Source organism: Dasypus novemcinctus, chromosome 3 (genome assembly GCF_030445035.2).
Source record: "Dasypus novemcinctus isolate mDasNov1 chromosome 3, mDasNov1.1.hap2, whole genome shotgun sequence".
Lineage (NCBI taxonomy): Eukaryota > Metazoa > Chordata > Mammalia > Cingulata > Dasypodidae > Dasypus > Dasypus novemcinctus.
In genome coordinates this window covers 88,985,086-89,057,174 of record NC_080675.1, presented here as the reverse complement: position 1 = coordinate 89,057,174, position 72,089 = coordinate 88,985,086, and positions in this window count along the sequence as shown.

Below are 72,089 nucleotides of genomic sequence, written 5' to 3'. Positions count from 1 at the left end.
ATTAGTCTGTCATAAGAAAAAGCTTGTTGGTAATTCTGATTGTGGTGAAGGGATTCTGCAAAGCTCCATGAAAACCATAGCCCTCCAACCAAGGGAGCAGGATGGAATTATCACGCTGGGAAATGGTTTCTATTAAAATGTTGTTACCAAACTGTGACAAAAAAAATTCAGCATAGTTTTTATTCATGTTACTATTAGAGCAGATTATTCTTTAAGTTTTTTTTATTTAGAGAAGTTGTAGGCTTACAGAAAAATCATTTAGACATACAATATTCTCATTTGTTGCCTCTCATTATTAACACTTTGCATTAGTGTGGTAGCTTTGTTACTGTTGATGAAAGAAATCATAGCTGTATTATTAACTAGAATCCATAGTTTACATTGGGGTGCATTTTTCCCCAAAGACCATTGTATTATTAACACCTTGCATTAGTGTGGCACATTTGTTATAATTTGTGAAATAATGTTTTTATAGTTTTGCTATTAATTATACTCAATCATTTACAATAGGGTTCACTATATTAAATAGTTATGTTTTATCTTTTAATTTTTATTCTAGTAATTTATATATAACCTAAAGTTTCTTCTTTTAACCACACTCACATATATAATTCAGTGCTGTTAAATACACTCACAGTGTTGTGCTACTATCACCACCATCCATTCAAAACTTTACAAACCAAATAGAATTTCTGTACCAATTAAACATTAACTCCCTCTTCCTTACCCTCAACCTAGTCCCTGGTAAACTATAATCTAGTTTTTAACTCTTTGAGTTTGATTATTCTAATTATTTCATATCATAGAGATCATACAATATTTCTCTTCTGTGTTTGGCTTATTTCACGCAACATAATGTCTTCAAGATTCATCCATGTTGTTGCATGAACCAGAACTTCATTCCTTTTTAACGCTGAATACTATTCCATTGTGTGCTTATAACACAATTTGTTTATCCATTCATTGGTTGATGGACATTTGGGTTTTTTCCATCTTTTGGCAATTTTAAAGAATGCCATTATGAACATCAGTGTGCAAACATACGTTCAAGTCCCTGCTTTCAGTTCCTTTGGGTATACACCTGTAGAGGAAGTGTGGAGTCATATGGTTATTCTGTACTTAGCTGTCTGAGGAACTGCCAAACTGTTTTCCACAGTGGCTGCGCCATGCTACATCTTTACCAACATTAAATGTGTGTTCTTATTTCTCTGCATCATCTCCAACACTTGTAATTTTCTGTTTTTTTAAATAATGACTATTCTAGTGTTTGTGAAATGGTATGTTACTGTGGTTTTAATTTGTATCCCTTAATAGCTAATGATATTGAGAATCTTTTAATGTATGTTTTAGTCAATTATATATCCTCTTTGGAGAAATGTCTATTCAAGTCTTTTGTCCATTTTTTAATTGTTTTTTTTTTGTCATTTTATTGTTGAGTTGTAAGATTTTTTTTCTTAATATATCTGGATATTAATCCCTAATCAGATATATAGTTTCCAAATATTTTTTCCCATTCAGTAAGTTGTCTTTTTACTTTTGTGATAAAGTCTGTTGAAGCATAAAGATTTATATTTTAAGGCGATCCCATTCATCTATTTTTTATTTTGTTGCTTGTGCTTTGAGTATAAAGTCTAAGAAACCATTGCCTAACACAAGATCTTGAAGATGTTTCCCTACATTTCCTTTTAGGAATTTTATGGTTCTAGTTTTTATATTTAACTCTTTGACCAATTTTACTTAATTTTTGTACATGGTGTGAGATAAAGGTCCTCCTTCATTTTTTGCTTATGGATATGTCTCAGCACCATTTGTTGAAGAGACTTTACTTCCCCATTTAAATGGACTTTGTAGCCTTGTCAAAACCAATTGGCCATAGATACGAAGGTCTATTTCTGAACTCTCAATTCTATTCCATTGTTTTATATATGTCTTTTTGCCAGTACCATGCTGTTTTCATTTCTTTTTACTTTTTAAAATTAATTTAAAAAATACTTCAAATTACACAAATATTACATAAAAATATAGGGGATTCCCATATACCCCATTTCCTACCCTTCCCACACTTTCCCATATTAACAACATCCTTCTTTAGTGTAGTAAATTTGTTACAGTTGATGTGTATACTGGAACATTTCCACTAAGTGTGGATTATAGTTTACATTATAGTTTACACTCTGTCCCACACAATTTTGTAGGTTATGAGAAAGTATATAGTTCTATACTATTTTGACCATTATTGCTTTAATAAGTTTTAAAGTCAGGAATTATGAATTCTCCAACTCTGTTCTTTTACTTAAAGATGGTTTTGGCTATTTGGAATCACTTACCCTTTCAAATAAATTTGATAATTGACTTTTCCATTTCTGAAAAGTAGGTTATAGGAACATTGGATGGGGTTACATTGAATCTATAAATAACTTTGGGTAGAATTAACATCTTAAAAATACTTAGTCTTCCAATCCTTGAACATGTAATGTCCTTTCATTATTTAAATCTTACTTGATTTATTTTAGCAAAGTTTTTAAGTTTTCCATATATAAGTAATTTATATACTTGCTTATATTTATTTCTTAGATAATTGATTCTTTTAGTTGCTATTGTGAATGGAATATTTTTTCTTGATTTCCTTCTCAGATTGTTCATTATTAGTATATAGAACACTACTGATTTCCTCTCTTTTACCTCACTGCTTTGCCGAATTTGTTTATTAGCTATAGTAGCTTTGTTGTAGATTTTTTGGGGACTTTCTATCTTAAATATATCATATCACTGCTTTCTCATCTCAGAGGTTTCTGATGAGAAAAATTGCACTCTATCTTATTGAGGATCACTCATATGTGATGAATTGATTTTCCCTTGATGTTTTCAGAATTCTTTCATTATCCTTGGCTTTTGACATTCTGATTAATATGTGTCTCAGATTGGTACTATTATGGTTTATTATTTTTGGACTGTGTTGTGCTTCTTGGGCATGTATATTTATGTCTTTCATAAGAGAAAATTTTCACCCATTATTTTCTCAAATATTCTTCCTGTCCCTTTTTCCTTCTATTCTCCTTCTGGGATACATGCTCATACTTTCATTCAAATCCCTGATATACTGCTCAATTCTTTCTCTTTTCTCTATCTGTTCTTCTGACCATATGATTTCTCTTTTGCTGTCTTCTAGATTGCTGATTCTTTCTTCTGCCTGTTCATATCTGCTGTTATTGTAAATCTCCATTGTTGTGCCTTTCATCACTATAATTTCTGTTACTTTTTTTTTTACTTTCAAATTCTTTGTGCTCATATATTGTATTCTTAATATCCTTTATCTCTATTTCCATATTTTTTCTTCATCTCCTTGAATTGATTTAGGACATTTGTTTGAATTTCTTTGATTAGTCATTCCAAATTCTGTGTCTTCTATGAAGTTTTATTTTTTTTTTCCTTAACTGAGCCATATCTTCATGTTTCTTAGTATGGATTGTAATTTTTTCCTGATGTCTGCGTATCTGATTATTTTGATGTGTTAACACTGAATTTCAGTTTCTCCCTCTTATCTAGGGTTTTATTTTTCTTTGTCTTTGTGTTAAGGCTCTTCATTGACACTTGGCCCCCTTATTCTGGATCTTAGAGCAGCCCGTGCTTTACTGTTCAGATTTTCTCAGCTCTTTTTCATCTGATTCTTGCTCTTGATTTGCAATACAATTTTAATATGGTATTCTTTTTTGCAATTGTTTGGCTTCCAGAAGGAAACTTCCCTTCTTCTCTTTCTTCTCCTGCAATCCTGACCTGTCCTATTTGTTTTTGTGCAGAACTGTCTCCCCAATTCCAGCAATTTGTTTACATTTTCTCCCTTTCTGTGTCCCCTTTTCCTTATATTTTTCAGTTCTGAGACTTGTCCTATCTTATTAAAGTTCAGTCCCTCCCTTTTTATTTTGTGATACTTTTCTGTCCCTGATTTCTTTCCCATTAGTGTATCCACCTTGGGGACCCAGACAGGGTTAATCCAGAAAGGTCCACTTTGTGTTTTGGTCGTCCAGCCATCAGAGACTGGATTGAATGTACACACCACTTGCCTACAGTCTGCTGCAGTCCCTTTCCCCCCTCCCCTGGGGCCCTTTTGTATGGCACTCCTCAGCTACTTGTATTTTGCCTTGAGTCTGCAGACTTGGACACTTGTGCCTGGATATGTGTGGGGTTCTAATGTACTGCTGTGAGTGACTCTGTAGTCTGCATCCTTGGTAGGATTTGGTTGCCTCTGCATGACTGCCAAACTGCATCAGACTGAGTAGGGGGGGAGGGGGTGTGGACTAGTAGGTCCGGGATGGAAATCTCCTACCAGACCTACAAGATTCTTTTCCTTTTTCTTTGATTCAGCATTTGTGGACTCTTTCTCTGGTCTTTATTATTGTCCACAGTTCCAAGCAAATGGAACTTGTCAGAATAGTTGTTTTAGTTTGCTAAAGGCTGCCAATGCAAAATTACCAAAAATGGGTTGGTTTTTATAATGATGATTTTTTAGGGTAAAAATTTACAATTCCAAAGCTGTGAAAATGCCCAAATCAAGATATCATCAGAGATATCATTTTGCCAAAGGTTGGCTGCTGGCAGATCCTGGAGTCCTGCCATGTGGTGAGGCATAATGGCTGCTCTCTGTCTGGGCCGCCTCCATCTCCTCCAGTATGGTTTCTCCTAAAACTCAGCTGTGGGCGATCAAGGACATGGCATGGCTTATCTCATCACTTTGAGGTGCTTTGTGGGCCTAGCCCCTCAGAGGCCTCTTTCTGTGCCTCTGTGTTCTGCAGATTCCAGCCTCTGGGCTCTCATTCAGACCCCCAGATTTTCTCTTGGCCTCTCATTCAGCTATAGCTGACTCCAGAGTCAGTTATAAAATGGCAGCTGTCTTTCTCTGTGTGTTTTTTCTTCCAGTTCTCAGTTTATATAAGACCCCAGCAGGAGGACAGAGACCCACATTGAGTGACAGCTCACTGATTTAGTCCAATCAACAGCCCTAAAGTTAGCTAATCGAAAGGTCCCTTAATGCAATCAAAGGGCACCACATCCACAGGAATGAATTAATTTAAGACCATGATCTTTTCTGGAATTCCCCAAAAATCTTCACACTGTCACATAGATCATTCTTTTGGAATCTTCTTTCCTTTTTTTTTTTTTTTGAGTACCATCTGAACTTGTTAGATTTTATGTAGGAGCCATTTTGAATGTAAAAGAGAGGTTTCAACATTGGACTCACATTGAGCAAGCAAGAAGCTCACATTGTGAGAGAATTACTGAGCTAATTCATCCAGGTCTCTATATCACATTGATCTGGAGGAGTTCATTGACTGGAATAGAACATGAATCACCTGCTTAATTTATCATTTATTTCCTTTTCTCTTTGGCCAAGTGTGCATAATTGAAATTTCGGAAAGTCAGTGCTGTATATTACTTTGCTATTATGTTGCAGAAAGATGAGTAAAAATAGAGACTGGTAAAAAGCCATTTTGGTGTCAATAAATAGAGGTATAGCTGATCTCTGAGTGATGTTCATAGACTATATTGAAGAATAGAAGCCACATTTCAGAGATAATTTAGAGGGAGATTCTGTATATATTAGAGAAAGAGGCAATTATTCACAAGGATTGTCAACAGCAAAGATTCTCAAACTTTGATATATGTAAGAAGTATCTGGTAAAAATGAGAGATCACATTTTGAGACACCAGGTTCTCTAGAGCAGGGGTTCTTAACCAAGGGATCATGGACCTCTTGGAGGCCCATGGAAAGATTTCAGGGAGTCTGTGAGCTTGAATTGAAAAATATCAATTTGTTATCTTTATTTTCTCTGACCTCTAACTGAAACCTAGCATTTCCTTCACTTATGAATGTATGGAATAAATAAATTACAGTAATATTCATTTCACCTGACTGGCACAAAAAGGTTAAGAACTCCTATTCTAGAGAGAATGGAGAAAGAAAAAGAACATACTTTGGGTTTAGCTTTGAAAAGGAAAGCAGTGAGTCTTCATTTGGGGAGATAAAACATGAATATCTAGAAAGAGCTAAATTGATGTAGAAAAAAGATAGTAGACTTAATTTGAAGGGTGACATAGGCTGTATGATGATCTTTCAGAAGGCAGAGAAGGGGAGGTGATAGTGGCAAGGGGAGGCTTGAAAAGCATACAAAATGTTTAGAGTAGCTCCTAAGGCTGAGTGATATGGCGAGTCCCTGACTCTGTCTTGATCTTTCTGATTTTATCTGTAAAATGATCAAATTGAGATCATGAGGGGCCTTTTCCAACTATTAAAAATATTTGGGGTCCTTTCCAACTATTAAAAATTCTATGATTCTTTTAGGGAATTAGTCTCAGACTTTTGCCAACATGTCACTCCAAGGAATATGATATACCTCTATCTATAACAGTGATTACAGCATGTATTTTCCCCCAAGGGGCAGGCCCTCCAAAGGCGGTATATTCAAATCTTCAGGAAAGATTACTTTAATTATAATCTTCCTCTCCCTAACCTCCTTTGATAGATTGAATTACTCACCTAAATTTAGGCATGTTCTTAATCTTAGTCTGCATTCCTGTGGGTGTGAACCCAGTATAAATAAGATTTCTTAAAGATGTTATTTTAGTTAAGGTGGTATGATCCGACTCAATGACAATGGGTTATTGGAGTCTTTTTTAAGCACAAGAAATTCAGAGATAGTGAGAGTAAGCCACAGCCAGGAGCCAGAAGCTGGGGGTCAATGGAATGGAAGATAAAGGAGAGGTTATCCCCCTGTGAAGCAGGGCAGAGATGCAAGCCAAGTAACCTCCAATATTACAAGCAAACCAATACCAGAATGTTACAGACATTGGGGAGAAAGCATCGCCTTATTGATACCTTGAATTTGGACTTCTCCTAGCCTCAAAAGTAGGAGTCAATAAATTCCCGTTGTTTAAGCCAACCAGTTGTGTGGTATTTGTCATAGCTCTCAGGCAAACTAAGACCCCAAGTTTCATTTTCATAGTGAATGAGCAATGAATGGACCAAATTGCTAAACAGCAGTGATGAGCAGTTTAAATTTAGGCTGGATAAATTTTTGGCAAACTGGGTTTCCAAGATACTATGACTTTGTCCTATTTCAAAAAGCAAATCACCTGCAAACTGGAGGGCAGTGATTTACCTCTAAACTCTAACTCTTGCGGTCTCCTTACACTGCTGCTTTTTCATTATAGGTGTTTTTTTTTTCTGTTTATTTATCCTTAATCTTGACTTGATTGGTTCTTCTTATTGATGTTACCCATGAATGTCGGGAAACTTGTTTTGAAGTGTACCCCATATTCTTTTTGAAGAGAGATAAGGAGATTCAGACAAGTTTTTGGAGAATAGTTAGGATAAAGAGATTGCAATCCATCTTACCTTTGCCCAAGCACCTCCTCCCAGATATGAAGCCAAAGAGCAGACTGATAGGAACAAATAAAATATTAACACCTATTGGAATTTTTTTTTTGAATCAGGTCACTCTATTATCAAAAGAGAGTACCCAGAAATGTGCCTTTGTGCATAGAAGGCAAGTGATAATTAGTGGTTCATTGCTGGTTCAGTGGCTTTAACCTATTGGGGTCAAGAACCTCTTTAAGATTTTGAAAGCTATAGACTTCTCAGGAAAATATGTATGGATGCATATACATGTAAAATTTTGCATACACATTCATACAAGGAAACCAAGGATTAAAAACCCTTGTTCTGGGTTTAGATGTTAAACTAATTTGTTTCTAAGTAAAATCCAATAACACCTTCTAGGTTGGAAGTCTCACTGAATTTTACTCACGTTGCAAGTGAGAATCAAAGGTCAAAAGTGTAGTGGGAAGACGAGAATATCTTCTGTGCTCTAAAGTTTGTGAAAAGTCTAGGACCAAAAAGTACTCCCATTCATGTGCTTTTTGAAGGGTACTAAAATTGCCTGAGGAGGTTTGCTTGCAAAAAGACAGAAAGTTAATGGACAGAGATAGTTCCCATATGACAATTGAGTTGGCAAAATGACTGTACAAAAAAACATCTGGAAACCCAACTACTGGAGGGAAAATGGGAAATAAGAAGAAGAGAGGGCTCCAGAAGCAATTATTTTTCATCCCTAACCATCAATGGGGGGTTATATAGATTCCTATCAGAATCTTGTATATGTTTGTCTCTCATTATTTTATGGAAAATTCTTCCTTTCCATTTGGTTTCACAGATATTTTAAAGAGAATTTTAGAGTTGATTTTCAAAGTACTACTTTCTCAAGTAATGATATGTGACCCATAGATATGAGGAAAAGAAAATGTTTAGAGATTAGTATAAGGAGAAGTCAGAGGTTCTGCAAAAGTTTAGTGAAAAGATAATCCAAAATAAATTTAGCTATGAGTGAAATAAAGATAACACAAAACATCAAGGAAATTATATGCTGAATTTAAAAGATCAGTGACCATCAGTTAACTTGTATTGCCACGCTAACTCAGGTTCTGCATGTAACAGAAAAATCTTGCTCTGGATATCTTGGCAAATATTTGAAATATTTATCAAATCATTTTAACATAACTTAATACTGCACTGGTACAAAAAGGGTTCAAACCCCTGCATGCCAACAATTGTAAACTGTGAAAGGGAGAATGCTATTACAGAATGTATGTGTGATTTTTGCACTCAATTTACAGTCAGGCAAGGCTCAGGCATATCTACTAAAGCATGATCAAATTATAGTGTCATTTTCAGCTGTGGACTGGCAGGTAATAAGATAGCAAATTCTGCATGTTCCATAGTCTTAAACTAGTTTTGTATTAATACTTTTTTTAAAGTTTTGGATTCTTCTGTGAATGTTAATAATAGTGTTAAGTAAACTTTGCATTTTTGTGTAATGTTTATACTTACAACTGTCATTTTTTCAGATATATTAAAAAATATCCTTAAAACTAAAATTGAATTATTGATAAAGAACTACAAATTTGGGAAGAAGAGCTGATGATGAGATCAATCTGGTTTAAGATGAAATAAAATATTTTATTATATTTTATAAGGTTATTTTATTGATGCCGTCCACATTAACAGAAATAGAAAAATAAAACATTATGCCAGAAATTCTTCTACAAAATCTCTAGAAATTTAAAGACAAGCTATTTTTATTGGGGATCATTTTTATGGCAATAAAAATCATTGAAATCTTCGATGTGTTTTTGCAGTGAAATTTTAAAAGAGTTTTATACTCTCTGCCAAGTTACAATAATTTGAGACAAAACCAAGTGAGCATAAAAATAAGGCTTTCAAATTCTTTCAGAATAAATGAAACAAGTTAATGTTATTGAAAATTTATGCAAAGAATTTGAATCTGATGCTGAAAATGCACTATTAAATGACATTCTATTATAGTACAACAATTATATTAGATGAGCATGCACCTATGAAAATACATTTAGTAGATTGTCTGGAAATGAAGCTAAGAGAAGAATGCAACAATGTGCATACATGTTACTTGACTAGTTAGTTTAGGCTGGCACATGTGGACTCTTTACAATTCAACTGGACAAGAGATCAAATCTTTATGAGTTTCCATCTGCTAGTTTTTGAATATGTTAATATGAGAGTACTTATTGCTTGATAAATCACTTGACATTTAAAAGAAAGCAGAAATTTGCTTTAAAATTTGAGGAAAAATTTAAGAAAGATAAGCATGTTATGTAAATTTGTTTTAAATGGCAAAATTTTATATTATAAAGATTTACATTTATTCGAGAACCCATTTATCCACACTCTTTCAAAAATGAACACAACTCTAAAAATATTTTCTCTACTTTATGCTAATCCATTTGTAAATATCATCTCACTACCTATGAGTTAGGCATGATTATTATTTCTAATTTATATCTCAAGAAAAAATATTTAAAATAGGTCAAGGTCAAATAGAAATTAAATAGGGAAGGCAGAACTCTAGTTTTAGGTCTTTCAGACTCCAAGTCTTATGCTCTTAATCATTCTACTATAACATGTAACAACTCAACTTTGAAATTATAGTTTCTTGGGAATACTTTTTGCTTGTGGATCAGTTAAATTAAAGTTTGTCACAATACTGCACAGTAAGACATTCAAACTATTACATTTAGTAACTTATTTTCTATGTAAATAATAATTTTCTTACAAAGGCAAACCAAAAAAAAAAAAAAAGGAAATTAACTGGATATTGGGTTGAGTCAGCCATGATTTAAAAAATTTTAGTAAAATTATCATTGTATCTTATTTAATTACCTTATATTAAGTAATTTTAAAATTTAAACCTACAAAATATGATTATAATAAAGTATATCTTTTACTTTTAAGATTTGATTTGAAAATCACAGATTTTATTCAAAGCAAACAGTAACAGTTATATCAACTTCTGGATTGTTTCTTTTCATGACAAAAACTAGTACACAAAAACATCTCAATTCTAGGTCTTCAAACTGAATTTTGGATTCTTGTTAATGCATGGTACTGTTTATAGATAATCTCATATCAATACTTTAAAATAGTTAAGTAATCAAAAAATTTTTAAATAGTAAAAGAAGTCAAAATTCAAAAAAGCAGTGTTTTTTCAAGAAAAACTGAACTTCCAGGTCATTAGTAAGAGTATGTGAATTATTCCTTACCGATTTACTGGTTATCAAAATTAAAGGTCATTCATTTTTGGGTTTTTATTTATTTTAACTTCCTACATTTTTTTTTACTAAATCATCTTTTCTTTTTTTTAAAGATATATAGATCACAAAAAAATGTTACATTAAAAAATATAAGAGGTTCCCACATACCCCACACTCCACCCCCCCACTCCTTCCACATCAACAACCTCATTCATCACTGTGGCACATTCATTGCATTTGGTGAATACATTTTGGAGCACTGCTGCATCACATGGATTATAGTTTACATTGTAGTTTACATTATCCCCCAGTATATTCAGTAGGTTATGGCAGGATATATAACTGTTCCTGCAATATCATTTAGGACAACTCCAAGTCCTGAAAATTCCCCCACATCTCATCTCTTCTTCCCTCTCCCTGCCCTTAGCAACTACTGGGGCCACTTTTTCCAGATCAGTGCTACAGTTTCTTCCATTACTAGTCACAATAGTTCTATAGTAGAATACCAGTAAGTACACAGTAATCCATATTTTATTCCTCCATCCTGTAAACCCTGAGTAGGTGATGTCCACTCCACCTCTATATCAAAAGGGGGTTTAGATCCCACATAGTGGCTGATGTGACTCTCCTGCTTGGAATTGTAGGCACTCTCAGTTGCCTGGCATGGTGGCTGACCATCTTCACCTTCCTGTTTGCCGACCCGTGCAAGTCCAACAAACTGGAGAGTAGTTGCAACTCTGCTGAGGTTCAGGGCCCAGCTGGCACAAGGACAGCGCAGAGATTCAAGTCTCCTGAGTATACACTAATCCTAGCACCAACCACAGGTTCAGTTAAAGTGACAGAAGTGCATGTGTAGAAAGTTCACATCTGAGTCCAACTCCATTACACTCAGGAACACAAATTCCTAAGTAGGGCCCACTGAAAAGGGCCTGAACTCCAGAGACAACTGCCATGATCATAGAATCTGTGTGTCTCTGTAGCCCTCAGGAACACCAGTACCTGGGGTTGTATCTATTTTGGCTGTCTCTGGGATCCTGCTGAGGCATGCATAAGTGCAACCCCTCTGATGACCTCCTGACTCTTTTTTGAAAACTCTTAGCCATATAAACTCATTTGTCTTTACCATTTCCCCCTTTTATTCAAGGTCTTTTTCTAGTTGCATCACCAGTTGTGATTGGTAGTAATCCCTCAACAGCAGGGATGTTCATCTCTGGGAGTCATGTCCCATGGTGGGGGGAAGGTAATGTATGTACATGCTGAGTTTGGCTTAAAGAGTGGCCACATTTGAGCAACATGGAATGGAGGCTCTCAGGAGGTAACTCTTAGACACCCTGCAGCTCTAGGACTAGTTAAAATTTCAGGCACACAGGCTCATACACATCATCATGAGTATCAAGGGCTCATCATTGGAGCATCCTTCTTCACTGGTCTTTGCCCTTGCACTTGGGGGATTGTTGCTGTTCTGTTGGGAAATGTGACAGAGCTCTACTGGTTAGGAACTCGGCACTCCCTCAGTTGTGATTTGTAACTATGACTACTATGAAAATACCCAACATATATTTGAAAATTTTTATGTACCCTATATACATGCCCTGGAGAACTCCCTCCCAATCATGTGTCCCCCATCAATAACACCCCACACTGGCGTTCCTCACCTACCATAGTTGAACCCCTCTGTGGTCCAAAACTTATTCTAAAATGAAGCCTAATATATTGCCAAATTCAGTTAATAGGAAAATGAAATAGTAGTGATAGGTTTAAAGATTAGAAATAGAATACATAATAATTTAGACAGACTAAAATAAATAAAGTAAAAATAAATTGGGTATTAAAAAATGAAAAATATTCCATAAAACTTTTTGACATTTTGCCTTTCATCATTGTTATAGGTGTTGCCCTGTATGTACAGTGGGAAGATAATTTCTTTAATTTCTTCCTCATTATTTACATTTTTTAAAAAATTTTTTTCCAATTTTTATTTTTGTTTTCAAGAAAGTTTTAGATCACAGTATAATCACATATACAATATAGGGGACTCACATATATGCAACATCAAACCCTTTTCCCCCTTCCCCAGCAATTGTCTTTTTACATGTTCATGTTGTATTAGCTGCAGCTGATGTACAGATATTGAAACAGTTATCAAACATGGTTCCATTTTGGTTTACATTATGGTTTGTATTTTAGACTTTGTACAATTTTCTAAATTTTTAGTTACCTTATGTTTTACATTATGGTTCACATTTTAGCCTATAGATTTTTATACATTTTTGGTGTAATTTAACATGTCCTATATCCATCATTGCATGATCTTGTGGAACACTTCCATTGCCCCCCAGTTACTCTGCTTCCATCTATTCTATTCCTATCTCACCCTCCCCTCAGGGCCCACAGTGACAATCAATCTTCTCTGCTTGAAGGACCAGATTCACAGATACTTGCAACAATGCTGACAGCTTGACACACTAGACTGTCCTCCCCCATTGGGAGCCACCAATCTCTCGAGAGACACAATTCCCTCTATTTCAGAACATCAGGCCTCCCCAGGATGTGGGTATACCTTCCCACTCATTGTATGGGTCTCCACTCAATGATATAACACATTGTGACAAGATGAGCACTCACACAATCCCTAGAAGCCTGCCCCTGTGCCAAATGACCCCCACCCCCATTAAGCACCTTAAACAGGTAATTGTTCCTTATAATATTTTCTAAAGAGTTTTCCCAACATTGTAGTTTCAAACACATACCCGACCATCTCCTATGTTCAACTGTTTCCCCCAGCCCTCCGCCTAATTCTTTGGGCCATCTGACCCATCCTCCTAACCCTAGCCCCCGTCAAACCTGTGAAGAACCACCCAAAGGTATCCCTATGCCCTTATTTTATCCCTTCCCTGTACAAAATACTTAACTCCACTTTATCATAGATTTCACCCATGTAGGCATCAGCTCACAACTTTCCTCTCCCCGCCCCAATTTCCTGTAAGCCTATCATCCAATCTCTAGCTCTCTGAGACAACTTGGTTTGCTTCTTTCATATCAGCGAGGTCATGTAGTATTTGTCCTTCAATGCCTGGCTTGCTTCACTCAACATAAGGTCCTCAAGTTTCATCCATATTATCCCATGTGTTTGTACTGTATTCCTTCTTATAGCTGAATAGTATTCCATTGTATGTATACACCACATTTTGTTTATCCATTCATCTATTGATGGGCATTTGGGTTGATTGCAACTTTTGGCAATAGTGAATAATGCTGCTATGAACATTGGTTTATGTCCTTGTTTTCATTTCTTCTGGGTATATATACAGCAGCGGGATTGCTGGGTCATATGTCAAATCTATAACTATTTTTGAGAAACTGCGAAACTGTCCTCGAGAATGGCTGGATCCTTCTGTATTCCCACCAGCAGTGGATGAGTGTTCTCATTCCTCCACATCCTTTCCAACACTCGTAGTCTTCTGGTTTTTTTTTGATAGCTGCCAGTCTTAATGGTAGTAAGATGGTATCTCCTTGTAGTTTTGATTTGCTTTTCCCTAATAGCTAGTGATTTGGGGCATTATTTCATGTGCTTTTTAGCTATTTATATTTCTTCTTTGGAGAAGCATCTGTTCAAATCTCTTGTCCATTTTTTTAAAAGGGCTGTTTGTCTTTTTATTTTCAAGATACAGGAGTTCTTTTTATATGTAGGATATTAGTTTCCTATCAGATATGTGATAACCAAATATTTTCTCCCATTGGGATCTGTCTTTTCACTTTCTTGACAAACTCCTTTGAGGTGCAAAAGTATTTAATTTTGATGAGGTCCCATTTATCTATTTTTTCTTTGGCTTCTCGTGCTTTGAGTGTGAAGTTTATGAAGCCATTTTCTATTAGAAGTTCCTGTAGATGCTTCCCTACGTTATTTTCCAAGGTCTTTTTGGTCTTGGCTCTTATATTTAGGTCTTCGATTCATCTTGAGTTGATTTTTGTATAAGGTGTGAGATAGTTATCCTCTTTCATTCTTTTGCATATGGATATCCAGTTCTCCAGGCACCATTTGTTGAAGAGGCCATTCTCTCCCACTTGAGTGGGCTTGGTGGCCATGTCATATATCATATGACTGTATATATGAGGATGTATATCAAAACTCTCAATTTGGGTCCATTGGTCAGTGTGTCTGTCCTTGTGCCATAACCATGTCGTTTTGACTATTATGGCTTTGTAGTATGTTTTGAAGTCAGGTAGTATGATTCCTCCAATTTCATTTTTCTTTTTCAATATGACTTTGGCTATTAGGGGCCTCTTTCCTTTCCAAATAAATTTCATAGATAGTTTTTCTAGTTCATTTGAAAAGGCTGTGTTGATTTTTATTGGGATTACATTGAATCTGTAGATCAGTTTTGGTAGGATAGACATCTTAATGATATTTAGTCACCCTATCCATGCACAGGGGATATTCTTCCATTTATTTAAGTCTTCTTAGATTTCCTTGAACAGGTTGTGTAGTTTTCTGTGTATAAGTCTTTTATCTGTGGTTAAATTGATTCCTAGGTATTTGATTTTTTATTTTTATTTTATTTATTTATTTTTTAAAAAGATTTATTTCTCTCCCCTTACCCCCTGCCCCAGTTGTCTGTTCTCTGTGTCTATTTGCTGCATGTTCTTCTTTGTCCACTTCTGTTGTTGTCAGCGGCACCAGATTCTATGTTTCTTTTTGTTGCATCATCTTGCTGTGTCAGCTCTCTGTGTGTGTGGCACCATTCTTGGGCAGGCTGCACTTTTCTTCACGCTGGGTGGCTCTCCTTATGGGGCAAACCCCTTGAGTGTGGGGCTCCCCTGCACGGGGACACCCCTGTGTGGCACAGCACTCCTTTCGTGCATCAGCACTGAGCATGGGCCCGGGGCTTGAACCACAGACCTCCCATGTGGTAGATGGACGCCCTAACCACTGGGCCAAGTCCACTTACCTGATTTTTAAATTTACTATTGTAAACTGTATTTTTTTTCTTGATTTCCTCCTCAGATTGCTCATTATTGGTGTACAGAAATGCTACTGATTTTTGTGTACAGAAATGGGTACACAGAAATGCTACTGATTTTTGTGTACAGAAATGCTACATCTCTGTTGACATGTTCTGCACATTAATCTTATAAAATGCAACTTTACTGGACTCATTTATAAGTTCTAGAAACTTTGTTGTAGGCTTCTCAGGGCTTTCTATTTGTAGGATCATGTCATCTGCAAATAGTTAAATTTTGACTTCTTCCTTTCCAATTTGGATGCCTTTTATATCTGGCTCTTGCCTCAGTGCTCAAGCAAGTACTTCTAACACAATGTTAAGTAGAAGAGGTGATAGTGGGCATCCTTGTCTTGTTCCTGATCTTAGAGGGAAAGATTTTAGGATTTCACCATTGTAAATGATGTTAGCTGTGGGTTTTTCATATATATCCTTTATCGTGTTCAGAAAGTTTCCTCCTATTCAAGTCTTTTGCAGTGTTTTTATCCAGAAAGGGTGCTATATTTTGTCAAATGCTTTTTGTGCATCTATGGATATGATAATGTGATTTTTTTCCTTCAATTTGTTTATGTGGTGTATTACATTAATTGATTTTCTTATGTTGAACCATCCTTACACCCACTTTGCCATGGTGTATACTTTGTTTAAAGTGTTGTTCAATATGATTAGCAAGTATTTTGTTGAGGATTTTCATATCTAGATTCATTAGAAAGATTGGTCTGTAATTTTCCTTTCTTGTGTTGTCTTTGATTGACTTTGGTATTAGGGTAATTTTGGCATCATAGAATGGGTTAGGCAATGTTCCTTCTATTTTGATTTTTTGGAAGAGTTTAAGCAAGATTGGTGTTAGTTCTTTCTAGAATGTTTGGTAAATCTCACCTGTGAAGCCGTTTGGCCCAGGGCTCTCCTTAGTTGGAAGGTTTTAAGTGATTTTTCTATCTCTTTACTTTTGATTGATTTGTTGAGATCATCAATTTCTACTTTCATCAATGTACGTTGCTTATGTGTTTCTAGGAATTTGTCCACTTCCTCTAAATTGTCCTTCTTGTTGGAATATAGTTTTTAAACATATCATCTTATGATAGTCTTTAATTCTGTGGGGTTAGTGGTGATCTCCCCTTTCTCATTTCTTATTTTGTGTATTTGCATCTTCTTTCTTTTTTTCTTTGTTAGTCTAGCTAAGGGTTTGCCAATTTTATTGCTCTTCTCAAAGAACCAGCTCTTCATTTTATTTTTTCTAGTGCTTTATTATTTTATATTTCATTGAGTTTTGTTTTGATCTTTGTTATTTCTTTCTTTCTTCTCCCTTTAGGATTAGTTTGCTGTTTTTTTACTAATTTCTTCAATTGTGCAGTTAGGTCTTCAATTAGCTCTTTTTCTTTTTTGATGTATGAATATATGGCTATGAATTTTCCTCTCAGTACAATTTTTGTTGCATCCCATAAGTTTTGATATGTTGTTTTATTGTTTTCATTAGTTTCCAGGTATTGATTTCTTTTGAGATTTCCTCCTTGACCTACTGTTTGTCTAAGGGTGTGTTGTTTAACTTTCATATCTTTGTGCCAAATCTGAGTCTCTGGTCCTTGTAGATTTCTAGCTTCATTCCACTGTGGTTAGAGAAATTATTTTGTATGATTTCAATCTTTCTGAATTCATTGAAACTTTCTCTGTGGCCTAGCATATGGTCTATCTTGGAGAATGATCCATGTACTCTTGAGAAGAATGTATATCCTGCTATATTTGGGTGTAATGTTCTGTATATGTCTTTTAGGTCCAGCTCCTCTAATATATTGTTCAAGTGTTTGTTTCTTTATTGATTCTCTGTCAAGATGTTATCTTCAATGGTGATGTGGTACATTAAAGTCCCCCACTATAATTGTAGAAGCATCTATGCCTTCACTTATTTCTTCCAGTGTTTGCCTCATGTATTTGGAGGTGCCCTTGTTAGGGGCATAAATGTTTATGATTGTTCTTTCTTTTTGAAAAATTGTCCCTTTCACTAATATTTAGTGCCCATCTTTGTTTCTCATAATAGTTTTGCATTTAAAGTCTATTGGATCAATGTTAACATAGCTACTCATGCCCCTTTTTGGTTATTGTTTGCCTGTAAGATTGTTTTCCAGCTGTTCACTTTGAACCTCCTTGAATCCCTGGATCTCAGATGTGTTTCTTGTAGACAGCATATAGATGAGTCATATTTCCTTATTCATTCCTTCAATCTATGTCTCTTAACATGTGAGTTTAATCCCTTGACATTTAGTGCTATTACTTTTAAGGAATTGCTTATATTAGTCATATTTTCTTTGGATTTGTGTTTGACATATGTTGGTTTTTTGTTTTTTTTCTGTTTCTCTTTTTCTGTCATTTTAGTTGTTCTTACATTCTCCTCCAGATCTGTCTCTTCTGTTTTCTTTCTTTCCTCCTCCAGAACTTCCTTTTGTATTTCTTGAAGGCCAGGTTTCTTGTTGGCATACTCTCTTAGTTTCTGTTTATCTGTGAATATTTTGAACTCTCCATCATTTTTAAATACTAGCTTTGCTGAATAGAGTATTCTTTGTTGGACATTTTTTTCTTTTAGAACCTTGACTATGTCATACCACTGCCTTCTTGCCTCCATCTTTTCAGATGAGAAATCAGCACTTAATCTTATGGAGCCTCCGTTGTATGTGATGGTTCTCTTTTATCTTGCTGCTTTTAGTATTTCCTATTTGTCTTGTGCGTTGGATAATTTGACAAGTGTATGTCTGGGGTAAGCCAGTTGGGATTTATGCTGTTTGGGGTGCACTGTGCTTCCTGGACATGTACATGCATCTCCCTCAATAGGTTTGGGAAATTTTCAGCCATTATTTCCTCCAACACCCCTTCTGTCCCCTTTCCCTTTTCTTCTCCTTCTAGGATGCCTATAACGCATATGTTTGTGAATTTTGCATTGTAATTCAGGTCCATAAGTTCCCGCCAGATTTTTTCTATCTTTTTATCAATCAATTCTACCACCTGTTTGATTTCAAATGTACTGTCTTCCACATCACTAATTCTTTCCTCTGCCTCTTCAAATCTGCTGTTATTTGCTGACTGTATTTTTGATTTCTTGGATGGCGCTGTTCATCAACTCATATCTGTTATCTTTTTATAAATGTTTACAATTTCTTCTGTATTCTGTCCAAGTGTTTTCTTAATATCCTTAATATCTTCCTTCACTTCATTAAATTGGTCTATGATATATGTTTTGGGAGTTTTGAATAGTTGTTCAATGGTCTGCTCCTCTTCGTGGTTTTTAGTTTGTTCATTGGATTGGGCCATGTTTTCCTGATTATTGGTATGGTTTGTAGTTTTTTGTTGCTGTCTGGTCATCATTTTATCTTAATGGGTTTATTCAGTTGATTAGCTTCTCCATCTAGTCTTGGGGTTTATTTAGGTGTTGTTTTTGTGTGCATGTTAAGTCTTCTCTTTGACACTTTGTTCTTCTTATTCTATTTTTTTGTTGTTGTCTAATGTCCCTTGAAGGAAAATATTAGGGCCAAGGAAAGCAAAAGGGGTAAGAAAAGAAAGTTTAATAGTAGTATTGATAGTAAATGTTAGCAGAAGAACCATGTGAGTTCTTGATGAATGGATATTAAACTCATGTAAGCTGTGTAGAGTTATAACAGTAAAAAAGTGGAGTACCTAGAATGAGATGGTAAACTGATTATGGGGAAGAATATAGTATGAAGTAAAAGGCTAGTGTGATCAGGAGAGAGGGAAAGAGAAAAGAAAGGACAATAACATGAAGAGTGAATAAAAGATAGGAAACAGGATAGAGGTGTCAGAGATAAAAAGTCAGAAAAATTGGGGGCTAAACAAAAAGAGGTGGAATGTAAGAGAAACACTAGATGATGGAGGATAGAAAGATGTAAAGTAAAGGGAATAGCATTGGTAGCCAAAAATCAGTACACACAGAGAAGTGGAAATCGAGGATGAGGAAGCACAGCAAATAAGAAACACTGCCTGCTGCACCTAATAGAATAAGAGAAAAAAGAAGAAAAGAAAAGAAAAAAAAAAAGCAAGCAAACAAAAAAAAAAGGGGGGGGGCCTGGGGGTAGAAAGAGGAAGGAAAAATATGACAACAAACAAAAAACACCAGACAAGGCCTCAAGCAAGGAATCTTCTTTACAATGGAATAAACTGCTTAGAAGTCTTATCTTTCCCCTTTCTCTCTTCCACATTTTCCTCTCTCCCAGCAAGGTTGTGGGAGGGCTCCCCTTGGAGATTCAAATGGGACCCTGGTGAACCAACTCATGACAGAAAATAATGACTCTTAGTTTCTTGAGAGAGAGCACCCACATCTTGCCAGGAACACTATATATGTTATTGGATGCTTACAAGCACGTCCTACTGTCCTTCTCCCTTAGGTGTGCTACGGGGCACTAGTTAATTTTCTGACTACATCTTTTCCTAGACCAAGTTTCCCTTTCCCAGGGCATTTAGGTAAATCGGGCTCTCTCAGCAGATTTGCCTCTCCTCTCTTCCTAACCTCTCCCCAAACCAGCTTTTATGCTCCTCCAAGCTCCAAAAAAGGGGGGTGACCAGAAAATTGAACCTGCACTCCTCGGGCCCCTCTGCACCCCTCACCAGAACCCTTCCACTCCTGGAGTTTGTTCAAGACCAGAGGGCTAAGGGAATGCCAGAGTTCAGGGAGTGCTGGGTTTGGGGAATGCGAGCTTGGGAGAATGCAGGCTCAGGGTATGCGGGTTTGGGGAATGTGGGTTACAGGGAATGTGGCATTTGGGTAGTACGAGGTTCAGGGAACACGAGTTTGGGGATCATGTGATTGGGGAACACGGCACTCCGGAACACTGCAGCTCTCAACCCTAGCGGAAGGGTTTTGCCTTCCCACAGCTTCTAGCTTCAGTGTCAGAAACCTGCAGTTTTACCTTGAGCAAGCATTATCCTTGTCGCAGTCTCTCCAGATTGTAGTCCAGACACCTTCTACTTTGTAGGTTCCCAAAACTGCCCACTTGGGCAGGATTCTGTCCCCACTCAGCTGGTTTTTTGCAGGAGAGATGACGAGGGTGCACTCACTCGGATGCTATCTTGCCCCACCCCCTACCTTACTTTATATGCTACTTTCCAGTTGTGCTGAAATCTATCTATGAATATATATATAGAGAGATTAAACATTTTAAAATTTTGCTTATGACATAGCATATTTTTTATGAAATTATCTTTACCTGTCTGTTAGATATGTGTCATTATTTTACTCTATGTCAAAAAAAGCTTCTTTCAAGAAGCAGATATAGCTCAGTTGTTTGAGTTCCTGCTTCCCATGTATGAGGTCCTGGGTTCAATCCTCAGAAGCTAATAAAAAAAACCAAACACTCTTATTTATGCATCTCTGTCAGAGCTGGAGCAGTTAATGTCTGCTGCTAAGGTTTCCACTGCAGATTCAAGAAAAACAATGTCCTTGTGTTTTCTGTCTGTCTGATTGTGGTAGCCAAGATTGAAAAGCAGAGTATATAAAAAATTCTAAAAACAAGGGGAAAGGGAAATGATTTTTTGCAACTCAGAAATAAACTTGTATACAGAGAATATCCTTTTTACTCCCCCCCAAAAAAGCTTCTTTTATATATTCTTTCATAATAATAGCATCTGAAATTCTATACATTTTCCTACTTTCAAAATAAATTGTCTTCTTGTCTTTCAATCAGAGCATACAATTTTTTATAAACCTTTAAAAACTGCCTTTTAAAAGAATCAGTAGCAGATTATAAAAATAAAACTTCTATGATCAGTAGTATCAAAATCAAACAGCAAAAAAAATACATCCAACAATTTCTTTTATCTTCCTAATACCACATGGGCAATTTCACATTCAACTGTGTCAGAATTAACTGTGACCAAGATATGCAAAGCCTCAATTTGCAATGGATCATAAATATAGGCCTACATGTTGTGGGATTAATATTTTTCATGCACAGCAAATCAGAACAAACACATTTTCTTGAGTCATGTCAGACTCTGACACTGTCATAACCATGTGCCCTTCTCAACCAAGACCAAGACATTCTGTTTATAAAAAGACTGATTTGATAAATGATAGAAACTGAACAGCACCAGCTTTAGATACCATTTTAAAGATCACAAATTTATGATCTATGTGAAAATATGTCTTGAAATATACAAATCAGTGGGTCCACAATTGCATTTTTAAATGATATAATGAGTGAGTTTGTTGCTTTCGAAATGATAAAATGAGTACATTTTCCACTTTACCTACTTTAACAGTTTAAAATTATACAATTGGTAATAATTAATATACTTGAAATATTTAGTAATAAAGAAAAATTTGGTAAAGATATTTGTTTTGAGGAATAATAGAGGGATAGAAAGAGGACACCTTGTAGCTGAATAGATTTACCATTTGGAAAACTTTTGACAAGTTTGTTAAACCTGTGCATCTGTTTTTTCATCTGAAATATGATATGGTGAGCACTAGCTAAGTGAAGCTATTAAGCACTTGAAATGTGGCTAGTCTGAATGGTGATATATTTTAAATATAAAATACACAGTGGATTTTCAAGATATTTTATTATTAAAGAATGTTAAATATGTCATTTAATAATGATTTATAACTTTACATGTCAAAATGATACTAGTTTGGATATATTCAGTTGAACGAAATCTGCTATTAAAATTAATTTCAATTTTAATTTTTTAAAATGTGTTATAGGAAAATTTTAAATTACCTTTGTGGATTGTATTTGTGTCTCACTTTACATTTCTATTGAATAACATAATAGGATTGCTTCAAAAATGAGAGGATTGAAAAAACCCAAGGTCCTAATAAAATTCCTAATCATATGAGAAAAGAAAAAGACTTTACTAGCTTTCATACTTTACAGTCCTTGTAGAAAAGAATCATATTTTATTACAATCTTGTAAAAGGCATGTTATATCTGATAGTAAACATTTTTGATTAGGCTCCTTGGAGTTACAGTGTAAAAAGAAGTTTTCCCTTATTTGTCTACTATAATATCAAAAATTAGAAAAAAGTAGAAAATAATAATATTGTAATTTCCACTCTCTTTGCCTTGCACATAATGACTGTATCAGGAAAAACTCAAGCACATATTCTTACAGCTGATGGACCTAAGTGTCTCCTTGAACTATTGAGGATTTACTGATTTCTTGACCTGCAAAACTTCTTAACCTAGAGAGGACCTTAGCCAATTTCTCAGAAGATAAAGTGACAAGTGCTAGTATTAGTCTGATCAACTTTTCTACACTGTAATAAAGCACATTTTCTGAAAGGCAAGTCTGATCTTGGCTTTTTGCTTCCTAATATTTTCATTTACTCCTCAGTTTTTAAGAGAAAGCTGCAAGGCTACATTCTTGAAAAAGGAGCTTCCGTTATTAGATAGTCATAAAATTGGTTTCTCTCCTTGTTTCTATAATGTTGTAGAGCATTAAGGGGATGGGAAGTCCTCTCTGCTGAATGCCTGCTCTAGGGCTTGAGTCTAGCCACACCTCCCCTGAGCCACGGATCCTCTCCTGGGATAATGAGTTCAGGGCAAATGGATACTTTACTAGTCTTTTGCTACCAAGGGTTTTTGGTTTTGTTTTTTTAAAGTACTTTTTATCTTTGAAACTGCCCTCCTAGATTTAATATTCTAGTGGAGAAATAGATAATAAGTAAGATAAATATCTTAAATAGTGATAACTGCCAAGGAAAAATGAGTGTTGAAAGGGAGCAATAATAATATAAATAATATCATAAATATAATAATAATGTGTAGAGAGTTTGGATTTTAGATAGGATGGCCACAGAAGGCCTCATACAGAAAGTAACGTTTAAGAAAAGCCATGAAGGATGAGGATCTTCTGTCCTCATCATGTGCCCTTTTATAATTGGGAATCTCTTGCAAGAGCATCAACATTTTCCCCCATGGACTCTGTAAGAGTAAAGTGGGAAAAAGCTGAGAGTATCATTACTAAGCAGGGCAGAAGACTTGTGAATATGGCCTATTTATATTATCTGTTTCTCAACTAGAATATGGCCTGCCAGGAGGCCCATGGAAACGCAAATGACCCCTTGAGACAAAGGGAAAGCCTAATCTCCATGTGTGTTATCTTGGAGTGTGATTGCAGCCCTCTAGATAAGAATTTTTCAAAATATGGGCCTACTATAGGCTCAGTAGGCTATGAGATCAGTTTAGTTTAGATGTAACCAATGGCAAAAATAAAATATAATAGAATTCAACATAATATTATTTGCTCCAGTAACTACAGGAATAATTTCAAACACATACACATTCAGCTATGTGTTTACTGTGTAATGATATAAAATATGTTTTACTGTGGTTCATGGTTAAAAGAGTTTAAAAAATATACTGCTGGCTAGTAAAAGGACTTCTCACATGGTAGAATCTCCATGTGGTCCTCCCTAAAGAGGTTGTAGGGACATGAAATGCCTGCTTCCCTCTCCCACTACTAATGCGTGTAGATTGCCAGAAAGGGTGGGGTGTAATTGGCCAGCAATCCATTCTGGAAGGTTCTGCTATAGTGCACACAGGACCTTAGGCTTAGTAATCATAAACCTGCATACATGCTGCATCTCACTGCTCTGAGACACTATAAAGCCTTTGTTTTCTCACTGTACAGCATGGTTGCTGCCCAATTGGCTATTATTGGGACATGTGAATCTAAATGGTGTAACTCCTGCTGGCCATCCCATGTGTTTTTTTCTGGATATCAAAGTATATGGTGAGCCTTCCTGGGCTTGACCTTCCTGCATTACAGAGAGGTTAGAAAAATGGATGAGGCAAGAAGGAAGGCTCTTACCTCCAAGAAAAATGAAAGTATAAAATGAGGGAGATCAAGCATTACATTTTAAAATTTCTTGTTCTCTTTATTTTTGATGTCCCTCATTTGTGCATATGTGAGTTTGTGCATGTAATATTTGTATAACTTTGTGGTTTGCCATAGTGGTCACTAGTAAGAGGTTTAGAAGAAGAGATAAAGAGCCTATCTACTTGTTTCAAAGGAAGCAAAGAACATGAGAATTGGTGAGATCGTCCCACTCTACAGCTGATTTGGAATAGAAGCCCGAGAGCTAGGCTGGTAGTAGAAACTATTAAGTGGAGAAGGCTGAGTCTTTAAGACTCAACCATGGGAGGCAAAGAGAAGGAAATGGAGAACATGGGTGCTATGAGAAACCTGTGAGAGATCTTGTAGCAGGCTATAAAAAGCCCTATTAGATCCCCAAATTCAGACCACATAGGTGTTTTCTAAGATTCAATGCTTGACTATTTTATTGCTCTCTCTATGCTCATTCTCTCATTAAATGTATCTTTTCTCATACTTCAGTTATTACCTTAATGTAGGTGATTCTTAAATATATATCCATATATGCAGCCTTTTTCTTGAGTTCCAGTCAAATATCTTCAAATGTCTGCTGAGCAGTCTTTGAGATCTCTTTCATTATGTATCCTGGTTGCCAGCCTGAGTGCCTAAATTGCATTCAGGATTGTCTATATATGGAAAGCTGGCAGGTCTGGCCCACTAGAGTATCTGTGAATGAGAAAATGAAGCACAATTAATCTTTCTAATGATGTAAGTAGGAGAAAGGCAAATCACATCAAGTTGGTTAAAAAACTAAAAGATTCATCTACAGCCTGGATATTGAGTCACACTGAACTCCATCAAGAAGGGCAACCTGCTATAGAAATTAGTCATTCATGAAACTCAGAGCAGAAGAAGAAGGGACAGGAACCTTGAGGAGATTTCCTAAATGAAGGAATGAAATTTTGGTTCTTTAATTTAATGGTGAGTGCATGTGTGTGTATGTGTGTGTGTGTTACCTTAATCAATTGTTTCTGTGACCCAGGTTTATCTACAAACTTGTGTTTTTTGGAGAAACATGAACTACTTTTAGATGAACATAGCTTCAAACATATTGAAATATCCCTCATTTCCCTAGTTTTTGCCTTTACAATTGAGCTCTATTGATACCTTGAATTCTGGGGAAGATTACATTTATTTTATTCTTATTCCCAAGTAAGTGGAGTTTGGCAGTGCATCAATTTCTGAAACCCAGAATATGGAAGGAACCCCAACCCTGATTTTCCTTGCAATCAAAGTGACCTGGTACTCAGTGATCCTGGTGTCTATCTAGCTCCTACATTTTGATCTGCATAGGTTTTCCCTCAGGTCTGGTTGAAGAGCTGATCTGGCCTAGTATTAGTCTCTAGGGCTGTAACTTTACTCTCTAAACTTTTGTAGTTGTTGAGGACTTGCTATCCTTGCTATTCCTAAATTCCCTTGTTTATTTCAAATAGATTTCTCTGTTTCTGTAAATGACTCCATTGCTTACTCAGTCACCTAAGCTAGAAAGTTTAGAGCCATCTTTGTTTCCTCCAAAATTCCTGACTACTTGTGTAATTTGGGTACTCTGAGAAGTCAAGGCCACAATGGAATTACAAATGAAAGGATTTTATTTGGGGAAATACCTATAAATAAATACAAGGGTGGGAGGAAGTCATCAGACAACAGTGCAATTCTAACCCTGAGTAAATAAAGGATAAAAGTTAAAGGTTGGGTGGAAGTGTCCTGGACTCCTAGACTGCAGTGCAGTCTAAGGAAGGTTAAGTCATCTATTCTTCAAGGGACTATGGCATCTCCCAGGAATGGGCATGTACCAGTGTCCATGGTGGCTCAGTCATTGGCTGGGAGCTGCCCATGGGAGGCATGACCTCAGCACAAACATGGGGTTGGATTTCAGCACAACCTGTGGCCTGTTAAGCTTTAGTTAGAGGTCTTTGAGATCCTTTCTCATGGCTACCAGCTACCACTTTTGTTTCTTTGGCCAATCAAACCTTATGCAATGTTTTTATATATAGATTTGAACAGAACAAAGTCACAGAAAAGGTCCTGTTGCACTAGAAATGTCCTTCCAGATTTTTTAGTACATCAAAGCAAACAGTTATAGTAATGTAATTGAAACATTTCTTCTTGTCCATGAGTAATGAATATATCTTGTAAATTGTGTCCCATGATCTCCTTAAATTACGATATACATCTAGAAATTATCTAGGGCTTGATTTGACAACAAGGAAATGAAATAAGACAAGCAATATCTGTATTTAGTGAATCTATGCTAGTTCCAATTAATCATTTGCACCCAATTGTTAATAAACTATAATTTAAGGATAATTTTTTAAGCATTTTATGGAATTAATTTCAAACTCTCCAGTGTATCATTAAACCCTTTATTTTTAAGTTTAAAAATAAATACTATATTTTTTTACTTGTCCAGTTTTTGTATCTCTTTCTCTTTGTCCATAATTCCTCAAAAAAATGGTTCAGTGGTACAGAAATTTTATTTGAAAGATCCATTTATAACCTGGGATAAAATTCATCTGGGACAAAAGATGTAAAATCATTTAGGGAAAGAATTGCTTTTTTTACAATCCTTTCATATTTCTCAAGCATCAGGTTTTTTTTAGCACCTTTATTTTCACTCTCCTTGACAGAGGAAATGGAAATAAGAGAGGAATGGTATGGCTTTTTCTTTGCCATTCATTATAAAAACAATGTTACTCTGAAGCAATACTTTTATTTTCTCTAATCATAACTTCAAAATTCTATTTTGCTGTGTTTTGATATGCATTTCCCTAATATCTAGTGGGGTTGAGCATCTTTTTGGTCGTTGGTATTGTCCTACATGACGTTGCAATGATGGATACAGGCGTTTATATATTTTGTCATAACTTACAAAATTGCATGAGATGGAGTGTATACTATAATGTACATTATAATCCACTGTTAGTGGCATTACCTCAATGTGTGTTCATCAATTGTAACATATGTACCACACTAATGAAGGATGTTGTTAATGTGGGAAAGTGTGGGAGGGGGAAGGAGTGGGGCATATGGGAATCCGATATATATTTTTTTTACTTTAAAAAAATTAATTGAAATATATCTTTCATCATAAACACACACAAACAATAAGTGTATAGTAATAGTTGTGAACTTACAACACAAAGATATATAACATCATACAGGGCTCTCATACCTCACCCCACCTTACCACTAATACCTGGCATTGTTTGGAAGCATTTTTAACTAATGATTAAAGAACATCCTTAAAGAATTACTACTAACCAAAGTATCTTACATTTGGTATATATTCCCCACAACCCAGTCTATTATTATTACTATGTCATTTATACATGAACATACATAAACAATAAGTGTATAGTAAAAGTTGTGAACCTACAAAACAAACATGCATAACATCATACAGGGGTCCCAATACATCAGCCCACCACCAACACCTTCCATTGTTGTGAGACATTTGTTGTAAGTTATGACCTATAATCCTTGTCTTACGTTTGGTGTATTTTCCCCCAATTCACCCTATTATTATTTTTTAAATATATTTTTATGACAGAAATTTTAAACTTACTAAACAATCGCACACATATGCAGAACCCTGCTATCAACACACCACACCATGATAGAACATTTGCTGCATTATGAGATAATATCATCAGACTATTATTGGGTCCATAGCATACATTTGGCACACATTTTCCATACTACATCATTATCAACACAGTACATCTTTGGCACAGAAACATGAATATTACATTATTACTGTTAACCACAGTCCATAGGTCACTCCAGTTGTATTTTTCCCATGCTTCTCCACATTCCCACCACCCTGCATTAGTGACGTACATCCATTCTAGTTCACAGGACACTCTTGCATCTATACCATCAACCACAATTCTCATCCACCTCTGGGTTTACTGTGTTAGTCAGTCCCTAGATTATTCTCTAGCTTTCTTTCAATTGGCATTTACATCCCTAGACTACCTTTTCTAGCTACATTCTTATTCATGAGTCAGCTGTTACTCTGTTACTCACTATAATATATTACTATCAACTCTATACATTTCCACACTTTTACAGTAGAGTTAATTAAAACTTCTACATACATTAAACATCAGTAGGTCATCTCAGTCCTCCTCTTGTCCCCTTTAAGAATTCACCACTTACTGCCAGGTCTTGAAGATACATTCTTACATTTTCTGCTCAAAGCTTTATGATTATTTCTTTTACATTTAGGTTTTAATCCAGTTTGAGTTAAATTTTGTATAAGGTGATAAGAGATAGAGGTCCTTTTTCTTTCTTTTGTCTATGAATATTCACTTCTGTCAGCACCATTTGTGGAATGGACTGTTATGCCCAAGCTGGGTGGGTTTGAGAGGCTTGTCAAAAATCACTTTCCTTGGGGTCACTCTAACGCATGGCTCAGCAGGGTCCCAGAGACAACCAAAGTAGATACAAGCCCAGGTATTGGTTCTTCTGAGGGCTACAGAAACCCACAGGTTCTATGGTCATGGCAGATGGCTCTGGAGTCCATTGCCATGTCAATTGGCCCTACTTTGGAGTTTGCGTACCTGAGTGTGATGGAGTTGAATTCAGAAGCCTTGTTCACAAGCCTCTCCTGTTACTTTTACTGGACCTGTGACTGGCACTGGGGTTTGGTGTACGCTCAGGGGACCTGAATTTCTGGACTGCCCATGTGATAGCCAGGCCCTGAGCCTCAACAGATCTGCAACTCCTACCCTCTGGTTTAATGAACTTACTCCAGCCAGCTAACAGGGAGGTGAAGAAGGTCAACTACTGCACCAGGGAGCCAAGAGTGCCTACAAATGCAAGCAGGAGAATTGCATCCATCATCCATGTGGAATATAAGCCCCCTCTTGATATAGAAGTGGAGTGGACATAACCATCCCAGGGTCCACAGGATGGAGGAATAGAGTATGGATTAAAGTGGACTTACTGATATTCTATTCTGGAAATATTGTGATTAGTAATAGAAGAAAATGTAACATTAATGTGGAGAAAGTGGCCATGGTAGCTGCTGAGGGTAGGGAGGGGGAAGAAGAGATATGATGTGGGAGCATTTTGAGGACTAGGAGTTGTCCTGGGTGGTACTGCAAGGACAGTTGCTGGACATTGTAGGTCCTGCCATGGCCCAATGGATGGACTGGGTGAGAGTGTAAACTACAATGTAAACCATTATCCATGTAGTGCAGCAGTGCTCCAAAATGTATTCACCCAATGCAATGAATGTGCCACAATGATGAAAGAGGTTGCTGATGTGGGAGGAGTGGGGTGAGGGGGGTGGGGGCTATATGGGGATCTCATATTTTCTGAATGTAACATTAAAAATAAATAAATAAATAAAGAGATTAAAAATATCACTTGATCCTAGATGTGAAGGTCTGTTTCTGAACCATCAATTTGGTTCCATTGATCTGTGCGTCTGTCTTTATGCCAGTACCTTGCTGTTTATACCACTGTACCTAGGTAATATGATTTAAAGCTGGAAGTGAGAGTCCTCCAACTTTGCTTTTCCTTTTAAAGATGTTTCTGGCTCTTCAGGAACTCTTACTCTTCTAAATAAATTTGATATCATGTTTTCCATTTATTTAAAAAATGCTGGTGGAATTTTTATCAGGATTGTGTTGAATCTGTATATCAATTTGAGTAGAATTGAAATCTTAATCTTAATGATATTTAGTCTTCCAGTCTGTGAGCATGGAATATTCCTCCAATTATTTAGGTCTTTTTTATTTCTTTTAACAATGAGTTGTAGTTTTCTGAATACAAGTGCTTTACATTGTTCATTAAGTTTATTTCAAAATATTTGAGTTTTATCTGACATTTTATTTTCATCCTCTTTTGACACTTTTAGTTACTTTTACTGATATAATTTTCATTTCTAGACTCTATCCTAAGCCTCTCTCTCCTGCCTTTTCTTTTCAGACTGTAGCACACCCTTTAGTATTTCCTGCAAAGCTGGTCTCTTAGTTAGAAATTCTCTCAGTTTCTGTTTATCAGTGACTATTCTAAACTCACCCTCATTTTGAAAGACAATCTTGCTGGATATAAGATTCTTGGCTGAAAGTTTTTCCCTTGCAGTATCTTAAATATATCACATCACTGTTTTGTTGCCTCCATCATTTCTGAAGATAAATTGGCACTTAATCTTATTGGGTATCCCTTATATGTTATGTATTGCTTTTCTCTTGCTGTTCTCAGAATTCTCTCTTTGTATTTGGCATTTGACATTCTGATTAATATGTGTCTTGGAGTTGGTCTATTCAGATTTTTTGGATGGAAGTTTGTTGTGCTTCTTGGACATGGATATCTATGCCCATCAACAGGGTTGGGAAATTTTCTACCATTATCTCTCCAAGTATTCCTTCTGCCCCTTTTCCCTTCTTTTCTCCTTCTGGGACACCTATGACACATATATTTGCATGTCTCTTGTTTAGTTCCTCAGGAAATTGTTCAATTTTTTCCATTCTTTTTTCATCTGTTCTTTTGCATGTTTGCTTCCAGAGGCCATTTCTTCAAGCTCACCAATCCTGTCTTCTGCCTCCTCAAATCTGTTATTATATCATTCCAATGTAATTTAAATTTCATTTATTGCACCTTTCATTCCCATAAGATCTACTATTTTTCTATGTATACTTTCAAATTTTTCTTTGTGCTTATCCAATATCTTCTTAATATCTTTAATCTCTTTAGCCATCTCATTAAATATATAAAGGAGATATGTTTGAACATCTATTATTAGTTGTCTCAACTCCTTTATGTCATCTGGAGGCTTATCTTTTTCCTTTAACTGGGCCATATCTTCCTGTGTCTTGGTGTGGATTGTAATTTTTTGTTGGTGACTTGGCATCTGGTTTACTAGAGTATTTATTCTAAGTGCAGTTTCTCTCTTTAATTTAGAACTTTCTTGCCCTTTCTCTCTTGCTGGTTGTGTAGTAGGTGTCAAGGATGTAGTTGGTGCTGTAAGCTGTGGAGCCTCAATCTGCCTGCATTGCCCAAGGGACCAATGAAGCTTTTCCTAACTTTCTTCTTTGCCAGAGGTAAGGACAGAGCCATAGCTGTGTTTAATAATCCAAGTCATGCAGGCCTAGACAGTAGTTACTCAGAAAGACTGATGAAACTTTATGTGCCTTTCTTCCCTACCTAGGGTGGGGATGGAGCTGCAGGTGTGGGCAGCAATCTATGTTGTGTGGGTACCAAATGACTGTGATTACTGGGATAGATTTCTGACCATTCAGTCTGTGCCAGCCAAATATTCCTGCAGTTACCCAGAGAGGCTGGTGGAGGGCTCACCAGCTTCCTCCCTACTAGGGGTGGGGCTGAAGCCTAGGCTAGGGCTGTAGTCCAATCGGTGAACAAAATGGGTCATACTGTCACTGTGATTTTCAATCAACCTGGCTTCGCATCATGCTGGGGGCAGAGTCAAAATGGCAGCTACTGGTCTTTTCCTGACTTGGACTGGTTTAAACTTTGACTGTTCTTAGGATTATAATTTAGCTAGGTGAATTTATGAATCAGTAACTGAAATTGGTGGCCAACAGTCTTTGCCCTCTTCCCCCCTCCCATTTTTGAGAAGTGGAGCTTCCAATTCCAGCTGCGGAATAGCTCCCTAGGCAGCTTATGCCACCAGTGGAGGATGGGCACTGGCCTCCAGGATGTGGAGAACACTACTTACGAATTTTCTCTGTAGATGGGCTGTATCCTCCTCCCATTCCTTCAAGGATGGTGCAGGATGCTCTTCTGGTATCCTGGAACCCCCTAACAGGTGCTTTAGATTGCTCTGGGTGATTACTAACTGCCCTGTAGCAGGAGCTGACTCTAGGAGTTGCTTACTCTGTTGCCATCTTACTGGTTGTTGAGTCTCCAATATTTTTTATGTAACATTTATGTAATTTAAAATTTCTTGAAAATAAATACATTTTTTAAAAAAGACTAACATAGACAGGAACATCTACAAAAAAGAAAGAAATATCAGATGATTCCTTGGGAAATCTTTTTATTCAAACTTTATTTCAAATTCAAAAAATAAAATATCAGACAAAAGGCAGAGTGAAAAATCCTATTTTGCTTAACATTTTCGGTAAGCTTCACTGCATTCTGGTTATTAACCTTTCAAAAAAATTATACTTATATTTCGTAACCACTCTTAAATATTGTTGGTTACTCCCTTCCTTCTCTATTTTGTGCATGTTCATTTTCAAAGAGGAATTCACTTACCTTTTGCCCTTTTCATAGGCCAATGATGATTGTGTCCATGAAAGGAGGATTATGATCATCTTTAACCTGGGTTCTTACGGAAAAATGGGAAAGAAAGAAAGATGGAGAGAGAGAGAGCACATGTGAGAGCACTTTCTTTGTCATCAGAATCAGTAATCTCAGCATTTTATTACTGAATATCTCTTCATCCTTATTTTTTCTTCATTAAAGATCATATTATATATGCAAATAACTATATTTCTTTTTTCATCTTAAAAATGTGTTTTCATATTTTATGTATTTTTTTTCAAAAGTGCAGATTTTGATTACAGTTTTAAAGTAGAATTGGATTTGATTCATTATTCAATTCTCAGTTTTAGAAAACTCCAAATGTTGTAGAGACAATATTTATGATAGTCAATGAAATAGATACACTACCAAGAATTCTGTATTGCTCTGTAAATATCTCATAAAGTCATTTTTGAGGATCTATGATATTAAATTTTAAAAAATCACTTTCTCAATGATTTTAGTTTAAAGGTCACCATATCAACTTGAAAGTTTCTAGATATACACAGTTGTTTCAAATCTAAATAGATGAATCATATCTTGGTAAGGAGTTCATCATTACAGAATAGTAAGTCATAGTACACAAAACTAAATCCTGCTTTAAAAAGGATTTTTCTTAAAACTTAAATGACTTTGCTTAAACATAAGCTCTTCCAAAGCTTTAATGACTTGCTAATAAAATTTTAACTTCTTGACCTATAGCTTAGTACCTCCTATAATATAATAAAAATAAATCTACTCTTTTTTTTAGACGTCTTTTTTTGGACTTTATTTATTTTTTTAATGTTACATTAAAAAAAATATGAGATCCCTATATACCCCCCATACCCCCCACACCACTCCTTCCCCCACAACAACAACCTCCTTCATCATTATGAGACATCAACATTCTTTAACAGATTATTGCCACTTTAGCTGATCAATAAATTTGTTCCCATCCTCTTTCTCTGACCTCCTGATTTTTTTTAATCACTTATTCTCTTTTCCTTCTTCCTGGAATTCTTTCCATTTGTTTCTCAATATCCAAATATCAACCATTGTCTGAGTTCAATCTCTTCTTCCTCCACTAGGACATAGTTCACAACTCCAGAGCAGGGCTTCTTAATAAGGGGTCTGGGAACTTGGATCTAAATTTTTAAAAAATTATTTTTGTGGGGACATGTTAGAGCAACTGTGATATATTTATTAAATACACAGTATAGTGTGGACTTAGTAAGGGGTCTGTGGTTTTCACTTGCCTGGCCAAGGAGTCTGTGGAACTATAAAGGTTAAGAACCCCTGCTCTAGAGCATGCTGAGCTCTGCCTTCTCTAATTATGTATAACACTTTGTAACTGGACCCACTCATTAGTGTCTTAACCAGATATTTATTTACTTAATCTCTTTGCATGTATTATCTCCAAAATCACCTTGTAAAAATTTTCAGGAAAGAGAATGGGCCCTGAAAGCTTTCACATTGATTAACATAGTACTACACATAGTGTGAAGCCTTTTGTATGCTTTAAGAGATAAAGAACAGAAAATTCAGTTACCCCAGTTTAAACAAATGGAGATTTCATTTTGTTTTATTTTATTCCACACAATAAGAAACCTAAGAAAGCTGTTGGTATTGGCTCAGTGACTCAAAGATTTCAAAACATGCTTCTTTGATATTCTCTAGGCCTTTTCCTCATATTGCAAGATACCTGCTGATGCAGAAAGTGTCATATTTATATTGAGGGTAAAATGGTAGAAAGAAAAAAAATCACAGTATACAAAGAATTATGTCTTATGACCAGCTTTACCTGCAATAGTCTAGGAAAGAAAATATTTGACTTTCCCAAGTTCTAAAATGGAGGTGAACCCATGATAAGAGATTGAAAATGGTATTATGTTAGTTAATCCAAAGCATCTGCCATTCTCTTGGTATTTTATTTTATTAAATAAATGAATAAACAGAAATTTCCATTACCATCAAATGATGCTGAACTTGAGAGACTAAGAAAATGTGGATGTACACTTAAGAAGATTTAGGTTTATAGTATATCAACTATTATTTACAGGTAAGAAATTCAGGCTTGAAGTGTAGAAAGACTTGCCCTTGGGAGAAGGGTGGCCTTCAAACCACTGCAGGTAATTTGTTTTCTGAAAGTTAGCAAGTCTTGGTGATGTTTCTTAATTCCAAATCATTTGCTAATATGTTCCTTTTTGTCTCCCCACAGTTCCCATGGATTAAATTTACTTACTTATTTCCCCCAAGATACAATTACATAGTCTTCTATCCATGCTCTTCTTTCCACTAGAAGATACAGAAACCTAGAATCAAGACTGTGTTTAAGTGAATGACACTTGTAGAAGTCATATAAACTTTCCAAATATTTTTCTGCCCTTGGAGGATTAAATGAGCTAATGTATTAGTAAGAATATTAAGATGTAAAATGCACTTTATACACATATAAACTATTTTTACTGGATTACCCAAGGAATATAGGCTATATCTGAACCAATTGGCCAGCATAAAAAAATGTTAGAGGATTTTATCTGAAAATTAGTGGAAAACCATTGTGCTTAGAAGACTCTGAAATTTGGATTTACTCAGGTAGACAAGAAGTACGTTATGAGGATGAACAAAATAAAAGCAGTGGGGCAGCTTAAATAATATAGCTGCTGATTACAGCAACTGAAAGCTATGGAAAAGTCTTAATCCTCTGTTTTTTGTTTTAAATCTAATGGTAGTTTGCCCTTTTTCTCTTTCTTTGTACTAGCATGATCTTTTTTTTTTTGTAAACAGTGGTAAATTGTTTAATGCAGAGGTAATACCAATAAATGTCTACTGGGGCTCATAGAAAAAGGATAAAGTATATTTTATTTATATCATGACTTAAATCACATAAGAATTTAAAGCTCCAGAGATGAATAAAATGTACATGAAATGGCTGCACCTCTGAAATATTTGCCGCCATTAATTTTAATAGAGTAGCAGTCATGAAGTTATATCCCATCGACAACTAGTACTTATAGATATGTGTTTTTGGTCCAGAAGTTAAACTAATGTATAATAGGGAAATTTTGGAACTAAGTCAAAATTGTTATTTAACACTAACTAAGCACTCTTAGTATACTGTATTCTGCTATTTACAGGATCATAAAAATGACTTATCTACAGTTTAACAAAATTTCATATACAACATAATCTGCATTATGGAAAGACAAAGAATAAAACCTTGAAACATTAAACCTACTTAGATATTTTTAAAACTCACTAATGTACTGTTAAATTAGTGTTGTATTAGAGTTAAAACTCAGCATTAAAGAAAGTGCCTTTTTGTAAGTTTCATCCTTGTGAAATTCATTAAATCTCAATGTGTCTGTTATACGTCCTCTCTATCAGGCAGAAATTAGTATAAAGAGTTTTAAATCATGTTCATTCTCCCCAAATGGTTTAAAATATGTTTATGTATCATTACTAAGTATAATCAAGTAGTTTTATTATAATAAGTAATTTGAAAAATACTCATTATATTTCTTCTAAAAAACATTTTGCTGAAAACAGAACTTACCATGAGCTTAAAAATGTAATTTTGCTTTTCATATTCTTAGCCCTACATTTTGATTTAAGTGTCTAAAGATCTGTTTCAATAGATCAAATCTTACCCTACCCCTGCCCAAGGTTATGTAATTTAGCAGAGGACAGCATTTTGTACTCAGCAAATTTTACAGGGTAGAACAAAAACATGTTTGTAGATTAATGATGTAGTGTTCTTTATGATTAAATTTTCAAATGAAGATTTGCAGCATCAAATAGTGGAAATAACTCTGGACTAGAGTTAAAAAAAAAAAAAAAAACCAAAAACTGAATTTGAGCTTGTTTATGGGTTAAGTGACCTTGAGAAATCACCTGCTCTCTGAGGATAGTTTTTTGCAACCATATTAGGGGATAATAAAATCCAACCCATTGCATCGTTGAGAGGTAATTTTGCAAAATTCCCATAGTTCAGTGCTGGTTTGTAATAGCTATTCAATAAATATTTGTTTATTTACTATTTTTAAAAGAAACAGAGTGTTGTACTCTGGGAAGAGATATTCAAAACCATAATTGTCTAGTAAATTTAATATTTAGCTATTTATAAATATTAATAGTTTTAATTTTCCCATTAAGTTATGGTATGAGTTTAGTTTTGAAAGGATCACTGTATTTATTGTTTAGTAATATAAAAAGTGTATGGACACTTAGTACATAAAGAAAAATCAACAAGTTTTATAGAACCTCTAAAATTTTAGATGCTTTTCATTTCAACTGAGGAAAAAATTGTTAACCAGGATTTTTTTTTTTTTTTTTTTTTGGGAAAATCTTTGGCAGTTCAGCAATTCTATAACGGTAAAGATCTACTTTTGTGATTGCTTGGGGACCTGGTAGAAATCATACGGAAAACTCTCACTTGGAAGTGACCTCTGTGTTTCATTTCTCTAGCTGCTAGAAGAGAAGCAGGGAGCAGCAGTATCTTTAAGCTCCAGGAGATTAGGGTGTGAGTGTGAGCCAAGACATTGGAGGTTGGTGCTTGATGAGGTGACTTGTTTGTAGAGTGGGACTGACAACTGTGTTGGAAGCCTAGGTGATCTCAGCTGATGCACTGTTCTATAATGGTAGACCCATGTGGAAGGAGATTAATGGGAAACTAGGCTTAACAGAGTGCTGAAGTGTTAAAGAGGGAACTCAAAGGTCCTGTCTATCTGGACGACCTTCAGGTTGAAACTAGGTAGAGTGAAGTGAGCTACATGGTTGTTTGCCTTGGAGTGCTCCTCAGTCAATCAGAAATACGATTTTTTTCTGATTTGAATCAACCCTGCAACATGAAATGTTAACAAAAACATCTAGCCTAAGGTTTAAAAATGTATTCAACACAAAGTCTTGAAAATATTTAATGCTTCAAGTAATTTTCCCTAGCCTCTGAGATATTTCACACTAAAAATGTCTTTCTGTTGAAGTATTTTCTAAAATATTGCTTTCCACTTTTACTTTTTGCTCCCAGGATAACTATTCCTCTGGACCAAAGCAATTCCTTTATTTTATTTTTTTCCTTTTTATTTTATTTTATTTTTCTGGTTCTGAAATATTCCGTCCTGAAGATATAAATAGCTTGCCTTGATGGCTAGTCAGGACTCTGTCCTGCAACAGGTCTCCTCCCACTCTTTCAGTTCTTACCCCATGGAGCAGTAAACATGAATCCTGACCCACCAGTGCAGCCCCAGAACTGAGAAGAGATGCATTGCAACTAGACAGTAGGTAGAAATAAAAACAATGCTTCAATTCAATAATATTAAATGTGCTGGGAAGACAGTCTCCATGAGAAAGCATAAATAACCTACATAATGAAGAATTAGTTAACAGTGTTATGTAAATATTGTAACAGCATCAATGAGGAGGTAAGCAAAAGTATTTTAAGACACTATATTATACAATACACTGTGCACTGTTTTTTGGTGATAAGGTTTTTAAAGCATCTTTATAAGCTCTTCTTCTCTGTTGTGACAGGATTATTTTTGCACCTTTGGAAAGCAATTGAAAAAGGAAGCCTGGAAAAAATCCTGCTTAACAAAGCAGTCATACTCAAAGAGCCTAAACTATAAGAAAGAACTGAATAAAGAAACAAGAATAGATTTAAGATATAAGATTAAAATACAAGTATAAATGATACCCTCTTTATTAATGAATTGCTGTGTATTCTTAGTGCAGTGAAATACCAAAAATGGGGAAGATGGAATTTTTTTTGGATTATCTTCTGTTGAATTTTAAATGGTCACTGAAGCAGATATTTTATATGATAACATCCAGACAAAATAACACATGTAATAGAAAAAGTTGGGTGAGCAATGCAATATATGAATTATCTAAAAGGAAACCATACTAATTTAAAGAAATATTTTTAACTACTTGTATTAATAAATTATATATTTTAAGATCACCACTACTTTTAGAAAAAGCTGATTATAAATTTTTCCCTTACTATACCTATGAAGTCCCAGCTTTAGAGTGACAAACTATTTAAATGTTTTGGGATATCTGGATCTTAAATATTTCTTTGATGAACTCTTGACTGAGCATGATGCACAAGTGACTGAATTTCAAAAATTCAAAATCTTATTTTAGACATTAGTTTAAGAAAAATTGGTATTTAGATTTAGTTAAATGTTAAAGAGATACAAGAAAAAACAAAGTAGAAATGGAAATACCTTAGATATTCAACAAACTAAATGATTATGTACAATTTATCAATATTTCTATATAGCCAACTCCGATCTTTAAGCTATACTTATGTCATTTGTAGCTCTCTACAAATACTCTCTATGGAGAATGTTTAATTGAAGGATGCCTTCCTTCCTATGTTCTTCTTCCCAGTGTCATTTGTTGTTGATACTGAAGAGAGGCAAACACATTAGTATTAGTTATTTATTTATTTTTTTAAGAGTTAAGAGTCCACCAGAGCAAGGATATGTCTAGGAATAGAAGCCAGAAGCCCAAATATGTTGAGTGGAAGTAAAAAGAGAAACAAGGAAAAACTTTAAGTTGAAATCAGGTCAAAAAGAACAGCAAGTCAAAATATAGAAACACAAATGCAGGCTAAACACTAGGAGTTGCATCCAGGTAACCAAAGAAGTTGAAGTGGGGGCAGATGAGCACAGAATTCATTTAAAAGTGACAAACAGATGTCCAGAAATGAATCAAACCTCTGGGGACCCAGGAGAGCAAAGTCAAGGTTAAGGGCTTACAGAAAAAAATATTCTTTCATATCAGAAAAATTCTGCTTCAAATGATACTTATAATCCCAGACTCTAGAGCTGTTGAATTCAATTTGGCTTCTGAACGGCCAATATGTGTCAAGTCTGTGTATTTCCTGGTTGATTTCAATTGGTACTACTTCTCTCATTCTATTGTAAATAAAAACAATATAAAAGTCTATATCCAATACGATATAATTTTTAGTCTTTTCCTTCACATTTCTGACACCTCCCCCCAAGCTGATTACCAAATCAAATTATAGGGTAAATAGGTGAATTTTTAATGCATTTCAGGAAAATCAGTAGGGAGGGAAAGAGATTGTTTAGTATTTGTGACCTGGGCTGTCAGTGACATGGGTGGAGTCTGAGCAGAAGCTGAGCCAGCAAATTTACACTTTTAATTGAGGTGGAAAAAGGAAATGGAACAGGAAACAAAGTCAATGATTGATCTGACTGGGCCAAGAACTGGGTCATGGACTACGATTTGGGAGACATTTATGAAGATTCTTCAGACCTTTCTGAAATCACTGAATTTAATGCCAATTGTACTTTACATCTTCTGTTGTGATATTTAGTGGTAACTAAATTGACAGAGCAGACCCTTTCAAAAGAAGCTTGCTGCAATTGACATTTTTAACAAAGAAAGGTATCCAAGGAACTCAATTTGAAAATGGCTACTCTAAAGATATTCAGGTTTTTTTTTTAATTTAAATATTTATCATAGAGTTTTGAGTTGTCAACACAAGACAGAGATTGTTGATTAATTAGGACAAACTCTCACTCCTCTAAGACATACTGTTGTGGAAAAAAAATTTAAAAATCTGTATTATCTATTGAATGGATGGAAACTACTTAAGTTTCTACTTTTTTCAGTTTAGTTTTCATCTCAGAAATTTAAAGAAAAGATTTTCTGTTTATTCTCCTTTACATGAATAACATTTTAAACACAATTTACTATTAACACTTTGCAGTCTAACCTATTATATTAGTCAGCCAAAGGGGCGCTAATAGAATATACCAGAAATCTATTGGCATTTATAAATGGTATTTATTTGGGGTAGAGGCTTATAGTTACCAGGTCATAAAGTGTAATTTACTTCACCCACCAAAGTCTGTTGCCATGTATTGAGGCAAGATGACTGCTGATGTTTGCAAGGGTTGAGCCTTCCTCTTCCTCTGAAGGCTCCATGGTCCCAGCTTCCTCCAATCTCAGCCCTAGGCTGGGATAAGTCTCATCTCTCTCCCAGGGCTCTTTTCTCCTGGACTCAGCTGCTCTACCCTCTCCACAAGGCCACCTGTAAACTATCAGGCAAAAAGCTCATCTCTCTTCCTGGGGCCTCTACCATGTCTCTTGGAACCTTCTTTCTTTCCTCACATATCTGCTTCACTGTGTATTTACTTCCTGGGTTTCCAACAACCTAAATGCCAAACTCTGTCCTCTGCCATGTCTTTTCTCTGTGAGTCCATGCTCTTGGTGGGCAAGACTCAATGTCCTACTGATGTGTCCCAATCAAAGCCTTAATCATTACTTAATGAAGTAAAAGTGAATCCTCTGAATTTAATGCAATGTAATACACTCAGAGGAACAGACCAGATTACAAACATAATCTATTATCTATTCTTGGAATTTATAAATAATGCCAAACTGCTACACTCCAACCTTTTAATTCCAAAAAGATATCACAATATTAAAAAAAACAAACAAACAATAATAACAACTTAAATCAGTATAATGCTAAGTACAAAATCATATCACAATCAGTTTAAAGAAATATAGTTTGTCTTGGGGCAATGTTCTGTCTGGCTGTAAACCTCTAAAACTTACAAAGTCATTCTTCTGCTTTCAGTATACAAATGGACAGGCAAAGGATAAACATTTACATTACCATAAGGAGAAGTTGGGAGGGATATATGAATTATGGATCCAGAACAGTTTTGTAAATCTGCAGGGCATATTTCATTAGATGTCAAAGTCTGAGAGTCATCCTTAAGATGATAGAGTCTTCTCCCTGGGGCCTCATGAGGATTGAACACTTTCCACAGGTTTGCCCAATAGCCATTTTCTTGGTTCCACCATAATCGAGCATCTGGTTGGTGACTGAGTTCCAGACCTCACCTTCCAAGAGTGTTGGGGTGATTGCCACACTTTACCCAATCTTTGAATTAGAATCTTAACCCCCATAGTACAGTGAGGTGGAGGCAATAGCCTCCCTAACCTTTGACATACAGTCCTAACCCTCTCAGAGCAACGAGTTGGTGACCTGGCCTTCCCTAATCCATGGGAGACAGACCCATCCCTCACAAACCTATGGGATGCTGACCTTAACCTCCCTAATCCTTGGGGAATCCTCTTGTACCCTGGGGGAGCAAAACTCACCCTGAATAGTGGGCAGGAACATCCATCCACTTCAACTGCTAGGGCAAACTCACTGCTCTGTCCACATGGGTGGGGTTCCTCTCTTGGCCCAAGGAAATATCTTAATTCCAGATCTCAGCTTCTGTAGTTTTCTTCTTCTTTTTTTTTTAAGATTTATTTTTATTTATTTCTCTCCTATTTATTTCTCTCCCCTTCCTGCCCACCCCCCTGTTGACTATTCTCTGTGTTCATTTGCTGCGTGTTCTTCTGTGACCGTTTCTATCCTTATCAGCGGCACCAGGAATCTGTATTTCTTTTTGTTGCGTCATCTTGCTGTGCCAGCTCTCCCTGTGTGCAGCGCCATTCTTGGGCAGGCTGCACTTTCTTTTGCGCTGGGTGGCTCTCCTTATGAGGTGCACTCCTTGCACGTGGGGCTCCCCTATGCAGGGACACCCCTGCATGGCACGGCACTCCTTGTGCACATCAGCACTGCACATGGGCCAGCTCCACATGGGTCAAGGAGGCCCAGGTTTGAATCGCGGACTTCCCATGTGGTAGGCGGATGCCCTATCCATTGGGCCAAGTCCACTTCCCCGTAGTTTTCTTCTAAAGCATTTTCCCCTCCCTACATGTCCCCTTTAGTCCAGGGTGACAGTGGTTTTGTTCATATAGCTCTCTCCAAAAGCTTGTTAGTTTAGCATGCAAGAAGCAGGGGTCCAAGCCATCAGACAGAAGACTTCCCACAAGTCTTCCCTAGATAACTGCATTTTCAATCCTGATTTACAAGTTCCAAGTTTAGTTAAGTCCTCAAATACAGCAGTATCATCTGGGGGCTTGATTTCCAGGAGCTTGTAATTTCTGCAATCAGTCTCTGGTATCTTTGTACCCAATAATTCAGTTCTTAGCTTATCTCTCTTGTCTAGCATTTTACTATAATCTGCAAGGAGAAGCCAAGCTGCATTCTCTGAGTTTACTTTGGAAAGTTCTTCAGCTAAATGCCCAGCCTCACCATTTTCAAATTCTGCCCTCCATATAACATCAGGAGTTAATCTTGCTAAATTCTCTCCATCTTTAAAACATGGATCGCCTTTCCTCCAGTTTCCAATAATAGTTTCACCATTTACTTCTAAGACCTTGTAAAAAGTCTCTTTAGCATCCATATTCCTATCAACAGTCTCTTCAATGAAATCTATGACTTTTCCATCAAGCATGTCACAATTCCTCCAAAAAATACCTCTATCTGTAAAACTGTTCCAATATTTTGACATTTGCAAAAGCAGGACCGCACTCTCTGGTACCAAATTCTCTTTTAGTCAGCCAAAGGTGTGTTGATGCAAAATACCAGAAATCTGTTGGGTTTTATAAAGGGTATTTATTTGGGGGTAGAAGCTTACAGTTACCAGGCATGCTTTACTTCTCTCACCAAAGTCTGTTGCTACATGTTGGAACAAGATGGCTGCCAATGTCTGTCAGAGTTCAGGCTGATTTAAAAGACAAAGGGGAGAGAGCATTTTTGTTTTGATATTATAATTAGTATCTAGAGGTTTGACTGACTATTTTATATAAGTGACCATAGGTATAGCAGTTTGGTATAATTTATGAATTCCAAGAATAGATATTGGATTATGTTTGTAAACTGTAATTAGAGACTAATTATAATATAAAAAAAATGCTCTCCCTCCTTTGTCTTTTAAATCTAAAAAAGGCTGTACAAATGAGTCTCACCTTTGCAGGGAAGTGTGATTAATAATAAAGAAAAATGTCAGCCACATTTAGTTTTCAGGAAAATACTTTCTGGGGTATATAATATCATCTGATTGGCTAGGTTATGCTACCTTTTCATGATCAGATATGAGATCATCTTAAGAAAATAACTTCTTCATAGCTTTTTAAATAATACTATAATTCCTGGCCTTGGATTTATGTTATTTTTCTTAAATATATTCATAAGACTGTTTGTAGTGAATCTGAGGTTTTGTCTTCCCAATTTTCCTCTCCCCTTTTAAAATATCCTTTTCCGCTCTCCTCATTTAGGCGAACTATCCAGTCTACATTAAATGAGGTTATAATGGAGCCCGCAGAAATTTTGGTCTGGAGATGGGCCCATAATGCAAGCTGAGTTGATAGGGGTACTTCAATGGGATTTTATGTTTAGGTTCTAGGAAATAAATGTTTCCTCCTTCTGCCAGGATTTGTGAGCCTAAAGTTAACTGTATGTTCACCTCACACTATTCTCAATAAGAAAGAATGAGGTCAAAACACATAGGAAAATAAAGATTGGGAGAGCAAAAGAAGGGAAAAAGAAAAGGAGGGAGAAAGAAAGTAGACTTGTGAGAGACACAGGAGAGGAGTACAGTGAGACCTATTCCTTATCCATATCTACTGTTAGTCTTCCCAGTAAACCATATAAATTTCCTTTCCCCCATCTCCCACCAGCACCTGCTATTCCACCATTTTTTTCAATACATAGCCCAGATTGAGGTGGGATTCTGTCATTTGGAATGGAAACTGCCCTGAATAATAGAATTTTAAGTAGTTCTTTCCCTTATATTAAATGTGTGAAAAAGTTCCCACCTTTACAAGTTTTTTGGCACTTGATATAAAAACTCTTAAGTAAACTAATTGACTTAACTCTAAGATCTGTGTTTTTTCAGAATTGTTTTACACAAATGATGGAGCTGACATTATCTCATATTTAGCTCCTTTAAGATCACAAAGATGAAATTATTGAAACTGAAGTAATCCAAAAGGTCATATTGAACTAATTGTCTCCATTCAAATCATTTCTATACTCTCCAAAATCAATTTAAGAATTTGCTTTTTGTAACATTGAATATTGCAAATGAGAAATTAAAACCCAAGTATGTTTAGGATTCTAAATGTATATTATTTTAAGCACTGTTTCCTCTCTGTTATGGTTCAATTTTAAATTTTATTATTTAAATGTGCTTCAATGCTTCTACAAAATGTTACCTTTAATTCTAATATCAAGCTCTTTTTAGCAGTTAATTATAATAATTCACTCTGGAATGTGTTGTTTCTAAACTAGCACTTTCAAAAGTGCAATATAATCTAATGAGGAGCATTGACACTGAGGAGTCATAAACATGTTTTCCAAATCCTGAGAATATTCTTTTTTTCTAGTATTTCCATGTGGATTTGTACTTTTAAGCAATTACTCAATTTTTAGATGCTTTGTTGTTTTCAAGCATGTTAACTTAGGGCTGCTGTAAAATTAAATTAGATAACTTGTTTTTATCAGGAGTTATTATCCCCATTTTTAAAAAATGAGAAGCAGAGGTTCAAAGATTATGTTGTTCTCCCAAAGTCACAGAGTTTGTGTGCAGAGCTCGAATTTCATATCAGGCCTTCTGTCTTAAGGTCTGACTGCTAGAAAAAGTTTAGAAAAGATTTCTCTTTTTTTTTTTTTTTTCAAGAAAAGAGAGACATTTGGTGAGGTAGATGTAACTTTTATGTTAGTACTGTGAAGAGGCTTTCTTCTCTAAATAGTCTATGTTAAACCTGAAGATCAACAAAAGAGTACTCACTATTCACAACAAACAAATGATTTCATTTTCTTCACTGGGAGCATCTAGTCTTCATTTTGCAGATTACTTCCACAAAATAATACCTACCCAATCATTCAAGCAATTCTTTCTATGCTCCTTTAAAAACTTTCCTTTATTAAACTTTTACTTGAAATTTTATAGTGATACATCAATCTTTTTATTGACTCATGAGCCAGTATCACACTGCTGTAATTATCATACATATTAAAATAATACCATGGGTTCATATCATATAGAAATGACATCAATATACTATAGAATACAGAAGTAATTTTCAAAATCTAGTATTTGCCTCCATATAAACTAATGTGTTTCTACCACTATTTCTTTATTATAAAGTTTTAGGTCATATCTATTGGCTTCCTACTATATATTGATTGCGGTATTAAGGCAAAAATGACCACAGTGGCACTTTAATATTTATTTTATTTTATATTTTATTATTCCTGAACACATTTGGAAAAAATTACAAAGTTGGTAAAAATTGTTCAGACTTTATGAAATAAAATTAATTGTTGAAACATTTTAAATATAAATAGTCATATATATATTACAAAATGTCCCTCTGTTCATTATGTTCCTATGACTTTTTTTTTTTTAGCTCTCTCCTATATCCCTACCTGCTTCCATCCTCCACAGGCCCCATTGGTATCCTTACAAATTGCTGTTGCCATCGGGAGAATCTCAGCAGCTTCTCACCATTTCGAGTTGCCCTGATTGGAACTTTGAATGTTACCACCTCTGGAAAATCCACTGCTTTATCCAGCAAGTCTAAGTAGCAACAATTTTGATTTCTCTTTCAGATAATCCAGGAGGGTTGGTGTTACCTGTGGTATAAATGCTTTCCTTCCTATTGTGGAGATTCTTTTTGGAGGGCTTCATCCTGCATGTCCAGACACGGCCTTTCTTTAGTAATAGAAGCAAGGAGTCAGGAAAATTGTCAGAGCTGAGTAGCAAAAGTGGACTGAAGTGGGAGGATAGATAAAAGGAAGGACTACTGAGAGAACCAAGATAGGTGAACAAAGTTCCTGATCAATGTATGAAATAATGGCTTATTTCTGGTGCTTAAAATTGGTACAGTGTATAGAAATCCCAAAATGGGTTTTATCATTATGATTCCTATGAAGATAAGGAGTAAATTTTCTTCTAACTCTTCCTTCTACCAAACACATATTTTTCTCTAATTTCCTCAATCAAAATTCTTGCAGAGCCACTAAAGAGCATTTACATCATTATGACCAGAAATGTTCATGCCTGAGCCACATAGTGTACTATGTATTAATCTTCTTGAACACATTTTTGGGTTACCTAGATTTGTGGTGATTTAGTTTTCCATTGCTGAATAACAAATTACTACATTTTTAGCGGCTTAAAACAACACACATTTCTTGTTTTAATTTCTGTGGGTCTCAAATCCAGGCACAGTTTAACAGGGTCTTCTGCATTTTGTTTCAACAAGATGTACTCAAGGTATCAGCTGGGCTTCTTTCTAATCTGGAGGCTTTGTTGTGGAAGAAACTCCATCCAGATTCACTGAGTTTGTTGTCAGAATTCATTTGCATTTTGGCTATATGACTGAGGCCCTTGGCTTATTGCTGGATGTAAGTTCCTAGATATAACCTAGCAGGATGTAAGTTTCTGCTCTCAGTTCCTAAAGGTTAAAACACAGCCCCCTGCCACATCGTACTTTCTATAGGCAGTTTACAACATGGCAACAGGTGAGGAAGAACAAGTCTGCTTGCAAGTCAGAATCTTATATAGTATAACATAACCAATGGAGTGATAGCCTATCACCTTTGCCATATTATAGTATTGAAAAGCTGGTCACAGATTCTGCCCAAATTCAAGGAGAGGGAATTATACAAAGACATGATTAATAGATGGTGGGGATCACTGGGCAATCTTAATGTCTGTTTAGTTCATGAGGATTCATTTGTTTTATTCTTCTCTTAACTTTTGACATATGCTACACACATTTAGCCTCACACTAGTCGACGGAGTAAAGAACACTTCCTTAACCCTGTTCAAATACATGGGTTCTCCTACTCATCCTTTTTTTTGAAAATACTTTCTGGAGTCTTTCTGACTTCTTACTCTAGTCTGGACTATTTCTTTCTAAATCTGCAGCAAAATTGTCATCCTAGGATTTTCATTTATCATTATCCATAGGATCCCCCTTTTCCTCTACTCTATGCCTTTCTTTATTTTGTTTTAATCCCTTACTTTATTGAGGTTCAGCTTCCAATATTTTCTTTCATTTTGGGGGGGGGGGGTGGAAGGCAGTTTCCAATATTTTCCTAAGAATGGGTAGGCACATTAAAATAAATATTTTTAGAACTTGATTGGCCAGCCACGAATTTCCTTTGATGTCATATTTCATGTGGTATTTAGATTAAGTAGAAACTCTTCTAGGACTGAAATCATTTTCCCTTAGAATTTTGAGGGCATTGCTCCAATTTCTTCAGTCTTCCATATTGCTACTGCTGAGAGTGATGTTATTCTGAACTCTGTCCTGGTATACGACCTTTGTTTCTTTGTGATATCTTTTTCTTTTGGATTATTACATTGTGGGTTTTTTTAAAATTCTTCTTTTATTCTGATTTTTCAGTCCAGAAATTCAGTTTCTGCAGTTCTAAACTATTTTTTTTGTATTATTAGTATTTTTTTTTAAATTACCTTCTCTTTGTTTTTATCTGTTCTCTATTTCTAAGATGCCCCTGAGAGGGAGTTTCTATCTCTCCTGAACTGATTCTGTCTTTCTTATGATTTTATTTCCTTTTTTTTTTTTTTGTCTTTCATTTCATTTTTCTAGAAGATTAGTGTATTAGTCAGTCAATGGGGTGCTTATGCAAAGCACCAGAAGTCTGTTGGCTTTTACAAAGGGTATTTATATTTATTTGGGGTGAAATCTTACAGTTTCAAGGCCCGAAAAAGTCCAACTCAAGTTTTCTTTTTCACCCGAAGTCAGGTTCCACATATTGAAGCAAAATAGTTGCTGATCTCTGTAAGGGTTCAGTCTTCCTCTTGCTCAGCTACAGGCTGGCATAGCACTTGCCTCTCTTCCCAGGGCTTTAGTCATTTGAATCTTCGCCTTTCTGTCACATGGCGGGACTGAAATGACCAAATTCTCTCCTGTATCTTCTTCCATGTGTCTTCTTGAGTGAGTGTCCTGTTATACAGGCTATCAAGGGGGTGGGAACTTAAACTGAGTTATGCTCTACTGATGTGGTGGAATCAAAGCCCTAATCTTGATTTAATCAGGAAACATAATACAATCAAAGGATATCATGCGCAGAGGAACAGACCAGTTTACAAACACAATCATTATATTTTTTGGAATTCATAAATAATATTAAACTGCTACAATTGGGTTGACTTTGTCCTTTAGCCTTTCTATTGAATTTTTAAAATTTCTGCTATGAAAGTATTAATTTCTAACATCACTTTATGTTCCTATTTTGTGTTTATTTTTCTAATCCTCTTGATAATATTTTATTGATGCAATATTTTTATGCATCTCTCTGCTGTCATTAGTTGCTTGTATTTTAAAAGTTTATTTTTTCCTTAAAGTTCATTTTCCTCTTTTTTACTTTAGCCCATCTTCCTTGAATATCTAATGACCCTAAACTGATAGTTTTAATTTAAGAGGGAGGGACTAAAAAGGGGCTTGCAAATTATGTGTATTGCTTAGGCTTGTCATAGGGGCTGCAGTATAGGGAGATTGAGTGCTAAGTAGACCTTCTTATTGGAGAATCCCTGAATGTTAGTCTCCATATGTCTTTTCTTTCAGGTTGAATGTTTTTTACAGAGAGGAAACTTCCATGGTCCTTTTTGTATTTTTTTGTTTGTTTGTTTTTATTTTATGGCTCTCAATAGACTGAGATCCCAGGGAGGGGTTTTTTGTTTAGAATGCAGGATTTCACAAATTCCTTTGTTTTTAGTATGGGGAAACCTTGGCCTACGATTTTGCCTGATGTCCCTAGCTCCATAGCATTCTTGTTAACCTTTCTAGTGATTAAACTTGATCTCTTCTCCCTGTGCAGGGGAAGAACAGTTTCAGAAAGATGGAGAACATCTGGTTTCAAATTTATGAAGCAAATTATCCACCAAACTTACTGTTTTTAATCTTGCCCTTCACCCTGGATTTAAGAAATATATGGTACTTCAAAATCCTGAGCTTTCGCAGGATTTTTCTGTGATAATCATCTTGATTCTTGTTTGTATCACCCTTCTAAAGACAGCTTTCAGTTTTTTCCCCATTTATATACTTAAAAAATTTATCATATGGATAATAAATCAAAGTGAACTACTAACACAGACTCTCCTGAAAATTAAATAAAAAATAAGGCAGAGTAGATTATTGCCTATTAGTCATAGGCCTCCACCCATCCCATATAAATTCTACTGGGTTTTCATGAAGTCATTTTAGGATTTAGACAAGGAATGGGAGTTGATCAGATTTAGCATTATTTTAATGGTGTATTATTTTTTATGTAATTTCTAGATGTTTTTCTTAATATTACTTAAATGTTCTTAACCCTAAACAAACTGTTTAGCTAATACATGTTTATATGGTTAGGGTTCTAGATGATGTTTCTTGAGAATGTACTTTTGTCATAATGAGCCATCATATCACAAACTGTTATTGTATTTTTTATTTTAATTGCTTAAATTTTACTGCCTGGTTACTTAATACTTAAATTTATTCAGTCAATAATGTTAGCCAAGTAGTTGTTCTCATTAACTGGAGTAGGGGAAAAAAGTAACTAAATAATCCAGTGTGTCTGATTTACACTAAGGATCTACAGCTTTGATCAATGAAATGCCCAGGCACCAGTATTTCTCATCTTTTTCACCTGTAGTAATTCTTTCAAAAGTAATTTGTTGCAGCACAGAGGAGCTTCCTCAGAGGTTCCAACCAAGGTTGGTTGTTTATTGTTTATTTGGAATCTTGGGCATGTAAGTCTCTTTAGGGCAATCTCATTAATCTTTAATATCTGGAGATTTTAATTCCTACAGTAATAATGTTGACTCCACAGATGTAGTTTTAATTCTACTTGTTGCTTCAGCCCATATGCCAAAGATTTTTCTGCTTTGCTCAGCTCAGTATGGGTATATATTAAATTTTAAACCACTCTATTAATACTTATCTTGCTTAGATGGTTTTATATCTAATCTACATAGTCTACAGTTTTGGAAACCTATAATAATCTGTTAATGATAATTAAATCATTACTTCCCAGTTCTGAGTATTTAATAATTGCTAGCCCCATATAAATATAAAGTTTCATGTCATATTTAGCTTTCAATTTATCTCTCTTTTCTAATATCCAGATAAAGATGCTGAGTAACATCCAGTTTGGAATTTGGAGTAGATTAGAAGTCAATACAATTCAAGACTTGAATTGCAGATCTGACCTTGCAGAGATAAATAAGATTAAATAGTCATCACAAGTGAAATGCAAAAATGTCTGAAAGAACCTAAGACAGACAATTCTAGTTGCCTATCCAATAACTATTCTCCCATTATTTAAAAACAGAACCCAATATAATTAAATAGTTAATTCCCAGGCTCCCTTGCAGTTAGGGGTGAAGACAGCACACAATTCTGGACAATGAGATGCTATGCGTGGGAAAAGGGGCTTCTGAGGAAGTGCTTTGAAGGAGGCAGACCTGCTTGCTTCTTTGGCTTTTTATATTTTGACCAATATTCTTCCACCTTTTCCTGCCTAGAACAGAGATACCTTGGATGAGGAGCACCCATCTTGTGCTCATGAAAAAGGACCACAAGCTGCCAAACGCTTTCTTAAGCAGTTGTATCAACCCTGGATTTCCTCTTTCTGTACTCTAAATTCCACAAGAAAATTCATTTCCTATTTTAAGATACTGTAGTCAGGTTTTCATTAAATAATGTTGAATGTAGTTCCTAACTGAGATGTCCTCCATAGTCTTTGAGGACACTCCTTTACATTCTATAATGCTGAATGTCACAGACTTTTGTGCCAAACTGGTTCTCAGTGAAGACTCTTTAGTGATATATAAATCCTGCAGAAACAGAGGTTTTGGTCCCTGCCATCCTACTGAGAACTTGGAATTAGTCGAGAGTCTTAAGTAGCTGCATGAGTGAAGTGAACTGCCTACAATAAGGTGTATTGTTCTCTGTAGTTTATGGATAATCAGAGTCATAAATGCAAATTTCCATTGGAAAAAAAACTCAGGGGATAACTATCCAAAAGGGCATTTATGTCTTACCACTCAGCCATCACTCTTCCAATCCTTGAAACTATCTTCCAGTGGTAAATCTGATGACTATCTCAAACACGAGCTATGATTAAACTGATATTTAAAAACCAACAAAGTATGCATGCATATATGGTCTATAGCAATTTAATACTGTGATCAATCTTTATAAGTTATACTACTTTTATTTGGCACACTTGAAGTAAAAATCTAGCACACTTTAAAGATAATATTTTTCAGAGAAATATATGTTAATAATAGTCCAGTTATAAGAAGCTTAGTACTGTGGATGCATTCCTGGAAATAGCTGTGCTAAATGAATCAGTGACATCACAGTCAACATGACAGAGTCTCTATGAAATTGCATTCCTAATGTCAGTTACTAACATTGATCAACATAAAATTAGGGGTTTATTGGTTGATGACTTTATCGTTCTATATCCTTTAGAATTGTTCTAATGGTGTATTTTGCTAATACTGACATATGCTTAACCTTCATCTGAGACTTCACTAGCTTGCCTCACAGTGAAACTTGTGTTTTAATGCAACCCATGCTGTAACCCCATGATTGCTTATTCTCTGCAAAATAATCAAAATGTCTTTGGATAATAGAATGTAACAGCACCAAGAGGGACCTTTGGGGAGTCAACATAATAAAGAGAATAAAAAATACCATAGAAATAAAGTACAGTAACTGGGCTAAACATTTATTTGCAAGAAAGAAAATACTATCATACAGGCTGATCTGTCCTATGAAAAATCATAACTCCATGTAGCTGTGCTAAATAAAGTGTTGCTGTAGTTATTCAAAATCACTTAGTACTTTTAAAAGTATTTTCACATCTGTTTTGCAACTTGAGGCCCTTTAAAATATTCTAAATGTGTACACTTTAATTTATGTTCAGTGAATCTGAGTTTATTTTTCACAGGTTAAATTAATTTCACCTTTAAATACATAGTTGATTTCATTTCTAGTCATGATGGAGTAACTTGTGGCAAAATTACTCTTTGCTGCAAATAAATACAAAACTGACAAAATATATGATGCATCTGTTTTCTTGCATTGGCCAATAGGCAGTGCAGACCTTTGGAAGACAGGAAATAAGCAAGGTGAGACTTTCTGTCTGGAGCAGTTGTATTTTTGCAGAGCAGGGACATGGAATTCAAACAGAACAGCAGTGTCACAGCGCGGAACAGGCAGGGATCACAGTTGGGATCTTGTTTGGCTTCAGTGGCTGGAATTTGTTAGGAGAGAAGGAGATATAGGAAGGGAGCTCCAGAAGTCTGCATGAAGATCTCTAGGGATGCTCATCTGAGGACATTGCTACACCTATGTAGGTTGAGACTGGACTGTGAGGCCTGGCAGACAGTACCTGCTGCAGGATTGAGAGCTGAATGGAGGTACCAGAGGTCATACAGTGTTGGGAATGTTGGTGTTCAGGGCCAATCAGTGTGGAGAGTTCTTAAGAAATCTCTAGGCATTCAGCTGATATTCCAAAAAGGCCATGTTTTAGGAAGAACCACTAGGAGTTATAGTAAAAGCCACATCTCATACTCAAACACAAAACTGAAATAGATCCACCCTAACAAAGATTAAAACAAATCCCACAGAGTTAAGAGAATCTGCCAGTAGTTTAACTGCCAGTCAGATTAGAAATCACTACCCCTAAAAGAAAGACAATATGATGCAACAGTTTAGTCAAAATACATGAAGCAGGTCTGCATAAGTAAAGGCAGCTGGAGGGCAGGGGTCAGGTCTTGAACAAGGAAGTAGTCCAGTGCAAAGTCTTGGTTCAAAGGAGGAGGGTTATTGAAGGACAACATGCTACAAGAGGAGGAACTCTAGGGAGGAAGGCAACTAATAGGGGAAGAGGCCCATGCCACTGGTCCTGGATTGAAGGATGCTGAAGAAAAATGACAATTAAGTACAACAAATGATACTGCATTGGATCCTTTCATAAAGGACATTATGGACAATGATAATTGTTCCTGTGTGAAGGATATTTGGTAATTCTTACAATTTCTTAAAACATACAGTTTTCATTAAAAGAGTAAAATAAAAACAGAGAAACTGACTTCTTTTTTTAAAAACACACACATACTTTTTTGATAGTTGTACATCTGATATAAAACAGTGAAATAAAGAAGTCCTTCTGTCAAATTTTCTTCCTGCCCCATGTCATTGTGTTATAAAATAATACAATGAATTGTGTACATTCACTCTGGAAGAAAGTGAGTTTTAGTCCTTAGGTGTTAGAAATATATCAATGTTCTACAGACAAACATTTGTTTTAAATAATAGTTTAATAATGCTAGTAATTGATTCAGGGCTCGAATTTGGATCTGATCAATCTGTAATCAAAATGAAGGCACATTTATTGACCAGCGAGGAGAAAATGAACAAGCATTCCCCCAAAGTCACAATGGATTGACATCCAGGTGCTTGTTGATGCATTGCAAGCAAAGCTGGCAAATGCCAGGGAGGCTTTTCTTAGAGGTTTCTAAGCCCTCAGGAGACATTGCCAAAACTTGAATCAAGTCACTGGCAGGAAACAAGCTCTTGAAAACTACTTGCTGCCACTCCAAGGGCCATTTTAAGTTGTTGGGTCTCATCCAGAAGATTCTCCTGAAGTAACCTATGAAGTACATGGAGCTCTATAGTGCCCTTTCTGAGCATTTTTGCAGCACTCCTGCAGAGACGACCTCCTTGTGACTCTTGACAATATGGAGGCACTGGTGGAGGTGGCCTTGTAGAGTATGGGGGCGGGGGGAAACATAGATTGATGGGATCACTGAGCAGATATTGCCTTCACTGGCACCTACAAAATAGATATGCATGCAAGAAGCTTAAATTTTTCCATGTTGATTTCTTTACCCGTTGGTTAATTCAAACCTATTGCACTGTTCAAAAAAAAAAACACATGCTACCTGCCACTAATACTGTGAAAGGAGCAATGTAGTTATGAAAATTTTCAGGGGATGTGGAAACACACTGATTACAATATTTAGAAAGGTTGAGGAAAATAGTGTCAAAAGAATAAATGATACTAGTAAAATAACAAGGTTCAGTGTTCTTTTGAATATGCATGTTATTTTGATTCTTAAGTCCAATATTTATGCCATGAATTCCTAAAAGTTACACATTTTATATGGTACAGCTGAATATAATTCATACCTGAATATAATATGAAAGCAGTACTATATTTTTGAAGAGATAATACTATAATATGTAAGTAAACAATGAAACCTCAGTTATATTAATGGCCTTCATGTCATCTTCTGATTTATGTTTATTTTAACTTCAGAAGCAATGAATTATATTTCTCATTATCATTGGCTCATGACACATTCACATTATTATTCTTGCCTTTATATAAAAATATTCCAAATTAAAGCTTTTTTTACTAAAGAAATTGGCTATGGTGCCCTCCTTGTCTTCTAAATCACTCTAATTATGCTTGTATCCAGGATCTGTGATTCTTATCTTCTATATACTAAGTCAAAAGTTTATATTGTCCTATATAAATAATCCAGATATGCTGGGTCTTACAGCTTGTGACCAGTAGGACAGGCAGGACTTTCTTTTCATAAACAAAGTGTAATGGTGTGTCTCCATTGAACTGACTGCCTGCAAATAGCATCCTTTAAGTATCTCCCATCTATTACTGAGTGTCTTTCAGATAGTCATATTCTCCAAACCAGTTATCAGATGAATTCATCATGCAGTGTCCTCCCTGTTCTGTCTCTTCTACTTCAATACTCACTTGTTCACATCTGCTGCCTTCAGAGCTGCTCAGAGAAGCATTAATGCTGTTAATGCCCACCATGAAAAATGAATGTAGGGGTCAAAGTTACTGTTCCAGTTGCTTCCAAGTTTCTGCAAAATACCTGAGCAAGGCATGAGGGGGAATGGTTACTTTCCTTACTCTATGCCTCACCCTGTCACCTGGGTCCAAAGCAGCTTTATTTATGTCCAGAGCGAGACCATCTTGTCAGATTCTGCCTCAGTGTCTCCATCCATAGAAGATCTGAATTAGCCCCAAAGAATAGACCAGGGACAGATGCCATGTCATCCCCTTTGTCATTATCCTTTCTTCTCCCAGGGCTCTGACTCCATTCAAAGTTCCTCCACCTTTTTTCTAGTTACAAGATTTGAATTTCTATGCTTGTCAGTGTATACAAATGGATACTAGTAACTGGCAGTATAGGTGTTCTTACACTAGCTCATTACAATTTTTTTCCCTCTCATTTAGCAATAGGCAATCTAAACAAAATTTAATACACAGATTAAGAAAGCAGAACTGTAATTTGCCAAACCTACAGAGAATTTAATTCTCTGTAGACAATAGAGCTGGGAAGAACCTAAGGTTTTTGTATTTCTATGCAGGATTGTACTTCAAAAGGAATCTTGTGAGTAAAATAGTTAGAGTATAATAAGTTCCTACCTCATCTTCCTCCAAGACTCCCTCACTGGAATGCTATGATAGTGATTTGCTTCCTTCTTCTTTGGTCAGAAAAAGTCTACCATTAACAAATGACAGGACACTTCTGTCCCAATGCTCCTTCTTCATTCTGGATGGGAGCTGGTTCCCATAGTTTGAGGGCCATGGTACTAGTATAAGTTGCTATCTTTCATGAATTGCAGTCATGACTCAGGAGTCACTTCCATAGTGTTAGAACAGAATAGAACTTCCAGCTCAGTCCCTACACCTAAACTTGCTTTCAGATACTAAGTTTGAAAACTAGAAGCTCCTTGTTAAATAAGGAGGAATATTTCTAGTTCACAGGGAAAAGAGCAGTCATGGTTGATTTTGGAAACTTAATATCAGAAAGCTATAGATGGGTGGAGAGTGGGACAGCTACTAAACAAGATCTATGCATATACATATCTTAATAAAAGTGTCTGTTTTGGCTGATCATTTAAAAAATCTTAAGCATTATAAAAATAAATTTAAATTTTGATAATTATTATATTGCTACTATGTGCCAGGCATGGTCCAAAGTTATAGAGACATGGATGACTATAGTAAAAGACCTGAACTTACCAGTTTTAGAAAATTTATGGCAACATTATGGAGTATGTGTGGGAGGGAGACCTTACAGGTTATTGCAGTATCCAGGCACATAGTATTGAGTGTAGGGATAGAAGGTGAAAGAATAGATTTGAGAGACAATTCAAATAAACTATTGACATAATCCGTTAAGTATGAAGGTTAAAGGAAGTGGAGGAATATAAAATAGCTCCTAGTACTTTAATTTCCTGGCTGAGTAGATGGTGATGCCATTCCTTGAAATAGTGCCTTGCGGGGGGTTGGGGGGCAGCTCTTTTTAATGACTGTGGTTAAGGCAATTTTGAAATATGGACTAGAACAATTATAGGTATTATGAGAAAAGAATAATTTTGTGACTTCTGTGTATGCAAGCGTGTGTGTGCAAGCATGTGTGTATGAATGTGAATGGCAGAAACTATGGCCTAAATTCTTGTTGTTTATTTTAGTATGGTAGATTGAGTTCTGTATTCCAGCAAAAACATTTTTAATCTTAAACTGCATTTCTGTGGTTGTGGACCCATTCATTTGGAGAGGTTATTGTTAGTTAAATTGTGGCTAACTCAAGCAAGGTGGGTCTTAATCTGGATTACCAGAGGTCTTGTTAAAAGAATCTGAAAGTTGCAGAAGAGGGCAGGAAAGGACATCACCAAGTGATGTGAGGTAGAGACGCAGACCAAGGAATCCCAAGGGTTGCTGGCAGCTAGCACCAGAATGCTATGACTCTGGGAGAAAGTAAGTCTTGCTGATGTATTGATTTTGGACTTCTAGCATCAAAACCATGAGCCAGTAAATTCCTCTTAAGTCAAAATCAATTATGGTATTTGTAATAGCAGCTCTGGCAAACTAAGACTGCCAGTTTATTGAAGATAACTGAAGTATGTGCGAAAAAATCAGCAATGGTCAACTCCTCATTGGGTATTTGCCTTATAGTGTTAAACTGAAAGTGGTGTGTGCTATGAGTTTATCAGGAGATAAATCTCTAAGCAGGTTAACAACATGGCATGGCATCCTGCTGGATTTTAAGCTGTATCACCCATTGGACTGGTCAGGCACTTCAGGAGATTATATAGAGTGAGGCACGTATGTGGCACCAAATTTTGTATATAGCACAATGTATTACTGATATAGTCCTTTAACCCTAGCCTCCAGGTGTTCATGTGTGAATTCCAGAGGTTCAAGAAAACCTGAAAGTGAATTCACCAAATAACTGGAGAGTATTAGTGGCATGTGTGTAAAATAGTCCTGCCCTGGAATGGTTTTAGCACTCACTCGTCATTTCATAGGCTTCTTCAGTGAGGTGGGGTGGCTCTGGAAGCTTTGGCAGCAGCAACAGAAAATCCCATTTGTTGAAGATACCAGTTCCCTTGACACTGGAAGGAGACACCTTGGCATAGGTACTGAGAGACATCATAAAGTATGGGCAATGGCAAAATGGCCTGAATAGGCATAAATGAAAGTGTCATGACATTTTCACTGATCACTGAAAGGAGTCTGAGCTAAAGAGGAAAAAATGGCTCAATGACACATTGGTAATATGTCTTCCTGATGATTTTTGACGTGGGTATGAGGGTTGGGGCTTTACAAACTTTTAACTGATATAACTTTTTATTTATTATATTCCTAAGCACTAGAAGCCTCATAAAATTGGAGACATCTTGCAAAAGTAACAATTTCAGGAAATTGTTTAACTGGTTTGTGATTGAATTCACAGAAGAAAATTGAAACAATGGCTTTACCAAATGGCATCACTCATGTGAGACTTGTTGACAGTTCTTCTGATACCTTGAAGTGGAAGGCATTCACAATTGTATCATTTTCCTTCCAGAATAACAACTAGATGACACTGACATCATCTTTCTGTGCTACCAAATGATGGTTTTCCTGACTAATGCATACCTTGAAACTATCAAAAAGAATGTTCTAATTTGTGAGTCCCTTTTAGAAATGTTGATGGCCATCAATGCTTTCAAAATGTTATGGACTTTCTTTACTAAGTAAAGCTTTGGCTAGGAAAAAAAAAAACAAAACAAAAATGAAACAAAACCTAATAATGTTGTGCCCTAATGAGGCATAAACAGGCTTGGCCACACATCTCCTGCTTTGGAGAAGTTATACCAAAAATAACTCCTTATTGCTTATGACATGAGAAAACACTAGTATCAAAGACACTGAAAAGAATCTTATTACTGATATGAAAACTATCAGATTTCTCATAATCAAGTTCTTTAAGCATTGCCTTTTCAAAAAATTTTGTCAAGAAATTTGAACAGAAAGTTTTTCTTGACTACAAAGTTTGCTACCTTTTAAAGTGTTTCACTAAACTTTAAACAGAGTTTCACTTATTTTGGGAGAATAAAAAACCCATTCATGGAAGAGTTTGACAGGGAGAATTTTATTTACAGATTAGCTTATTTGGCAGATATTTTCATACTATGAATATGGCAATTTAAAAAGTTTTGGCCCTGCCATCACCTGCAAATTCTATTGAAAAGAAGAACCTCTTTTTTGGTTAAGTTGCAAGAGACAAAGGGGGGCTGACAAACATACAAACTTTGTAATTCCAGAGGAAGTAATTTTCGACCTTTGTCACATTGTCCTTTGGAAAAAATGTTTGGATGTATCAAAGTACTGGAGAAATTTTTGGAAGTTACCACTGCTCTGATGACTTTAACATTGAAATATGGATTTATTTTATTTTTTTTGCTGACATAGACAGGATTAGTGATGCAGTACTTGCCAAAGATGACCTTACTGACAAGAAAATGATGCAACTAGAATTCTTCCAAAGTGCCTTACAGAATGTTTTGTTTCTTCACACAATCTTATCCATGATTGGCAAAGAGAGTAATGGTCATTCTAGTTCTATATAATATGGCAATGACACATCCAGTGAGCTGGGGTTTCACTACTTCTTGCCTCCAAACAACAAAAACAAACAAAAGCAGCAACTCTATTGGAAATCCAAGGTATATTCTCTTTGACATGTCAAAAAAACTTAAAAATATTAATTAGTCATCTTACTGAAATTTACTACTGAGTAGAATTCATTTTCTTTCTACTTCCACAATGCAATTCATTTCCATTCTATTTCAGAAAGTGGCCTTACATTTTTTCCTGAAATATGACAGTAAGACAGTATTATTTATTCAGAGAGTATTTTTTAAGATTCCAGATGAAGAAAATATGTTCCTAATGAAATAAAATAAAATCTATGCAAAAATTATATGTAAGTGTTCATATTCACTTTGTTGGGGAAGAAATTCTGCCTTTCATAAATTTCGCAAAGGAATCTAGTGACTCTCAGAAAAATTAAAAAGTACTCCACTAAATGATCTTTACAAAATTTCCATATTTAACATCCTGCAACTCTTTTTCAGAATATATAATCAGAACCAGACTTTGAAAGGATCTTAATCATTATTTGATCTAATATCCAAACAAATAGTTAAGTATATTCTCAGTTCATGGTGGTATAGCTTGGTGAAGAGGGAAATGAGTTGAGGTCAGTCTCTTATCATGAGTTCATTGGTAAGGAAGAAGAGAATTTTATGCATGAAATTAAGAAGGATGACAGAGATATAGGAAGAGGTCCAAGAAAGTTACAGGAGTGAAAAAAAGAGAGACCTTCAAAAAAAGAGTGTTTACTTTCTCTCCAGATGTTTGGACTCCCCCTGGACTACTAACAAAATGATGATGATGGGAAACTCCCATCCCAAAAAGCAGAGAGTATCTACAATTGCAAGCAAAATAGTTCCTCCATTTGCACCATAGCATCTAAGCCCCTTCTCAGTCTGAGGCACAGTGGGCATCACCATCCCTTAAGGTTGAGGAATGAACAAACATAAAGGGGAATGCAACTATGGACAAAGTAAACTTATTAATTTTGTAGTAATGGAAGAACATGTAACATTGTTATAATGATAGTAGTTACTAGAGGGTTGAGGGGAGGGGGAGGGAATAATAGGTTGAACATAGGGCATTAAAATTAAGTGTAAACTACAATGTAAACTATAGACTTTGTTTTTAGGAGCAATGCTTCAATATTTACCCACAAATTGTAACAAATGTACCACACAGCGATAAGATGTTATTAATAGGGGAAGACGTGGGAGGGAGAGGGAGGTACATGGGAATCCCATATACTTTCCATGTAACTTTTCTGTAATCTGAAACTTCTTTTAAAATAAAGTTTATTGGTGAGTGGGTGTAGGTCAGTGGTTGAATGCCTGCTTCCCATATACAAGGTCTCAGATTCAATTCCAGTACCACCAAATAAGTAAATAAGTAAATAAAAAATAAATATTATTATATTAAAAAAAGACTGTTTAATCGGCCATGCAAATAATAAGACAGGTAAGATGAGTGTAACAATTAACCACTCTGAGAAATGTCATTATACAAAGCATACATTGGAGAAACCAGGTAAGTAATTTCAAAATAATCTGGTTTTCCCTTTATTTATCCATGTTGTAGAGGAAACATAAACCACACCTAAACTTAACTTTCTCACTTTCTCTGTCATCCACTTCCCTTCTTTGTAGCTGCTCCTCTGGCACCTTCTTTTAAACTTCTTCCAAATTTTCTCCACAATCTTTAACTGTTTTACCTTTTAACACTCCTTCCTCCTTCCTCTTGATCCTCCATTACAAACTCCCAAATAATACAGTCTAGCAAAAGATGACTTTTTTTGGTGGGAAGGTAAGAGAAAGAAACAGAGAAAAACCAGAAATTTTTGGTTGGGAAAGGTGAAACCCTGGGAATACCTGTAGTTTAACTGTTTTGGGTGAGTCACATGATGAACATAGATGCTGGAGATTTAAAGCCATTTGAAAGAATGGCTTTAGTGAATTGATGGGATTGGCAGTCACACAAGAATGCACAGGGCAAATGTTGGAACTGAGACAATGAAAAAGAACAAAAAATTATTCATTCAAGATGTTAGCTTCTAAAGGAGCCATGAGTATCACATGTACACATACTTTTTATGATTAGAAAAACTTGACCAGATTTGAATTCTGAAGAAAAGAATATGCTGATTTGAGGATGGATATTTAATCAGAAAAGGGAAACTTGATGTATGACTATCCCTGAGAAGTAGATGAGACAACATAAAGCCAATGTGGGAATGTCGGAAATTCAGATACATAACTAGGTAAGAAACTGAGGCAAATAATGCCTTTTTTTTCCCAAAGAAGTAGGAAAAAAAGGTTTCCCCAGAGAGAGGAGGAGTAAAAGTCTCAGAAAGAGTGGTGACATTTTGAAATAGGGGAGGGAAATTAAAAGCATTGGCTCTGCAGATGCAAAAGGACAGATACTGCATGATTGTGCTATTATGAACTAAATATGTAAATTCATGGAGTTAATAATTTGAATATAGAAGGGTAGAGTATGGAAAGCTGAGCATTAATCTGTACAGAATTGTTGTTTGTAAATCTTTGGAAATGAATAGAAATGGTTAAAGTATCTCATGGTATTTGTAACTAGCAGAGCTTTTATATGGGTATGACAGTAGTTGAAAGGGAAAGTCTCAGGTCATGCATTTTAACAGAAGGAAAACTAAAAACTGTAACATGTGACTGTATAAGATAGTGAAGGCTCATGTAAAATATGAATCTGGAGGGATATTGCATATATAAACTTGTTTTTTACAAAATACAAATATATTAGAAAGAAAGAAAAAGAATAGCAGCTACGTACACAGCAGGTGAGGCACAGAGAGACTGAGAGGTGATGAGTTTTGTTTGTTTTCTATTTATTATTTATTGAAATAATGAAAGTGCTCTGGGAATGATTGGAGTGATGAATGCACAAATATGTAATTACACCAAATACCACTGATTGCACTCTTTGGATGGATTAATGCTTTATTAATATGTAACAATAAAATTGATTTGTAAGAAAAAATATTGACTCTGAAAAATTTTAGTTTTGAAAGTGAAGGAAGGTAATAATTTCAACAATCTCAGTGTAGGAATTGCTTCTTTGTCCCTAAAATTAGCAGAAAACAATAAATAAGAACTACGAAGAAGATGAACTATATTAATATAGAGCTCCTTAAACTATTTCAATCTGAAAAGCAAGGGGATATCCTAAGCTTTAGAACACTTTTTTTTTTAAATATTTATTGAAAACAACCAAATGTAGTAACATTTGCTGCCATAACAATTGCAAGAATGTCTCATTTCCTTCAAGTGTAGGCAAATGGAGGATGTGTGCTGCATTTTATTTTTATGGTCCTACTTACAGACAGTGTCAGCTGTTTTTAGATTGACAATAAAAATCCTTATTGCCAGGAAAATTATATTTCAGAAGTTTTTTTCTCTAACTTTTTTCCTTTCTAGAGCTGTTTAGAAGAGAGAGAGAAGAGCAGAGAGAGAGAAGAGGAGAGAGAGAGAGGAGAGAGAGAGAAGAGGAAAGAGAGAGAGACAGAGACAGAGACTGAACATGTTTGAGCAGCTCCACTAGAACTTAAGCACCAGTGTCATTGGTGGAGAATGAGACACAGGTTGCAGTTGCAGACAAATTATTGGTTCTTTTTAATTGATTCCTCAGTGTGTCGAGATGGTTATAGAGCTGTTTGTTTTCAAAACTACTGCATATATCAGAGTAACGTTATTCTTTAAAATTCACAAGCAAATTGATATTAATTTTTGATACTCTATTTCTCTTTCTTTTGGTATAATAGATAGTATCAGATATATAAATATTTACTCACTTTTAGGTTTTTTGGAATCTCAGGCAGCACACTTATTTATTATTGTGATATATCACTCCTCATTCTTCTATTAATTGCTTGATTAATCCACCAGTACCTGTTTATTAAATGCCTAGTATATACCAGGTCTTGTGCTGGGGTCTTGAGGCTATAGTGATGAGTGCATAAATCTACTTCGTATTTTCAAGGAGCATACAATCTAGCCACTATTTCTTCCAGAGGATAGCTATTCATAATATATGTATGCACTCAGATTTGATATTTACAGTTAACCTGGGGGGAGAAAATCAAAAAAGATCATGTATGTACATGCAAAGAACCAGTCTAATGTTCCAGGTGAAGGATTAGGACTATACTAATTAAAATAAATATACTTATAAAATTGCTTCCTATGAACAAGATTCTGTTCTTAGCCCCTTATATATATTTTATATATATATATATATATATATATAAATTGCCTCATCAATATTATGAGATAGATATTACTATTCCCATTTTATGGATGTGTTAAATAAATTGCCTAAAGTAAGTCCTAAGTGATAAGGTAGATTTCACTCCAAATTCTCTGACTCCAGACTATGTTCTTTACTGCTTTACTGTTTTTGGCATATTAAGCACTTAAAATTATAGAATTAAAATTTAGAAATAAGAGAGCAGTGTTCTCAACTGCAATGTCCAGTGGGACATTGGAAAATGTTTGTAGATATTTCTGGTTGTTACAATTTGGGTAGGGATTTCTACTGGCATCTAGAGGATAAAGACTAGGGCTGTTGCTAGGCAGCCTGCAGTTTGCAGGTCAGCCCATACAAAAATGAAATATACAGTGCAAATTGTTGATAGTGATATTAGAACAAGATGATGGTACCATTCCTTCATAGAATCTTTGAACAAGTAGCAAAACCTGAAAGAGCCATCTTTTCAAAACTTCAGAAAACAGTTAAAGGGTTGCAGTATCTGGGTGAATGCTGAATCCAGAAAATTTAGCTTTAAAAATGGTAGGAAATGCATGGCACCCATGCTGGCCCTCTCCCCACCCCTTCCCCAGTACAGGGTGGAGTTGGCCTTTGATCCAATTGTAGGTCCTTGGCCCTGTTTTGGAGGGAACAGAGTAACCCCGATGCACGTATTTGTATGTTAGTGCCATCTATTGAGTGGTAACCTAAAAGATTGAACCAGGAAACTCCTGTCTGCCTCCCCTTCCCAGAGCTTGCCATGTAGGTACAAACAACTTGCAGAAAGCTAAAGCGGCATAAGAAACAATTAGGTGAAATGAAAAATTCTCTAAAAGGTTTGTACAATAAGTTGGAACTGGCAGAAAAAAGAATCAAGGAACTTGCAGACAAGGGAGTTGGAATGATTCAGGCTGAGGAGAAGAAATAAAAACTAGTGAAATAAATAAGAATGAAAAAAAAAAGTGAACAGAGCCAAAGAGACCTGTGGAACAACATCATGTGCACCAATATACTCGTTATGGAAGAGCCAGAAGGGAAGAAAGAAAAGTATAGAAGTAATATTCAAATACATAATGGCAGAAACTTTCCCAAATTTTATGCAAGACATTCAAAAATTCCAACGAACTCCAAACATGATAAACTCAAAGTGAACAACATGCAGACAAATAGTAATCAAATTGTTGAATATCAAGGCCAAAGAAAGAGTTGTGAAAGCAGCAACAAAAAGCAACATGTTATGAACAAGGCAGTCCTAATAAGATTAAGTGCTGATTTCTCATCAGAAATGATGGAGGCAATAAGGCAGTGGGATGAAATATTTAAAGTTCTGAAAGAAAATAATTGCCAACCAAGCATTTTATATCTGGCAAGACTGTCATTTAAAAATGAGGGAGGGATTAAGTTCTTTGCAGATGAACGAAAGCTAAGGCAGTTTATCATCATTAGACTTGACCTATAAACAATGCTAAAGGGAATTCTTTGGACTGAAAGGAAAGACACTAGACAGCAGATCACAGTGGAATAAAGAAATAAAGACTTCTGTAAGGGTAACCATATGGGTAATTAAAATGCCAGTGCGATTGTATTTTTTTGGAACATGACTCCTGCGGTCGGTAAGTCCTGTTGCGGTCGGTACGTCCTGTCCGGTGGACGACGGGGCAGGAGAGGCCTAGGCTCCTGCGGGGGCTCGCAGGCGTGGAGGGCGCGCAGCGGAGAAACCACCACGGAGACGAGGTGAGCTCGCAGGTCTAATTTATTAAGGGAAGTACATGTGTTTATATAGGGTTATGGGGGAGTGAGCAGGCGACTGATTGGCTGTGGCCAAAGGGGGATTGGATTGGCGGTGGCGAGCAGTTGGTGGGGGGAAGAGGCAGATTCTAGGTTGGTGAAGGGGCGGCACCGGCGGGAAAGGGGAACAGGGCTGGGAGTGATTGGTAGGGACTAGTTCCTCGCCTTTTATGGTGCGGCTTGTGCTGCGGCTTGACAGTGCGGGAGGGGGGATGTGAGTGTAGGCAGCTTCTGCTGGCTATCAGCAGGCGGGTGTCGGTTGCCTGGGCGGGGCCGAGGGCAGTGCGCCCGTTCCATGGCTGAGGGCAGTTCACCCGTTCCAGCCGCCCTACACCCGAGTGGTGGGCTGCGCATATCCCCCACTGGGCGCGGCTATGCTTGCCAGCCAGACTTCAGCCTGCCTCACCTCAACTCCAGTTTTTATGTCTTACAGGCTCAAAATGCTAATGCATAAAAAGTAATGATAAATCTATTGTTTGGGGCATACAACCAATAAAGACATAATTTGTAACAAGTATAACAAAAAGGTATAAATAAGAACAGTGTATTGTTTGTTATTGACGTTAGGTTGGTATCAGATCAAACATGGTTGTTTAGACTTAGGATCTTATATTTAAACCTCATGTAAGCACGAATAAAATCTATGACAAATATATACATAAAAAAATAAGGACTCAAACTGTTACAATACAAAAAATGAAAGAAATGTGTAAGTATGCATTAATGGAAGAATTGAGAGCCAAAAAAATATAGAACTTATGAAGACCAAATAACAAACTGGCAAAAGAAAGTCCTGCATTATTACTTTCAATGTAATTTGATTAAACTCTCCAGTCTAAACTCAGAGATTGGCAGAATGGATTAAAAAAAAAACAAGCATGATCCAACAATATGCTGTTTACAAGAAATGCACCTTAAAATTAAAGACGCAAGTAGTTTGAAAATGAAAGCACAGAAAAATATACTAAGCAAATAGTAACCAAAAGAAAACAAGAGTAGCTATGCTAATATCAGATAAAATAGATTTTTAATCAAAATCCATTACAAGAGACAAAGAAGGCCACTATTTATGAAAAAGGGGTCAATTCAACAACAAGACATAACAATTATAAATATATTGGCACCTACCAGAAGATCTCCAAAATTTATGGATTTATATATTTACAGATTAAATGGGAGAAATAGATGGTCATATATGAGTGGTAAGAGTCCTTAATGCACAATTTCAGTAATGGACCAAAAAGATCAATAAGGAAATAGAAGACTCTAGTACACTAGCATGATTTTCCAGGATGGACTCTATGTTAGGTCAAAAAACAAGTCTCAAAAAAATATTGAAATCATACAATGTATCTCTTCTGAAACAATGAGATACCATTGGATCAATAAGAGGAAATGTGGGAAATTCACAAATATGCAGAAGTTAAACAAAGCACTCTTTTAAAAAAAAATAGGGGTGTTGTGAGTTTACAAAACAATCATGCGTGACATACAGGATTCCCATATTTCAGTCCACCACCAACACCTTATATTGCTGTGAAACATTTGTTAAAACTTATGAAAGCACATCATCGAAATATTACTGCTAACTATAGTCCATAGCTTGCATTTGGTGTATTTTTACCACAAATCATCCTATCGTCAACAACATTTACAAGTATGGTATATTTGTTATAGTTCATGAGAGAATAGTCTCATATTTGAACCAGTAACCACAGTCCATCATCCACCATGGAGTTCACTGCATTATATGGTTCCATGCCTTGTACATTCCATCCAAAATGTACACACAGTGGCTCTCCATTTCATTGTTGGTGTGCTGTCATCATCCCGGTCAATTCTAGAATGCTTTCATTACTCCAGAAGGAAAAACTCCATACCTCTTTATACCCCCTACTGTTGACACTTAACATTGATAAGTAGTTTCTTTGCCAATGATGCAAAAATATTATTACTGTTAACTATAGTCCATAAGTTATATTAGTTGTATTTTCCCCTATATCACCATATTCTCAACGCCTTGTAATGGTGACATACATTTGTTTTAGTTCATAGAAGAGCATTCTTGTTCTTGTACAATCCTCATCTACCACCAAATTCAGTATGTGATACAGTTCCTAGATTATCCTCCTTCTTTCTTTCAATCAACATTTAGATCCATAGAATACCTGTTTCAGGCACAATCAAATTTATAAACCAGAAGTGTTAGTTATACTCATTATAAAGTGTAACTGTCAACTCTATCCATTTCCACACATTTACAATCAAACTTACTAAAAATTCTATCTACATTAACAATCAGCTCCCCCTTCTCAACCCTCATTCGATCTCCTAGTTCTCTAGTGTTTAATTCCATTGGTTTACTCATTCTATTCAGTTCATATTATTAAGACCATATAATATTTGTCCTTTTGTGTCTGGCTTATTTAACTTGAAATAAGGTTCTCAAGTTTCATCCACGTTGCAATATGTATTGAAACTTCATTACTGCTTATACCTGAATAGTATTCCATTATATATATATATACACACCACATTTTATTAATTCATCAGTTGATGGATACTTGTGTTGTTGCCAACCCAATTTTTTAGCAATTGTGAATAATGCCATTATGAACACCAGTGTCCAAATATATGTTTTTGTCCCTGCTGTTAGTATTTCTGCATACAATCCTAGTAGTGGGATTGTGAGATAATATGGCAGATCTATATTTAGATTCCTGAGGAACCACCAAACTGTCTTTCACAGAGGCTGCACCATTCGACCTTTCTACCAACAGTGAAGGAGTGTTCCAATTTGTCCATATCCTCTCTAGCACTTTGTACTTTCCTGTTTTTTGAATAATGATCATTCTATAAAATGTGAAATGATATCCAATTTTAGTTTTGATGTGCGTTTACTTAATAGCTAGTGATGTTGCATATCTCTTCATCTGCTTTTTGGCCATTTGTATTTCCTTTTTGGAAAAATATCTATTTAGAACTTTTGCCCGTTATTTGTCTAGGCTACTTGTCTTTTTATCTTTGAGTTGTATGATCTTTTTATATAATAACATGGAAAGCAAACCCTTATTGGATGTGTGGTTTCCAAATATTTTCTCCCATTGAGTAGGTTGCATTTTCACCTTTCTGAAAAAGTTATTTGAAGCACAAAAGTATTTAATTTTGAAGAGGTCCTATTTATACATTTTTCTTTCATTTTTTGTGCTTTGGGTATAAGATTTAAGAAACCAAAACCTACAACAAGATCTTGAAGATGTTTCTAGACATTTTCTTCTTGGAATTTTATGGTCCTAGCTTTTATATTGAGGTATTTGATCAATTTGAGTTAATTTTTGTATAAGCTGTGAGGTAGTGATCCTATTTTTTCTTTTGGCTATGGATATCCAGTTCCCCCAGGTGTGTGGGTTTGACGGTTTTGTCAAAAATCACTTGACCATAGCTAGATGGGTTTATTTCTGAACTCTCAGTTCTATTCAATTGGTCAATATGTCTATCTTTATGACAGTACCATGCTGTTTTTACCACTGTAGCTAAATAATATGCTTTAAATTCAGGAAGCGTGTCCTCCAACTTCTCTATTTTTTTAAAGGTTTTTTTTCACTATTTGGGGCCCCGTGCCCTTCCAAATAAATTTGATATTTGTATTTTCTATTTCTGCAAAAAGGCTGTTGGAAGTTTTATTGGGATCATGTTGATCTGTAAATCAATTTGGATAGAATTGACATCTTAAAAATATTTAGTTTTCCAATCCATGAACGTGGGATGTTCTTTCATTTCTTTAGGTCTTCTTTTATTTCTTTTAGAAATATTTTGTAGTTTTCTGAATATAGTTCCTTTATGTGCTTGGTTAAGTTTATTACTAAATATTTGATTATTAGTCACTATTGTAAATTGAATTTTTTTTTCTTGACTTCTTTCTCAGGTGGTTCATTAGTAGAATATAGGAATGCTATTGATTTTTTTTTCATATTACTCTTGTATCCCACCACTTTTCTGAACTTGTTATTGCTCTAGTAGCTTTGTTGTGGAGGTTTTTTTTTTATTATTATTTTCTTGCAATAGGATCATATCATCAGCGAATAGTGAAAGTTTCACTTCTTCCATTTCTATTTGGGTGTCTAGTCTTTTTCCTTTCTTTCTTCCCCCCTTCCCCCCAATTGCTCTAGCTAGAACTTCTAGCACAATATTGAATAACAAAGGTGATAATGGGCATCCTTATTTGTTCCCAATCACAGCAGGAAAGATTTCAATCTTTCACCATGGAAGAAAATGTCAGTTGTGGGTTTTTCATATTTGCACTTTATCATGTTGAGAAAGTTTCCTTCTATTCCTGTCTTTTGGTGTCTGGTTTTGTTTTTATCAAAAAATGATGCTCTATTTTGTCAAATGTATTTCTGCATCATTTGAGATTATCATTGATTTTCTTCTATTTATTAATGTGGTGTATTATGTTGATTGATTTTCTTGTGTTAAATGACCTTGAATACCTGGGATAAAACCCACTTGATTATGATGTACAATTTATTTAATGTGCTTTTGGATTTGAATAGCAAATATTTTGTTCAGGAATTTTGCATTTATATTCATAAGAGAAATTGGTCTGTAATTTTCTTCTTTCATAATATCTTTATCTGGGTTTGTAGTGATGTTAGTTTCATTATATGACTTTGGTAGTGTTCCCTCCTGTTCAATTTCTTGGAAGAGTTGAGCGAGATTGGTATTACATTTTCTTTAAATGATTGGTGGAATTCACTTGTGACGCCATCTGGTCCTGGGCTTTTCATTGTTGAGAGGTTTTTGATGACTGTTTCATTCTCTTTACTTGTGATTAGTTTGTTGAGGTTTTCTCTTTCTTCTAGGGTCTGTGTAGGCTGTTCATGTATTTCCAGGAATTTGTATCTTTTGCCTACCTTGTCTAGGTTAGTGGTATACAGTAGTTCACAGTAATCTCTTATAATCTCTTTTATTTCTGTGAGGTCCACAGTAACGACCCCCTTTCCTTTCTAATTTTGTTAATTTGCATCTTCTCTCTTTTTTTTCTTTGTCAGACAGCTAAGAATTTATCAATTTTGTTGATCTTCTCAAGAAACCAAGTTTCAGTTTTGTGGAATCTATTTTTTTCTTTTTTCTTTTTTTCTCCTCAAATTAAGGTATTTCTGCTCTAATTTTTGTTTTTTTTTTTCCCCTTCTACTTGCTATGGGATTAGTTTGCTGTTCTTTTTTCTAGGTGTGCAGTTAGGTCTTTGATTTTAGGTCTTCTTTTTAAATATAATCATTGAAGGCAACACATTTCCCTCAGCATTACAATTCCTGCATCCCATAGTTTTTGATTTGTTGTTGCATTTTCATTCATCTTGAGATAATTACTGATTTCACCCTTAATTTCTTCTTTGGCCCACTGATCTTTTAAAAGTGTATTGTACAGTCTCCATTATATTTGTGAATTTTCCCTTTTTCTGCCTGTTACTGTTTTACAGCTTCATTCCATTATGATCAGAGGAGGTGATTTGTATAATTTCCACCTTTAAAATTTATTATACTTGTTTTGTGACCCAACATACAGTCTTTTCTGGAAGAAGATCCATGTACACTTGAGAAGAATGTATGTCGTGCTGTTTTGAGATGCAATGTTCTATATATGTCTGTTAGGTCTAGTTCATTTATCATATTATTCAGACTCTCTGTTTCCTTATTGATTCTCTGTACAGATAATCTATACATGATTACAGTGGCATATTGATGTCTCCAACTATTACTTTAGAGATGTCTATTTCTCCCTTCCGTTTTTCCGGTGTTTGCTTTACGTATTTTTGGGGCACCCAGGCGACGTGCATAAATATTTATTATTGTTATTTCTTTTGGATGTATCGCCCCTTTTTTTAATATAGAAAGACATTCTTCATCTCTTATAATAAATTTTTTTTAAAAAATCTATTTTGTCCAGTATTATTGTAACTATTTCAGCTCTTTTTTGGTTACTATTTGTGTAAATTATCTTTTTCCAACCTTTCACTTTCAGCCTTTGTGTCCTTGCATCTAAGATGTATCTCTTGTAGATAGCATATAGATGGCTCATATTCTTTTTTACTTCATTCTGCAAGTCTGTATCTTTTGATTAGGGAGTTCAATGCACTAACTTCAATGTTATTAATATAGAGGCATCACTTACATCAACTATGTTAGCCTTTGGCTCTCCATTGTCATATCTTACTATTGTCTGTATTTTTACCCCTTTGGTTACATTTACTAATAATCTTATTTCTACATTCATTTCTAAGCCTCTCTCTCCTATCTTTTCTTTTCATGCTATAGCACTCCCTTTAGAATTTCCTATAAATCTGGTCTCTATGTGAAAAACTCTCTCATTTTCAGTTTTT